Genomic DNA, 72089 nt, shown 5'->3' with positions numbered 1-72089 from the left:
TATTTTTCAAGTCAGAAATAAAAAAATCATGAAATTAATTTACAGAGAAGAATGGAAGGAAATAGAATCCCCAAATTCGATTCGATTTACTTTCCAACTCCCAGAACTGTCTCTCTTACACACCATTTTTCAAGATTACTTGAACCAGATGCTATGTGGCTAAATTTGTCTAAGCAAAAAAGAAAAAAAAAATTTAAGGAATAAGGAAATGATTATTTTTTTCTGCTAAGAGTTTTAAATGTTTCATTATATTTTCTTTTTTTCTCAAGAATTTAGTTTGCTTTCTTAGATTATTTCACTTTGCGACTATTTTTGTTTCACATTACTCATTTTTAGAATAGTCAAAAAGGAAGTTATGGTAAAAAAATTTCTGTTCCCTTATGCTTGTTTACTTCGCCCAATTTGGAAGGGGCCAGTTATTTTAGGTAACAGTTTATGTACAAAATATTTGATCTTTAGGATATTTAATGTTAGGACTGAAGAAAAAGTATCCTTCTATAGACAGATATGGGAGAAATATTATTCATCAAAGTAATGCAATATCTTGACAGTATATATTGAATAAGTGCAAAAATTCAACCCGTTTTTTTACCTATAAAGAAAAGCAAATAAACGCAAAATGAGCAGTACATATTATTGTGCATAATCCCCATTGCTATGACTTCTTGCCATCTTTCTGGTAGGAGATGAATCCTACGTAAAATTCCGGCGATTTCGAATAAAAAAAGTCTTGAATGGCAGTTTTCACAGCAACAAGATCAAAGATTTTCTGACTGAAGGAATTGTTAAACGCACTAAATAGGTGATAGTCAGTTAGTGCCAAGTCAGGAGAATAGGGAGAAAAACCATTTATATGCAATATATGTGGCAAAGGCTTTACTCAGAAACATAGCTTATTAGACATATGTTTTCTCATCAAACAAATTTCACGCTGTGAAGAATTTATACTTCGTATACGAGAAAATAAAAATGATTAAAGAATTCGCCTAAAAATACTAATCGAATACGCCCTTCATTAATATTCTTAAGTATTTTACTGAAATTAATACATTAAAATCATATGATATACATATTGTCAAAATATTTTAACCTTATATGTCGGAATTTTTTTAACACTTGCATTAGGAAGAGATAAAATTTATTTTCATAATGTTTCATTCAGCAAATAAATGAGATTTTCTACAAAATACTCTAATCGAAATTCTTTCAAAGATTTTCATTTTCCGATTTTCGCAGCAAAAATGGACAGTTATTGTATTTGAAATAATCTTCCAGATTTAAATTCCGAACCTTTATCAGATTTATCTTTCCCAAAAAGGAAAATTAATCGAAATGGAAGTAAAAAAAAATGAAGCGCACACACACAAAAAGAAAATATCATAAGCATTGTTAGCCACCAGCTAAACAGAAATGGAAAACTGAAGATCAAAATCCCTGATAGAATAAAAAAAAATCAATAGGATAGAATTTTCTTCAGTTTAGTTCTGAGTTTAGTTGAAGCTCATTTTCCAAAATGATTCATTCTGAATTCTTTCTTAACACGAAATCCTGTTAGAATGGTAGTTCAATCAAAAGTTCTTATCGTCTACGATTCTCTTCACCGCCGAGTTAACGCTTCAATTGAAACCGAATTTTTAATAAATGCCTCCTTCCAAATTTTCTTTCTCATAACAGTTTTCCGGTTTTCAAGAAGCTGTGTGAGTTTTTTTTTTTTATAAATGTTGTATTCTTTTGGAAAAGTTCCAGTTATTAACTTTCCGATAAAAAAAATTAGCAGGAAACTGGAAACTAATTTTCCGTTATTTTTTTAATTAATACGCATTGCAAATGTACCAGATTCTAATTTAATTTTGAAATGAAAATTTTTAATAAGCAATTACAAAACTTCTTAGAATAATTATTAAAACTGAAAATCAATTTACATATTAATATTAAAAACAATGTAATATTAATATTAAAAAGATAAATATTGAAAATTCATTCACGTTAAAAAATTTATATTAGAAATGTAAGTAGATATTAAGAAAGTATTTTAACTTTGAAATTTCATGCGTAAATAGAGTGAAATTCACAAGCTTCATTGATAAATCGCTTTAAATTTTTCATTTCACCGTACGAGATATCTCGTATTGCCAGAAAGTTCATTTTTTTTCAATAATCTTGATTACATATTAATTCAGATAAATTGGGTGTATTAATAGTTGTCTGCAAAATTCGTTTGTTATATCATTTTTTGGTATTTAAATTATGTAGAGTGGCCTTGAGCCCAGTAACTAGTTTTTCTCAGATATACATCTGAAAATCTATTAAAATTAATATTGTAAAGCTTTGAAAATTAAAGCGTCAAGTTATGTGAAAGAAAATAAAAAAATATTCAATGTGATTTTCCTGAAATAATGGGAAAATACATACTCAGCATTTAAATAATAAGGAAGCTAATCATTAAATTTTCTTGTTTTCATTTCATTATAGTAACATGCCATTTTGAAGCAACACTAGAACTATTTTTAGGTTGAATGAAATATTTAGTTTTCCTTTTCATTTTATTGTACCTTTTTAATGCCTGTCAGAGAATCCTTTTGAGAAGTAGAGAATTCTTATTAGTAGAGAAAATCGTATTACTCTGAAAGCTTTTGGTCATTGTTACATATCTTGAAGCCTATTTAACAGAAATCAATAAAATTTGCAATAGCGATGTTTCTAGTCCAGTTCCTTCCATTAGCAATGAAAATTTTATATGTTTATTTAAAAAAAATTTAAGGTGTGAATTAAAAAATTAAAAATATAAAAAACATGGTTCCATATTTTTAAAATGCATAACTTAGTCTTGTTTATTGAGTCATTTAATGCATAATAAGACTTATTTTCAAAGATATAATATATTCTGAAATATATTTAAAAAAAGAAATTTTCATTTAACATTAGGAATTCAAATCTCAACTGCTTATATACTTACATTGCATATCTGAGCATATCTCTGCTTTGGTGATAGCAACCAGGAAAATTCCGCTCACATATGTGCTTGTGATACAAATGGGTTAATAAATTATAATTGATTTGGTATTTATGGCATTTTGTTCATTCGTCATGCGCATTCTTTCGCGCTCATTCACCCAAATGTAATATCAATAATGTAATATTAATGTGTTTATCAAAGCAATAAAACTTATCAGTATTTGAAAACATTTTTCTAGAATAGCTTCTCGCATAATTATTTATAGTAATAACAAGTTAAATAAAACACATTTACAGAAAAGAAAAACTTCATAAATAAACTTTTAACTTTATGAAAAGCACGAATTAAATGAGTCATATCGAAAGCATTATAACTTGAAACCATTTGGAGTGATCTCCATGAAACTTGACCGCAAACTCAATAAAAGATTATCCCCCCTCTCCAGCATCAGAATCATGGACTTTAAGTTAGGCTCAACAAGCCACGAGTGTTCAGATTTTTATTCCAGATTGGGTATTTTATACTATGTAGTATAACGAAAAGAAAACCGAGTATACATTTTAGGCGCCTTTTTATTGACAAATAGAAATAAAATGTGATCCAAAATGACAATCTGAGTAAAAGGCTTGCATAGCAAATTTCCTTTAATCTAAGTTATTGCGTTATTTAGTTACTGCGTTTACATTTATGCGAAAATCCAGACCGGCGGACACTCTGAAAGATTTGATTCACAATTTGATATGGCTGTACTCTTTAGATGCTAAAACTGTGCACTAAATCTAGCCCATCTAGTGTTTTGCATTTTATAATTATCGTGTTCACTGGCTCGAGGAGAAACTTTGTGTGTGTGTGTGGATTTCTTTCCAAATTTGATTGAAATATACAAATTTGGTGTGAAAATTACATATAAAAATATTTATTTGTCAAATTCAAAGCCTTTTTGAGTTATCGGATGGACATAATTCCATAAATGTGTTTTTCGGAATGAAGAATACGAGTTGTTGAGATTTGGAAGATACATTGTTTATCATTTAATTGATGTGATTATGATTTTAAAAATATAGTCATTCTTTAACAATGACATTATTTCAATGTATTCAGTCAAATTAAAATGTTAAAAATAAATAGCTTTGCAAAAAATTACTTCAATAACCGAAAAGAACCCGGAACTAATTTACTGCAATTATTTTTTCTACCGTAGACTTCTGTGAATCCTGATATCTTGCTTTAAATCTCTTCCTCTATAACCGCAGATCCATATCCTGTGTTCACTTAACACGACTAATCTCTTATGAAACAAGAACCCCCTGCGCCAAGTGGGTCATTAGTGTCGAGAAGGATTCCCAGAACCCTTTGTCAGAAGTGTTACTGAAAAACTGCTTTTAGACAAGGGGGAAATAAATTATTCCACGAGTCCTGTTATCGTCGAGCGCTTTCAAAGGAATGAAGAGTGGGGCAAATTAATCATTCTGCTTCATTCACGAGTAAATGGGATTTTAAAATTTTACCTTGTATTTGAAGGAAGCCATTGTTAAGTCCGTAAAAACAGTGTTTGGGTTACCAATTGGGTAATTGAATGTTATGTGAGGATTAAATGCGGACTATTAACTGGAAACTTATTCACGGTCACAGTGATCGAGAAAAGTTTCTTGAATTTTTGGAAAGAAAATAATTTTTGTCACTAGAAAACACATTTATCGTTTGAGAATAAGTAATATATATTTATCTTATGTAAATAAAGTGTATATATTTATAGTGTGATAATAAAGAATATTGTCGTTTGCGAATAAAGAATATATATTTATAGTTTCTAAATAAAAACAATCTATAGTTATCTTTTGTAAATAAGGAATATATATAGTTCATAAATAATTTATATATATATATATATATATATATATATATATATATATCCCTTGTAAATAAAAAAATATATATTTATCGTTTGTGAATATATATATATATATATATCGTTTGCGAATAAAGAATGCATATTTAACATTTGTGAATAAAGAATGCATATTTATCATTTGTGAATAAAGAGCATAAATTTATCGTTTGTAAATAAAGAATATATATTCATCGGTTATGAATAAAGAATATATATTCATCGGTTATTAATAAAGAATATATATTTATCGTTTGCGAATACAGACTTATATTATTAAAAAGTCAAAACAGTCAAAATATCTTTTAAAATCTTCAGATACTTCTTACTAATTTTTGGAAATTGCTTTCAAAAATACACCATCTTTTGTTGGTATAATAGAGCTTTTAACTTTCAGTGTAAAAATTTTAAAATGTATTTACACCTAAATATAGTAATAAAAAAAATAACGCGAATACAAATTAATGGAAATAAAAACGCAAAACAAAATGAGAAAAGCTTATTTTTTCTCCCTAATCTCTAAATGAGTAATATTCGATTATATTCTGTCTATAATTTAATTCCGTTTCATTTTTGTGACTTGTTTAGTGATTTTATCATTATATGCACGGTCTCTATTCTAATCGTAGCCTAATAGTTAATTTCTGAATTAGTCATATACGTGTTTTTGGACAATTGCTATAAATGGCAGAAATAATTTATAATTTTTTTCCTTTGAATCACCATATCATGTCTTTTCATCACATAATTCCTATGGTTGGTCCATGACATGACACTTTCTATTACACTTGGAGAAGTTACGTATCGTATTACGGAATTTACGGAATTACATATTCTCAAAAATATTTTTTAAGTATCAATGTTAAAAACTTTAAAACACTCTAGTTCTTTCATTACATCTACTACTAACAAAAATAAATTAGTGTGTGCGCGTATGTGTGCATTTTCGCATTTTATAGGATAGGCAGTTTAACTTACAGCTACCGATATTCGTACAGATATATCTTAAAAGTCTAAGAAATTTATATCAGAACGATTTTTTTGAAATTTTAATTAGATTTTTAATTAATTAAAAATTAACCTGAATTTTGGCCTTTTTAGCTTCCAAAAATTATCGCATACAAATCTTTTATAAGGCATTAAATTTTTTTTAAACAATTATATATTTTATTGTACTAATTTAATATTTCTGCAAATATTTTCTCAATTTCAACGGTTCATTCAAAATTTCATTTTGTCTAATTTACTAAAATAAAAGGCATTGTTGCAATTAAAAGCAAGCCTTTTACATTATTTTATCAACTATTTAAGTGCGTAATTTTATTCTATTATTGAAAACTAATGAAATAATCTGCTTAATATCTGCGTAGTTTACAAAACAAATTTAAAAAACTGAATTTGTATTTTCACGAATGTTGGATGAACCGGGCATTTGCGTTTAAAATTACGTTACGTTACGTTAAAAACAATAAGAAGTTAAGAAACTGCTCTTAGTTAGAGAGATTCATGTATACAATGAAAATAAGTATGAGTACATCCTGAAATAGTTTATTTATTAATTTTAATGTCTGAGAATTTGACTTAATCATGCACATGAAGTTATATTTAAGCTATTTAACTGAAATTAAATCTAAGCTACAATCCCCTCGAACCAACTGTCACCAAATGAATGAACGGACATCCATTGCTTTCCGTTTGAAAAATTCAGTGAGTATTTGAAAGGAGAAAATTGAAGCATTTTTACATGAATCCTACATTTTCTAATGAGAAATTTTAATACAATTTATTTATCAATTATTCTTAATATTTTGTTATTCCTGCAGTGATAAAAGTTTACTTTGTCACTCAGGAATTTATTGCCTAGTTCAGAAGAGTTGCATTTAAAAAATAATGGAATGATTTTAGATGATTAATTTATTAATCATCTAACATTATTGAGCATTTAAGAACACCCAAAGAGAAGCAAATCATGATTATTAAACCGTTGTTATGTTGTGACTTATGGCACTTTAAAAACCCGCTGACAGTTATTTATCAGATTTAAGCCGAGTGAGGGTCTCTTTTTTTTTCCAGCAGCGCCAACTAGGGCCAAGAGTACGACTTAGCTAATTCATGCACCACAAAAGCTTTCATAACCCCTTTATACAGGGTGGCACATTCACACACCTCACAGACAGAACACAGAAGAAGAACAACCATGCCCGAACCGGGACTCGAACCAGGGACGCGAGGATCACGGAAAAGATACGCTACCCCTATGGCAAAACGCCGGCAAACCGTTTGTATAAGATAATATTAAAGTTGAAATTAAAAGCAAAATATGAAGGAAAGTTCTTAGAAGGAAGATTTCAATCGATTTATATATTAATCATAGTTTTTAGAAGGAAGATTTCGATCAATCTATATAATAATCATAGTTTTAAATTTCTTATATATTCTATATTTATGTTAGTTTTTAACCCGAACGGTTGATAAGCAAGCCATTTTATTAACATAAAAGAAAATACTTATTGAAGAAAGTTTACTTCCTTTACTCATTTTAATAAAATATTCACATCTAAAATATTAATAGCTAATTCACATAAAAATTCCTTTTAAATTGCTAGAATCTTTAATAAGAGCAATATTTGCTTTTAGAGAAATACCATGCAAAGCAGTAGTTAAATAAAAATAATGATGGAGTGAATTTGGATAGGGAATCTCGTATGCATTCTCCAACTGGATATTAACCTACTATATTCGGTTTTATCCAAATATTAAAATTGTGGATGCATGGCATTTCGAATGCAATTTTCTCCGATATTTGAGAAGATTTTTGTTATTAAACTGCTTTTCAGTTTATTATACAGAAATCGAAAACGATATCACAAACATCTCTTTAAAATGGTTTTTTTTATAAGCAACTTTTCGGAATAGGAATATTTATTTGGTAGTATAAATAGAGTATTTGCATTCTGTTCCCACAGTGAAAGATATTTTTGAATATATGTAACTAAGACTTGAACACAAATTTGATTTACTTTATTTAACTTTTAAAGGAACTGGAATGCCCTCGACAGCGAAAGTTGTCAAAATTTTACTTGAAAATAAAACGGATTGTTTTTGTATGCAAATATTATACTAGTGTATATTGAAAGAATGAATTGTTACTTTTATAAAACAATGCAAAAGTGTTTTCTTAAAATATTGATTTTTCTTTTTAACAAACTGTTGTGGAACGACTATCTACAAATTTATAACTAAAAACTGGTGGACTCAGAAAAAAATTACAATGAACTCGCTTTTATTTCAATGTGCTTAAAGATACAATTAAAAAAAATTATCATATACAGGACGATTTAAATTTATTATATTATCATATACAGGATCAAATTTTAAAATTTTCATATTTTTCATTACAAATAGTCTCTAAAAATTATATCAATAATAAGTAAAAATAAATAGAGTTGGTAGATTCATATTATTTATAAATTTCGCAGAGTAAGTTTTATAATGAAAAGTATGTTTTCTAAGCCTACCAAAATGTGAAAAGGAAAAAACAAGTTTTGAGATAAAGGCAAAAAGTTATCTATCGCAAAGTTCTATGGAAACTTCATTTTGGAAAGATTATTTGCGAGGTTTTACCGTTATAAACAGAACAGAACGCATTTCTGTTGTCAATCGGATGCTCTCTATTTCTCAGAGGTACATTCGACCCAGTTTAGCATGTAATTATACAGGGTGTCATAAAAATGCATTGACAATCTATGGACCTCTAGAAGCCAGTCCGTTCAACTGATCGAGATGAGATTTCAAATATAGTTATTTAGAGATATTAGCTCGGTAAGTGGCGTTCACGGTTGCGGTTATAGGTACTGAAACTCGAAATTTTTTTTTTGTTTTAGGCAATGCCCACTTTTTCTCATTTCAAAACTTTCCACGCATGCGGAAACCTGAAAAACTTGGAAACAGTACGCATACTACAAAAAACGAATACGATGTGTATACACAGAAACAGCTCTGCGAGCACCCCCTCCCCCCAATAAAAAACACGATCTTGTTCTGGGGAAATCTCATATCCAGAATTATTTGATCAATCCCCCGGTTACGAAAGGAAAGACTTTATCAAATATGAAATTGTAAACATCTCGCCTTCGAAGTTCGACTTAAGTGTCTTCCGTATTCTACGAGGGGACCCACGAAAAAACTGTGTTATTCAAATAATTTTTTTTCTTCAATAGGTGTTTCCATCTGCTATTGGCATCTAGTTCCTGTCACATGCAAACTCCCTTCACGCGCAGCCGATCGTATTTTTTACTTTTTTGTGGGACGGAGGGCGTTTGCAAAGCTGTTTCATTGTGCACACCACCTGTTCTAAAACGCTTTAGGATTTTCGCATGCGTTGAACATTTTGGCATTTATGGGCTTAAATCAGTTATTATATATCTTTCTAAACTCATTACGAAATCTTTTTTCAATAAGAAATCCGCTAAATGCAAGTAAATTTGAGTGAAATAGATTAAATAGATTATTGAAATTTACTTAAAGGTTGAAAATATGCCTTCAGAGGTCAAAAATATGAAACAGTAAAATATTATTCCTTAAACTGAAATTGCATTTCTAGACATTTTCTGTATAGTTTTGTTCAAAATAATATCATAAAAAGAGTTCTAACAATTATTGAATCTAGTCTAGTATTAAAATTTTGTTAATATTTGTTAATTAAATATTGTTTATGAAAAAGGGTAAAAATTTATGAGAAAGGAAGATATGATGCATTACAGGATCCAGTATTTTACCAGACAGAAAGATTTGACATTGAAAAAACTAAACTATTGCTAACAAAGAAAAGATTATCAGAATTTTTTATTTAGATTACAAAAATTCTATGTACATATTTAATGAATCATTAACTTTGTTTTAATTCTCGGAAGAATAGTATCTATTTTTTCATAAAAATTCTTATGTAACAGAATTAGTTAAAATGGAAGTCAGAATAATAAATTAAAAATAAAATCGTTGCTTTAGTAACAGTTCTTTAGTTACATCTTATGAAAATAATATCCTTAACAAATCTTCAGTTTGATCACGGAGATTCATGCTGAATGTTTAATAACAGAGAAAGACAGCATTCATTCATTCATTCATACTGCAAATCTCGAAATTGAGTTTTATTTTTAAGCTCTGTACTTTTAATAAGTTGTGCGAAGATTTATGCAATGTCATCTTTTTAAAAATGTGCAACTCACGGAAAAAGGTAATGTTGTTAAATCAAGAACATATTTTCGTTCTCACCATCCACAAAAATCGATACATTTTCTCATTTTCTTGTCACGCGATCTTAATTTACTTCATAGTGTATTAATTATACCTGATCACAAAAAAATATCGAGCGAAATATCCATGCTTTACATTGAGCTTAATTAAACTGCATTCTTATAAACATAAAATACATAAACTTATAAAGTCTAGAGACATTCTTTTTACATAGTAATTACATAAAAAATGTGAACTTTATCGTCAGTACAAAACAGAAACTTTTAAAACATGAAGTAGAGCGTGTTACTTGCTTGTTCTTAGTAAAATCTCTGACACTATGAATTTCTGGAAGAATCATATAATGAACTGCTGTTCTATTATTTAATAAAAAAAAGGATTTAAAAGTTTTAATTAAAATACATTTTACAAAAATTTCCTTTAAGAATGCGCTTTTTATTAATATATAAAAACATCTTATTTAATTTACATTTTTATTATGAATATTATAGAATCATGAAATATTTTTTCAGATACCCCAAGAGGTGGCGCCACACGAATGGAATCGAAATTTAATTAAAATCAAACGATTAATGTAAAATTAAATGCTAAAAATCATAAAATGGAATAATGATATTCGAACAATTGCATAGTTTGGAATGACATAAAATGAATCAAAATTTTACAATTCTAATAAATTGAGAAGTGAAAAAAATATCAATATCAAAAATAGAATAAACAATAAGCGTGAAAGAAGTTCAATGAAAGCGTACAATTAAGCTGCTAAATATTATTTTAATAACCTACAATTTAGTTAAAATAAAATTAACTTACAATTAAATTTCTGACAATATGAAAATGGTGTATTGATTTTTAGATCTGCACAGTTTAGATAGAAACCCAAATTGCACAAAAACTCAGAATTCATACATATTAAGAAGTGAGAAAAATGTTCAATTTAAAATTCTATCATATGAAAGAAGAAACAAATTAAACAAAAGAATGAGATTAAACTCCCATATATTGAAAAAAAATAATAGATTTTGATTTTTGATTTGGCGATAAACTTTTTTTCTTCTTCTCTAAGCAATATGCAGATTTTTGTTGAAATTCTACTAAAAAAATCATTAATGATTTAGCAGTAGCTCATAATTAGATAAGGCTTATGAAACTCTTGGGGAATTCTTCATAATAGGAGGGATACGAAATGGAATTGCTAATCAAAACTGACAGTTTATGTGTTTCCTATCTTAAGAGCGGCATTCCGCACTAGGAAATGAGAATTGTTTCCTAAATTTAATAAATCCAGCCATAAAACATTATTTACCAATTGGATGAATGATACATACGTGGTTTAATAGCAGATAACTTACATCAGAGAAACACAGCTAATATCTATGATGTAATTCAGGCAATATCTTTCTAAGTGCCCAATTGTTGTAGTCATTTGGAGTAATAGCAGTGATACATAAGTGATCATCAGACAATCTCGGGTAGTAGGAAATTAAAAGCATACTTTTGTGAACGAGATACATAGAAAAGACACAGAATATTTCATAATATATATTATATATTTATTAAAAGTTTGTTAATATCAAAACTGTAATTTGAACATCTTTTATCTGTTTAATTAAGGATTACGATTCATTTCACTTAATTAGGATTCAATGCGATTATGCCATTTTGATCTATTTAGTGAATTCTATATAAAGTAAAACAAATAATTGTTTGTTATTTGTTATTTTAATTAGTTACTGAAAAGTAAGCAAACGAAATAGTGAAGAAAAACTAAAAATATATTCTGAAAAATAAGTTGAAAATAAAAAAAGTAGGAAAAATAAATAACTATAAATATGTAATATTTTTTTTAAATTTGCGTTTGCAAAATGTAATTACTACTTTTCATTTGCATTTTTTTAAATTGAAAATCTATTTCATGCAAATTACACTAGTCCTTTAAAAATACAGAATCAACATATTCTTTGCAATGCAACTCCTTGCAAAATGCAAAAATTTGCATTTTTAATTTCAAGTATTTTCCGTTTCGAGTTATAAAATATACATCCTGTAATTCGATGTGCTCCTCCTATGTCCTGACGTTCACCAGTAATCAATCCACTTCCTCCGCAACATTAATCTGCTGAATGTGGTACTGAACATTCTTCAAATATAATAATTAAATCATTTAATTCTTCATATATATCTAAAACTATTTCAAGTTTATAATAAAAACTTTTTCGATGCCTTTGGAAAAACAACATGGGCAGCGGTGGCCTGGTGGTAAGGTCTCAGCTTCTGAACCGGAGGGCCTCTGGTCCGAAACAGATTCGACCGAAGAACCCTCGTGTAAGTGGGTCTGGTGCATGCTAAATCCATCGGTGGCCAAACGTCCTTCCGCCGATGAGATGTGGAAGTTTGGAGAGGGGATGCCTGCTCAGGTGTCGTCCTGAATGTCGTCTGATTGCGGTTTAAAATTATTGTCCCAAAATACACTAGGGTTGCTTTAAAATAGGACGTTAATATAACTAAACTAAACTGACTACAGTTATTGTCAAAAATCTCAATTTGAATATTAACGTATTAAATCCGTAATTTCACACGATACCTACTCATTTTATGAAATAACTGATGGAAAAGCTAAAACGTACGGTATACGATTTCAATATTTATTTCATAGAATAACGTTTTATATCCAGATAAAGTGTAAAATAATCGACACAATTTATTTCTCTATGTGTTGTTTGTTATTATATTACGATATAAAATACAAAGTGATTTTAACAAAGTTTCGAATTAAAAAGCTATTAAATCAAGGATTTAAAAATTCTTTTTATAAAACAAAACGCATTTGTTTTAGAAATAATATTATTTCCAGTTAAAGTGACTTATTAATCATCCATGAAATGATAAATGATTTTAATGCGTTCTTTGTATAAGTAAGATTTTTATATGCTGTTTAATTCAGTTAAATATTTCATTCAATATTTTAATCCTTTATAATTAATACATTTATAGAAAAACAAATTAAAACGTTCATTTATTAATTTATTTCACTATATAACTACCTTGATAAATCGTATCGTGGAATAATTATTATATAATAATTATAATAAATAATTATTAAATAATCCCATGGAATAAAAGAATTATAGAATTGAACGGCGACATGCAGATGTCTATAAAAATCGAGCGCAAACAATTTCAGTTCTAAACCCCATTAGTTACTTCTTACTGGCACGGATTTTTAACTATTTATGTGGTAACGCTTTGATAATTAAACTGCAAATACCTACAGCTTGCCTATAAATTGCAGAAAATCATCCATCTAGCTCTTCCTCATCATTAAGGATATCTCCTGTTCATTTTTCCTGTAGTGGCAATTTCTCTGGCTTCTTGTTATAAGAGGTTTTCTACTGTTCACTAGATGCCTCAGTGAAATCTATGATGGTATGTATCAAACATTATTTTAAAATTATCATACAAAGTGATCTTACATGAAATATGCAATCGTTTCTTATACTTAACAAAAAATTAATTTACCCATTAGTTATACAAATGATTAAAAGAAATGATGGGAAAGTTTTCTAGTCTTTTACAACAGTATGAAGATACTTTGAACTTTTGTTGGCCGTTGTTTTCTGATGCTAAAATTTGGATAGTTAATGAGCATAACTGCCAATCACAATTATCCTTGTTTATACGGCTTAGTTTTGCGTTAATTGGGTGACTGACTGTAATTAAAAAACACATGGAAGGTTGTAATATTAATGGCAAAATAAATTGCAGTTTCTCTTATGGTTAACGAAACGCTTATCGACTTAAAACTAAAGCTTGCTCAAATTTCAAGAAACAGTTCAAAGTACTTCCATCTACGTAATGGTATTTGTTTAATGAAATTTTAAAATTGGCTACGTATTTTCTGAAAGTATCTCTGCTACTATACTGGTTAAGCAAATGATCCGTCACAAATAAGTTTTAAACTATACAGTATTGATTAACTTGCTTTATATTCCATGATATTTGGATTAAGACATCACTGTTTAACTTAAACGATGAGAGGAATGAGTTAAGAAGATTGGAATTTAATTTCGCATTTGTCAACTCACCCTTAAAAAGCAGAAAGCGTAATGAAAATTGCTTTTTCTTGAAAGAGTAGTAGCGGTATTTTAAATTTTAACTAACACAATTCGAAATATTTTTCGGACTAAATGATATTGCTTGACCGGAAGTCAATGGAATAAAACAGGAACAATCTAAATGCTATACTTCTAAATTTCTTGCTCCATGAGAAAAAAAAAATTGTTAAATAATGCAACAGTATTGCATAAGTACAGGTGATAGCACTTTTGTGTTCATTACAGTAAAAGGAAGCGAGTTAAAATTTGGATAATTTCTTTTTAGTGGAGTGATTCTGTTACTGAAAATGTAATAAATCGGCGATAATGTATAATTATCGGTGATTATTCAAAATCATCACCAAACTTATTTACGATTATGAATAATCACCTGTCATTTTATATCATCACTGGATTAATCACATTTATTGTAACATAATCAAAAATTTAACGTAAATATTTAATTTTGTTGTTAAAGTAAAATATAAAATGCCATTATTTTTTAGTTATCCACTTCATATTTCCTCAAGAAAAAAAAAAAAAAAAAAAAAAAAACGACAGAGTGTCAACATTATCAGATTTAGTTCAAAATACGACACAAATATACAATTCTGGTAATAAAAATTATGTGGCGACATCAAAATAAAATATAAAATTCCATTTCTCTTGCACATTGTATTCAAATATAGTATTAAAAAATATACAATTTATTGGACTCATTTTCATGACGGACAATCTTTGTATTATTATATAACATACATACAAATTTTTACTTCAATTGCCAAATTTTTACATATTACTGCTCTTAGGAATTCCATAATGATTAAAACGTCCTTTAAGACTTCTAAAGTACAAATCATGTATAAAAAAAGGAAACCAGTAGTAATTTCCCAACTAAAGTGTATTATATTTTTGTCTACCGAACTTGTTTGAATTCGAGACAGAGTTCTGTAAAGAGAGTAAATGGACTGCAATCGAATTAAATATAAGAGAAAGTGATCTATATCGGTTCGATTGCTAGACAGACCATTTTACCATTAATGCATTATGTCTGCTTAATTTTATCTGATATCTTTCTCATATTATATATTTGCTATTCTTCCATTATTAGATCTTCTATTATTTGTTCTTTATATATACTCAATCCAACGACCATAATTATGATGTACGCATTTTTATTTTTATTTTTATAGGTTTTTTTATAGAAATAGCTGGAAAGATTACGAAGCATTTAGAGAAATGTGTACTGTTTGGTTCAGATTATGCATTCATTTATCAACTTAAGATAAATTTAACAATCACAATTTTTTAAATCAGAATTTCATTACTCTATTGGAAAGTAGAAAACAATTTCATATTTACGATATTATACCTTTTATTCCTTAATTTATTATATACTATCATAAACCGTATGGAATCAAAAAAATCTATTTCTTTTCCATTATACTAAAAGATAGCGCTGTTTGTATTTAATCAGAATTTAATTAATTGATTAATCTATAAATGATCAAGCTCTGAAATTATTTTGACAGTGTATTATTGTCGAGAATACACAAGAGTGTAAAAATGTGTAGCTTATCAAAACGTGGCTGAAAAATATCGGTTAAAAATATTCCATCTCTTCAAACACGAAACAGTTTGAAATTAAAATGAGTAACGTTTATCTTTATTTTAACTTTTAAATATATTGTAAAGAGATTAAAATATATTTTTATTATGACAATATATAAAGTATTAGAAAAAAATAATTATAAAAATATATTACATTATTACAATAACAATATTATTGTTGAATTGCAATATTACATTATTAATATTACAATTACAATATTACTGTAAGAATATTAAAAATTATTGTAACATTACTTTATTACATTAATATTTTATATTTATAATATTATTATTGTACTTATAAAAACATATTGCACATTTTTATATATTCTAATAAAAAATATAGTAAAAAGAAAGATGATTTTGGAAATTGAGTCAAATATATGGATTCCAAAGAAAAGAGATAGTAATATTATAATTATTTTACATACTGATTATGCATAAATCTATGTATGAATTTTTTAAGGTAAGAGAACTTTTTTTTATCTTAATTTTTAACAATTTAATATTTCTGGTGTCTATATTTTTCTGATCAGTTGATTGGAAAAATCAAGATGATAAATGATTGGAAAATGGTTCTAAAAAGAGCAGTAACCACAGTATGATATTTTACCATCTGAATCTGACCAATGCTGTTGCCACTGAAATGGAGTTTAAATGATAAAAGTGTATACAATACTGTAAAATAATTGGCGGAATGACATTCAATGCCTCATACGAAAACGTAATTGGTGATAGTTGTGATTAGGCATTTTGTTTAACAAAATTGATTCGATTTTCAAAAAGTAGTCGGAAAAGTAGCAAAACGAAACAAAATGTTTTTTTCTCTAAATTCTTGGCAATCCGATTTTATAAGAATAGAGTGAAATATTCAGTAAAATTAATTGTGCTTTATGGAAAGGAATATTACTTAAATATTCATGAAAGCCACTTAAAATGCTGAGTGGTTTTAATGATAAATACTAAATCTGATTAAATGATCTATGCCATGTTTTATCCATTGTAAGTATTTTTATTTTTGTGCCAAATGAAAAATTATCAAATCAGGGAAAAAAGCATAGATTCTCAAATTTTATTTGTCTGAAACATTTTAAAGAATACCTAATATGTATTCATAAACCAATAAACCATAAACTTGCGAGAAAAGCACCAAAATTGAAAAAAAAAACAATGATAAAAACATGCAAAAAGAGAGAGAGAGAGAGAGAAAGAAAAGAAATGAAATAAAAGGGAAAAAAAAAAGAGTTTTCACAAGTTTGTTTTCACAACTAAATCGACAGTGAGAAGTGGGATAACATGTTATGTCAAAATATCGATTACGCGCTCATTCGTCAGTTTGCAACACCTGCGTCCCACCATGGCACGGAGAGCTCAAAATAACACCCATTGTTGCGACAAAGACATTTCCACCGTGCTCTGAGTAGGAAAATAAGGTTCTTGACTTTAAAGAATTGTTCAAATGCATACTAAAATGTCTCGGGAAGCTACGAATGAATGTTTCTGACATATTCATCTCTTCAATGGAAAAAAATGGTTTGTATAGAAAATTCCTTTACTAGTGTATTGTTAAACTGAAACAGGCTGGAATTGATAATATTAGATTGTTATTAAAAACATCTTTTCGTATGGTGTATTTGCAACTTCAAGTGAGTTAAAAATGCTGCAAGATTATTTTTTTGTAAATTATTTTTTCATACTTCTATAAAAACTTTTTTAATCAAATTAGGTTTGGCCGTTTTTACAATTTTATTTCTAAAAAAAAAAAAATTAAACTGCATAATTTTAAAAATATGTAGTGGTTTGTTCTAATTATGAATTATGTAATCCATGCTAGTTATTCTGTTTTTATAATTTATTATTGCAGAATATTAATGATTTCTTATCTTTCTTGCCTAAAAATATGATGATAGAGTTTTTCAATTATAACCTTTTTAATGATATCAACATAGGCTTTTTGTTTGATATTCATATTTGAATACATTGATCAGAAATTAGAAACTTTTATTCTGTTTTTATATAAATTATTATCTAGTGGATATTTCTCATTAATTATTATTTTTAACGTATTAAGCAATCAATATACGATTGAAATATTACACTGAACTATAAGACTGTTTTCGGAAGCACAAACAGATTTTATAACTTTATGCATACTTTGGAAACAAATTTTTTCGATAATCATTACAACTAAATTTTATAAAATTTCTTTCTTTCAAAATACTTTAATTTCACACAGTATCCAATATTTAGACAGTATATATTCACATATACTTCGTAGAGAACAAACACTATCATTTAGACTTGAATTGAATAACCTAAGGGAATTTCATTTCTAAGAACATAAAAATCCAAAATGGAACTTATTATTATGACACATTCTTATGTCTTTGATTCATTTCATATTTGTGAAGATGGAATTTTATAGCCACTTTTTTTTTCTTATGTTAATTTTCTAATTTTGTGCATTTGCTTGTTTCTGGTGAAAACATATTATTTCAATAGTTTTTTTAACATATTGGTTAATTGATTCACTAAATTTCGGTTTCATAGGATTAATACCTTTCGGCAATATATTCGAGTTAAAAAAATTGATTTCAAGATTCTATAGCGTTTATAATAAGAAATAAGAAATAAGAAATTAAAAAGTAGAAAAAAAATTGAAATTTTTGTAGATCATTGAAAAGAACGTCTTTTAAACACTATTATGATACAATCTTCATATTAATAATTTGAATCTTCATTAAATTTAGAGAAGGCTGGCTGATTTGCGATAAACATGAATTTAATAATTATCTACCCGATGTGCCACAGATGGTGATTTTGAAGGCTGAATAAACTCCACCAAAATGATATACATTCACGAAATTTAATTTTCCCTCTGTTTTCATGCAGTCTCAGAAGGATTTTAATTGCACAAGTCAGCAGCCTACTCATTTTAACGCCATATATTTTGTAATTAACTTTATATGCACTTTACCAGGATTCCCTTCGCAGACAATGCATGCCTCATTATGAATATTACGCTTGATAATTAAACAGAAAATCTAACGCCACTGTCAATCAAAATATTGACAGTGGTATTTTTTATAATTTATTTTATCATTTACTAATCATTTTTATATCTTATTTTAATCCCCATGTTTATTTCAACGTTTTCTTTTTATTTCCCAGGTTGTTTCATATGAATTATTTCGAAAATGTTTATTTAATCACTCTGTTTCTCATGATCCAATTTTTGCATTTTAGAAACTCACAGGTAATAGTTCTTATAATGCATGATGTTTCATTCTATATTCTTATTTTGAACTTGTTGCCCTAAAATTTATCATCAACTAGACATTTCTCTACTACCAGATATCCAGCACTTTTACTTGTAACAAAGAAAATGTAACATGAAATATAACTTTTCTAAGGTACGCTTTATATATGCTTTTCCTTTCAAACACAGCCAAAAATTCTTTTCTTGAAATTTTACGATAAAAGATTATTTTCTTATTGAATAGTGCATTTAAAGATCATAAATTTTTTCAAATGTAAAAAAATGTACTTGCGTGCTTTATTTTGTCTACCAAGCAATACGAAAAGAGGTATTTTATGCTGGTACATGCTCTTACCGAACAACTTTGTCTTTCTGATATTTTTTATGGACTTTGTCGGTAGACTTACTTCAGTATCAACATATGCTTTGGGCTTCGTCTCATAAGTATTCCATTTTCATCTAAACCACCGTCACGTTCGGCTTTTTCATGAACATTTAAGCATATGTGGCTGAAACCATCATTTTATTCCGATCTTTTTGTTCTGCTTTTTTCAATCGTTTGTAGAATTTCTTTGTGAACAGATGCAGAAATAGATTAAATGTTGAGTATCGGCTTCAAAAATTAATGGGTCAGAGGATCTAGTCATTGGATATTATTGAGGAGTGTGAGGAAGGGCTAAAAGAAATGAATGGTAAAAGGTAATGTTTCATTTAATTTCTTTGTTTTTAATTTTATACATTTCATGATGCGAGATATTTATATTATAGAAATACAGCTTGATTGATTTACATGGTGGCTTACAATAGCTTATATGACAAGATTTAGAGAAATTTTTTTTCTTTCATTCTTTTTTGAACCTTGCGATTTTAATTTGAGTTCTTTCTCTTAATTGCAACTCTTATAACAAAGCATAACCCGTGTTATCTTGTGAAAACAATTACTAAAGTAAAGTAAGGAAATGAAAATCTCAGTCAATGGTCATAGATGGGACATCCAGGTTATAAGGAATACAAAGAATTGGAGAGAAGGGGCATGCAGCTTTTATATTCGCATAATTTCCTTTTCGTCGAAATGGTGATTTTTATAAGATGAAGTATCAACTCCTTTCTAATGAATAACTTTCGTTTTGAAAATTTTCGATAGTTGCAATTGTTTAGAAATCATGGATAAAAAAGTGATTTCCATGCTGTAATTTCAACTCCCATTTTACCTATACATGTGACATCTCATTAGAAAGACCCTTACCATTTGTTAAAAAAAATATTACGCCCTTCATCGGTTAACTTACAATATTAGTGAATTAGTCCGTTAAATTACCATATACCTTATCTACATGTAGCAACTTTCTCTTCAACTCTCGAGTTTTAAACATGATATTATTTATCAGTTTATCAACATTCATAATGATTGATTCTCCAATCACGATACAAATATCATGTCATGAAACAATTCTGCTTTAGTACAAGAAGCCAGTCGTAAATAAAGCAAAGACTGGATCATTTCTATTATAGTTACTTTTATTTAGCTTGACTTCTTTCATGTTTTCTAAAAATGGAATTAATTTTCCATTCATTCTTGGCTTTCTAGAATTCTGAAGTTTTGCATCTTTAATGCCGATACACTGTTTTAATAGTTTCAAAATTTATCCTTTTTTTTTTAAGTTTTCTTGATTAAAATTTTGATTGCAATTCCATACGAGTGACGCCATCTAGTACTATTTCTTTGAATTTATCTGGTCTTTGATGAATTCTAAGATTGTTTGCAGGTTCAGTCGATAATAATAGTGGAAAACTTTTCTTATTCCTTTTATTATTATGCCATAATGTGTAGCATGCATTTGCTATCTTGTGGTGTATGATAGAGACAGACATGGTTTCTATAGAGATATGACTGGAAGTATTTTTCCATCTGTAAATTATAGTTGCACAATTCAAATTCAAAAAGTGTTACTCATAGTAAATTTTATAATTTTATTGCTTCTCTTTTTTTCTAAAAATTTTTTTATCTCCACCTTCAACTATTTGTTTCGAATTTTATCGTCTGCCTTTTCGTACGCGATTTCACGATCACTGAAAAGAAAATACATAGAATTTCATTGGCATGCATTTACTTTATTATATCGAATTGTGTTACAGGTAGCTTTATGCGTGTATTGGTAGTTACTCATAATTAAATTTTACTGACTGACATTCGGTTCTACGTTTAAAATTCAAAAATAATTACGAATCTTTAAGTCAATTCATTCCGGTGAAGAAATAAACAGAATAAAGTCCTTTTTTCTGAAACCTACATATAGGTGAACAGTACAAAAGGTAGAAAAACAATGACCTTATTTTATTGAAATAAAAGTAATCGAAGCAGGGGGCTGTTATTTTCCCTCACTAGGTAAATAAAATGCAAATAAAGCAAAACAATGACATTCAAAGTAATAATATTCCACTGACGAAAGGAAACACTCAAGGAAAAAAAATGTAATAATGCGGAAAGACAAAGACCATATTAAAATAGATTCCAGCACAAGTGAAAACAGATAAACAGCTCACGCAAATTGGATCCAGGCGTTTCGGGGAAAAAATGTATTGAAGAAAATATCAGAATCTCAAAATGGGATTTTTACCCGAAACATTTGATACACATAAAATTTAATAACGCAATGATATAAAATCAATATCGGAGATGTTTTGGAAATCTTCCAAATGCTGTCATAATATTAAAAAGATGGTATTAAGTCATTTTAGAGATTTTAAGATAATAGAGTGGTTTTCAAAGCATTTGTAATATTACAAATGGCAATAACATTAATGTAACTAAAGACAGGAAAAGAAATCGTATATATGATAAAGAAGGAAGACCAAACAAACTTGCTCGCGTAATATTTACCCGGTTTTCTTTCCAAGGGGTCACCCCCACAGGGAGTGTCTCAGAAATGAAAATGAGGAGCTTCCGATTGGTTCTCGCAGCCTTGTTGAATACAGAAATGTTGTGTGGTTGGCTACTCCCTACAGATGACGGTACGTGCCTCTAACGGGAGAGGTTGTTACGTGGCCGGTAATGGCCCTTAGGACACATCCAACGCCTACACAGTCCTCCAATTATTCAAATTTATCCGAATACCTCCGGACGGGTGGAGTAGTCTTTTGCGCTTCCCATATATATTGGTATGTGTGCGTTAGTCCACTTGTCTGCCTGCATTATCTTTAATTTGACCGGTGTGGTTTCCGATTATAAAGTTTCATTAAATGATATGGAGAATTATTTGAAAACATTTTGGCTTGGTGAAAGCTGACCAATTAACTTCATATGACTTCTATAGTCTGAAACCGTTAATTAATAAAGAATTACTCTTATTTTAGTCAATGTAACATTGGATAACGTTTTATTATCAACTTCCACAGTAGTCAAAATTTTTTCATTTAATTACTCACCATATTATAACGATTTTGAAGTACTACTTTCCTGTAATGCTAATAGTATTTCCGAAAAGAGACATTTGCGGCGATTCTTACTGGATATCAAACCCTCGACCCTCGAATTCGGCGAGAGATGAAAGATCTGGAAAATGCCAATCTGGAAATCCAAGAGGATCTAGAAATTTCCATGTTCTGCCGTAAACGTGATATAAACATGAGGGGTCGGAGTGAGCCAGTGAAGGGAATTTTATCTTTGACCTCTTCATCGTAATACTCAATATCAGTATTATCGTTATTTTGCCTTATTCTTATGTTGCAAGAGCGGTTCTTTGTAGGTGCCTCAGCTGTATTTTTGCTACCCGTGTATCATATTTTCCTGTGGAATGTAGCGTCGCTTTACATAATCCAACGTGTCGAATTTCTTTCTATAACAATATTTAACGAAATTTAAATCTAAGGAAGTAAACGTCTATCCATTTTTTTGAATTCACCGTGTTCACAACAGTTGCCCATGAAAGGAAGATACAATAAATAATTTCAAAAGATAAATAGCATCATACAGAATAGACATGCGGATGTGCATGGCATATTATAGGCTGAGGGCAATATTCACAGTATTTGGGATGAAATTAACTGCCTTACAGAGGTTGCTTGTGAGACCAAGAGAAGTGACAATTGGAAATTTTTATGAACCAAACAAAACTTTATCTATATTTTCAAGATTCTATATTTTTTATAATTTTTGAAAAAGAAGATTGCCATTTGTAATCGATGCAATTGTTTAAGAGTAATTTTATTCTCTGCAGACTGAGTAACACATACAGAGAATATATTCTATGATTGAGGATGAACTAAAACCTTTCAAATGCAATTTAATACTTAATGTTGTTTGTAATGCTTGTTCCTCTACTTATACGGTGAATATATTAAACTATTTAGTCCTCAATGGATGATAGGTTTTAGTGGCGCTAGCACATATTTGGCAATGCTGGTAAAATATAGCTCTCTTTTAATGTGGTTTAGAGAGAATTCTACAGCGTACTTTCAACACGAGTACTTGATTTTTTTATGTGTCTTAGTACTTGGAACAGTTAGACTTTTAGCTTTAAATTGTACACCAATTAGTTTTTAAAAATATGATACCATAAACCAAAGAATTGCACAAAATTAAAAAAAAATATCGATCAGTAAAAATTAAAATTATTTATTTATAAGATTAAGTTAGTCAGCGCACTTCAAATAAATAATCGGAAATCAGATATTTGTTTAGTTAAATATCAAGGATTTTATATCAAAAATCTTTCGGTAAAAACATACTATACTACAAGCAGAGAAAAAAATACCAGTATCACAGCATATGTACCATCATCAAAAAATGGCTTATTTTCACTAGAGATGATTTATGAGAATACTAAAGAAATAATAATTTATTAAAAATCTGCTGGCGCAAATAAAATAAAAAAAACGTACATGTTAAACTAAAATAAATAGTTTAAATAAATTGGAATTTTCACCACTTTCATTACATATTAGTATTTTTAATGAGTCATTTGTCATGAATCATTCTTGTAGCACTCACTTATTTTCTTTGGATTTTCTTTCCATTTCACATAAAAAAATTTTTTTGGTTTTCATATACGGTTTTTTTATGCATTTTTTTTTTTATTTTATAAGGAATTAAGGAATGTATTTTCTTAAAAATAATTCGTTTTTTTTTTGTTATTTTTAAAATTTTATTGCTTAATTTATTTTATTATTATTTTATATTTATTATTTTTTTAATATTATATTCATTTTTATTTTATATTTATTTATTATTTTTTTGGCGAATTCATTAGCTTATGCAGTTATTTGTTACAACCAAAATCCATTTAAATCCATTATTATTTGTTACAATCAAAATCCATTTAAAATTAACCGTTACTGATAAGTAAGGTAGAAAACTTTAATAAATGTATATTGTCATCCAAAATCACAATTGTACAAAATTTCAGAACTCAGGCGCCTGTATAGGAATAAAAAGCCCAATTACAAAAATCCATCTGTAAAAATGGGAAACAAATCAACTTATAACAAAAATCTGTGAAAAGAATACATATAAACAGATAGCATAATGTATTACTTATATCTATAGGTGATTTCGCAACAGAGTTTAATAATAAAGGACTGCGATTCTTTATCAAAATATGTTTTTTCACAGCGCTACAGCACCGGAATCTTCCTGAATATTGACTTAATTGAATTGGAATTCTTTCGCAAAAGAAATAAAATCACACAGTGTTTTTTTTCCTCCGAGAATGACGCAATAAGACATTCCACACAGGAAATTACACCAAAATCAAGGCTACCGTTTCTTCTACGAAGGATAAGAATAGGATTGGAAAGCAATCGAAGACTGTCGGGAAATGCAAAGAATTCGGACAAGCATACTAAAGAAGCAGATTTCTGAGTTTGGGTTCTGCTGCTTAAATAAAAAATAAAATTGGATTTTACTCTTGGGGAAATAATGTGGGGAAATCTCTTCTTCTCAATTTCTAAAATTATCGATTAATAGTCGTTCCAACGAACGTGTTCCCTAACTTGCTAAGGATCTATTCTAAGGAGAGAATGAAAATTCTATCGATGCCCATTGCCAGAAAATGAGTGATTCAGTACAAGTTCATTTTCAATTACGGTTTGAGAAATTGAATATAAACACGATGAATACGAAAAGTTTTTTTTTTATTAAATTTAATGATCAAATGAAAGAAAAAATATTTGTCATTTTTTAAAGCCATGGTTTGGTAAAGAATTTTTATTATAAAAGAGAGAATAGTGAATATAGATCTCCAGTGTTTTATTGAATGAGTTTTAAACATTTCACTTTACTTTACTCATTTTGTGATTATAAAAATAGAAATTTGTAATTTATAATCTATTCAGATATGATATAATGTTAACATTTTGTGACTGTTGTGTTATTGATGAAATTACCTTACTTCAATAGTTTAGAATTTAATTACTAATTAATCGATTGATTTATCTAAATTTTGATTTTTTGTTAATAATGACAATAATTAAAGATTTTGAAAAAAATTAAAAAGAATAATACAAAATTTCTTTTTAACTATATGTTTAAAATAATAAGAAAAGCCAATGCTCCTGCATCTTAGCTCCAACAACTAGTATAATTTTAACAATTTTTGTTTCGTCTGAAAATTAATTTCTAGATATACTTGTTTGCCCTATACCACTGTATCAATTCAAATCAAATTTCAAAAACGTTATTTCATTGTATTTTCCCTAAAGCGAAAAAATGCGATAGAGTTCCTTAGAAAGAACTACTAAACCGATTTTGAAAATTTTCATTCCATATGAAAGCTCATAATTTCGAGATACATTATCAATAATCGTCTGCTCTCTACTAACTTCCATTTTGCAGAAATATAAATTAAAACCTTGACATAACCTCCAGCCTCGATAACTGGATTGATCTCGTCAATTAATTTAGTTATTTTGTGTGCGTAGCAAGTAGGAGTGATCTTCATTTATTGTAAAATTTGAAATCGAATTTTCATTTGCGCAAGATACTAGTTAAGATATAATTATTCAAAGTTGGTTGGCATTACTAAAGGAATGCTATTTAGATAATGGGGCACCAATAGCGGTTACTTCAAAATAATGAACTAAAAATGAACTAAAAAAAAATAAGAAAATTTCAACATAAAAAAAACATTCTGGTTTTTAGTTCAACAGTACGGGGTGTTTTCTAAAGTTGCTTTATTTGATCAAAACTTATTTGAATTTTAAATAAATTATTTAAATTATAAATAATTTAATTTTATCCTAAGAATTTTTCTGACTAAAATTATCAACGCGAAAATTTTTTTTAACTTTTTTCTATTAGTAACTGAAATGTTTTTTCAAATCTTCAAAACTTTTGCATTAGATAATTGTTTTTGGAAAAAAAATACTGTAATTGATTTATTTAAATGCATTAACATTTATTGTAAGAATTAATGGAATTCATAATTATATGAAATATCCTATGTGCTTCTCGTTCAATTAAAACAAAAGTTTATTTCTAAAAAAGGAAAAAATTATCTTGAAGGAAATTTTTTTATTAAAAAGTTTAGGTCATTTGAAAGCATATTCTATCATTTCAAATATGCTTAAACATTCTATAAATATTTTTTTACTTTTTCTGCTATGTTGATATAGAACTGTTTGACATTTTCTCCCACTTATTGTAATGTATTGAAAAAAATTGAACTTTGATTAGTGTTTGTGCACATTTTTTTTAAACTCTACACTCTCATGTGATATCGTGATCGAATAAAAGGATTTCAAATTTCAGTACATTTCAAACACTAAGAAAGTATAATTAACGTATAACATAAGCTATAAATAATTAAATTAACTGAGCTGGAAACCCGTTTCTCTATTGATAAATAGCAAGCCTGCTCCAGAGACCAGTTATTGGACACTCTTATTAAAAGGATTAATCTAGCCGTGTCAATAAATGCTTATGAACTGCATCTCGTCACAAAAGAAGAAAATAATATTTTATATATTTTAATAACATCCTGAATGCTTAGAAATGTTGCCAAATTGAGGAAGAAGAGTGGCGAAATCGGTGCAGCTGTTAAACCTGAAACATATGCCGAAGTTTTATTTTGAGGCATTCTTGAAATTTTTATTTCCTTTTTCGATGAGGACAGATAACGTCTGATAATGTGTCTCAAAGTCAGTCATAAGAAGAAAAAAAAATTGGAAATCGGCACAGTGGTTGTGGCAGCGGAACAGTTTTTTCCTCCTAGACAAATGGAGAACAGGCAACTTTTGCCAACATATCAAAGAGTCATACTCTTTTATATGAAATAAAAATTTTACAAAATAGGATTTCATTGTTCTATTAAATATATAGATGTTCCACAGGAGGAGGGTAGGCTTTGTCCACCTTTCCTGTCAATATTCGGAAGGCATTTGATTTGAATTTTATACACCTGCAAACGAATTTTAATATAATCTCTTCATGTGAATAACAGGCATATTAAAATTTCTAAACTATCCTTGAGGTTTTGGAATTAGAAATGAGAGATTACATCTTAAATGAACGAATTAGTTATTAAGCATTGAACATTCAGAACAGTTGATCCAAAATATTTTGAATGGAACATTTTCCAAAGTGAGAAATCATTTCGTTATGATGAATTAATTAAATAACATTACGGAATACAAGAATGATGCAAAATTTCTCATGACAAATGTCAAGCGTTATTAATTTTCCAAAGCAAAGTTTTGCCTGAAGAATTCATAATTTCGATTCACGCAAGTCGTATTATTGGATGTTATTATAATGACTGGAAACAAGCGATCGATGCTTCATAAGACTGAGTGAAAAGGACAGAATCATTTATCATTTAAGAAATTATGAATTAGAAACGAAGATTTGAAAAGATTTTTCACATGAAGGGGAGGAATATATTTAATTTTTCATAAATCGATACAAATAAGGGCTTGATTACCTATTTCTCGATTGATAAATGAACTCTGATATTATGATAGGTACTAAATAAAATTGGAATCCTTTCAGCTGTTCAATTTTCAATCTATAAAATTCATATTTTTAATTTATTACTCATAGAATCATTCTTCATCCCCATAAATATTAATTTATTTTGATAACACCGAAAAAAACAAATACAATTGAATTCAAAAGAACTGGATCTTCTCAAACTTTTGAAAAAATTGTGCCTCATAAATAAGATTGTTAATCGCTAAGTTAAGCAAGTGTGACTCATAGGTAATATATTTTTCCAGACTGGATGAATCACATTCTTTTGCTTTTTGTTTGATGATTACGATACTTTCTCTCTCTATACTTCATATAAGAGAAATGGAAGGGAAAAGTGTGTTTTAGAATAATTTAATAATTGAATATATTTGAAATAAATTTTAAGGAAGAAAATAAGTTTTCCTAGAAGAGTTTTTAACCAGTCAAATCGAAAATAATCCTTTTACTCTACAGGCTACAATTCGCCCAAATTGTATGCCAACGTCGTTATATGATATTTATTTATCGACAGATTGCTTATTATAAGTTAACTTTTATTCATTACCTGAAAATGTTCTTAGAATCTATTGGATTGTACGGTGATTTAATTCTGTATTAAATATATGTATGACGTACGGTAGAATATTTATGTTCAGTCTCAAATGATAAAAGTCTTTTTCAAAAGAATTATTTGAATTTTAGGAGAAACAAAAATAATTCATCTATTACACTCACAAAAAAAATCTTTAAAACTCTCTCTACTTATTTATTTGACAACATAAATGCGAATACAATAGCAGCGAAAATTCAATGATCAAGCTGTATAAAATGTGGCACTTATTTTTGTTACTGGACTTATCGACATCTGTTTAGCCGAGAGTGGCTAAATATGATATCTAAAAAATTTGACACACTAGGCAGATGAAATTTAATTTATTTTGTGTGTCTTTATGTAAAAACATTAAACTGATTTGAAGTTTTACTCCAGTTGCATAAGGTCATAATTTGTTATTTATTTTTTACTGCAAAACCAATGAATATACAAAAGTACCATGTTTTGTATGTATACGTGAAAGTTGAAGGTGGAATATGCCAACTGATTTCCAAAGGGCCATGATGGTTTAACAACAATTTTGGCATATTTAATATTAGCCTCTTTAAGATAATGGCTGATAAAAATTTCAGTAAAATATTTTGTTTAATTTGATATTAATGTGTTCCTCAGCAAAATATGTTTAAATTTAAAATGTTACATAATTCATAATTCATTAAATTTCAGACATAATTCATTAAATTTTAGAGGCCATACGAAGCTCGATTTGTTATGTTATGCATTTCCCTAAGTTTTTGTATCGTCTTTAAGCACCCGATAACATCACAAGCCGACTACTCCGACCCACCAGAAGGCACATGGATAAGCTTGAATGACCAGACCGCCACATCAGCAACACTGGTGGGAACTGTGGTTGAATCCGAAGGGACATCACCGGCCACGGTACAGCCTTTCCCTAAGGAAGCATGTGCCGTCAACTATGGGTGGAGCTAGAAATCCTCTTTTTCATGTACCCACAAGGGTAGCGAGAACCAACTAACATGCCGGAAGCTTTTCATCTTCAATTAGGAGGTGCCCTCCCCCTCCCATTGGGACCACCCGATAACAACAGAGAAAAGAGCAGCATTGTTGACCGCATTAAAAAAAAGCTCAATAATGCTTGATTTAAAGTTAAACCTCAATTGTAAGCGCAATAAAATTTCAATTTTTTTTTAAAGCTCGTTGTATATATACTGAAATATGCTCAAAGTGCAAAAATAAGTAGAATCTTCTTTTTTAAATGTTAATGATCAATATATGATGCCAAGATAAAAGAAAAGAATTCTGAAAATGAAAACGAGTTGAGTTTCATTTTAAAATTGAAAAATATATGAATGTATTACTAAAAAATTCACTTAAAATGTTTTTTTATAAATTGTTTGAAGATAGAGAGATTATTATATGGCAAAAATAGTATAATTAAAATAACATTTGCTTGAATTTTAAGATTATGTAAAATTGCATTTTATGGTGTAATAGTTTTTGATGTTATGGGGAAAAATTTCAAGATTTGGTTGAATTTTTAATTTATTAAAATTATATTTAAAACTTTATAAAATATAACTCCAATAAGTACAATTCCATTCTCTGAAGTACATATATACCAAGTTCGCAAGTTCTAGGTTATATGATCTGTCCTACAGAAAATCGGCTTACACAGTCTTCTTTATTATACGTATATATGAACAAAAACAAAAAAAAACTGAAAAGAGAATAATATATCAAATGATTTCCAAAAAAACCACGAGGAATTTTAAATCCTTTTTTTCTGGTATATTTAGCAAGCAAGTCTAAAATTAGCGGCATTTTCCCCTCATAAAAAATGCAGCGTTTTCTGAATTCATTATCAGTGTTTATCTAAATTCTGTCAAAAGAGGAATTTTTCTGGCTTCTGTTTATGTGCTGCACCGACAAACACTTTAATTAACTCTGTTTTATTTTCCTAAGAGTGATTCACAGAATGTCACGAGGAAGCATTTTTTTCCTACATCCTTGAATCATTCCTAGGTATTCAGCAGAGCATCAGAAGAGCCACATTATTTATTCCTGCAGCTTGAGTAGCAAGGAGATGTTGAATCATACAAATTTTTGTGTTGATTCTGCATAAAGCATGTATGATTATTTTATTCATCATCATTGCTTTGCTAGAAATCAATCAATTTCGCCAGATTTTAGAAAGAAAAGCAACTTAAATTAAGAAATGAACATACTGTAAAAAATATTTATCAAAAGATTGCCATACAATTAAAAGAGTTTTTAATTTAAGCAACCTAAAATTGTAAATTTCAAAGACACATATCAATTTATTGTATTTCATACCTATTTAATAAGCAATATATTGTATAAATTTCTTGTGGCTATATCTAAAGAAAACTATATGAATGTTTAAATTATTATTATTCAGATAAAGTGTCAGAACTTTACTCACTTTTTCGAGATTTCATCTTGATCAGGCAGTTCCATAATGTTCGTCCAAAAATGAAAATCAAATAAGACGTGCAATAAATGCACTATAACATTCATGGATTTTACATTTAATAATTAATAAATTATATCTGATAAAAATGACTATATATAATAATAATAAATGATATTTTAGAAAAGTAGTAAAAGTTTTTTTCTAAGAAGTCTTTTTAACAAAAGAAAATTATTTACAATGAAATACAAATGTTTCTTTAGGGGCAATAAGAATCGAAACCAAATTTATAAAATGTCAATAGAAAAAAATTTAAAAAGCAATAGAGGATGAAAGTAGTTGTGAGAGTGGAAAAAAATGATCAATTGGCTGATTCCCAAATCAAGTCTGACTTTTCTGCAGCTCTAATGCTTCTAAACTCAAAGTAAAAAAGGGCTGCTTTTCTCTTCAGACAAACCAAACTGTTTGAATTTAGGTGCCTTCATTGGCTCTTTGCAAAACAATCCTAAACTTTTCTTATCTCTGAATACATTTCTTGTCTTATTTTTATGTAATTATTTGTTTTCTCTTTTTATTGACAATCGAACTACAAGGGGTGTTCAAATGAAAAGTCACGAAATGCCGTAACAACGCAACCGTTAACATATTTGCCTATGCCGCTATGGGAGAATGTAGCAAGACATCTAGGGATGCGATTGGAGTCTCCGGCGTAGATCGGAGCATGCGCGGGTGCCCGCATGCGCGAGTGCCCGCATGCGCAGTAGAGAGTAGTGGTTCTTATAAAGAAAGTCATCCAATTAACATGGCAGTGCAGTTGAAGACAGGATGGCTTTCACATTGAAAATTCGACGATTGAGGAGCAGCGCGGCATTATCCGGTTTCTGACAGCGGAAGGTGTTACACCGCTATTCATCGCCGGATGGTCACCGTATACGGGAAAGATTGTGTGTCAGACAAGTCAGTAAGAAAATAAAGGGCCCGTTTTTGTGCAGGCGATGAGAGTTTATTTGATGATTCGAGGTCAGGTCAGGTCAGGCAAACACAGTCATCACTGCCGATCTCATCGACAAGGTGGACGACCTAGCGAGAAGTGATGGGCGTGTCACATTGCGAATGCTGGCGGTGAAGGTGGATGTCAGCGTTGGAACAGTGTGGACAATTGTTCAAAACAGGTTGCGTTAAGATGTACGCGCCGTGGATTCCGAAGCAGTTGTATGGGACATCTGTTTCGGTATCAAGAAGACCCCGCTTTCCTGGAGCGGTTCGTCACAGATGATGAGAGCTGGTGCCAGAGACAAAGCGGGACAGCATTCAATGAAAGCATACGTCTCACCTTCCCCTAAAATGTTCAAAGCCGTGGTATCAGCATGCTCACCGTCTTTTTCGACGTCCAAGGTCCTCGACTTGTTGAATTTCTCCTGTCCAGAAGAACCATTAACTCCGATGTGTAATGTGAGACACTCCGTCCATCTCGAACATCCCATCGGTCCATCAAGAACAAAAGACCGGGGCTACTCACGATGAGTGCGGCTCGGCTCCATGAGAAGCGCGTTCACACGTCTCGAGGGTCACAATCACACACGCGGAACTGGCCAACTTCAAGTGGGAGCAGCTCGACCATCCGCCCTATAGCCCGGATATGTCGCCCTGCGGTTTCCATGTGTTTGGTCCTCTGAAAAAACATCTGAAAGGGAAGCGCTTCAACTCGGACGGCGAACTCAAGGACGCTGTGAAGGATGGGTCTCGTTCACGGCCACAGGAATTCCGGGAACAAGGAATCCTTCGGCTCGTTAATGAATGGTATGATTGTGCTCAGGCCTTTGGTGTATACTTAGAAAAGAATCTTCATTTATACCCACAGTGTCGTTTCGTACATTTACATTTGAACACCCCTTGTATCAAAATGGGCAGGTAAACAAATTTGATACTAAGTGAAATGCAAATTTGAAAATAATTTCAGAGTATTGTACAGCTCTGCAGCCCTGATAGACAGGCCTCCATTGGAGCAAATATACCAATAATTCTTCGATTTGAATAAAGTTTGAGTTTGATATCGAGGATCCCAAAATTTAAGGAAATAATCAAAAAAGAATATGATGCAAAAAAAAGATGCTTTTCTCCTAAAATCAGAATTTTAGAACAATTAACCACAAATCAAAGTCGCTCAATTATGCAAATAGGATGCAAATTCATTTGACGTAATTGCATAGGAAGTGATATAGTGCTGGAAATAAACGGTAGCCTGAAAGAGATTATCACACATTGTTTCTATAATATTTATTTCTTATCTTCGTTTCTTATTTTGTATTTATTTTTACAGTGTTATATTCATCCGACACCTGCAGTTGCGTAATCCCCAAAACTTTTATCTTTCAGATTTTGGTATATCTCCAAGATTTAGATATATTCGATAACAAAAAAAAATAGTATTAAAATTATGTCTGATTTTCAATTACTTAGCTGACATAGTTATAGTCGCAGGCTCATGGAATGACATTATGTGGATCTGCCAATAAAATCATTTCAAAACGAAGAGAAGAATTAAATTTGGCAGATGAATTTTGTACCAGAATTGGTGGCTTGAATTAAATTTTGATTGAAACTCATTAAAGGAACTCAAACTGTCTGTATCCGAAAATAAAAACTTAGTCACCACTCATTTGATTGATAAAATTTTGCATATAGTTTCATTGTCAAAATTGGAATACTCCATAAATCTTGAACTAATTATAAAAAGAGATTATCTGCTTATCCCTTTGCTTATACATTTGCATGTGATTATGAGTATTTAAGTATGTAATTAGATTTATAAATGAAAGAATATGATATTAAAATTATTATCATGAATTTACAATAATCCTGAATTAATGTATCAGAGTTACTCAGTTTTTCTCAATGTGAGAATTTAACTATTCCTCTTCTGATCTGTCAGCATAACCAGGGATGGCAATTACCGTTAATCCATAGAGGTGAGATAATAGTTAATATAATTTTAAAAGCAGAATAATCACATATCAAAATTATTCGATTTTATTTTGTTCTTTTGTAATTGTGCATTAAATTACCATCAAGGGTACAAGGCCGCTCGAACAACCCATATTACTACTTCAGACCATTATCCAGACAAAGTATTCGATTTAGTTAACGAAAATGGTCAACAATGGTAGTAAATATATTGACTATTTTTAAGTAGTTTGGAGCCGAGCCACCATTCCGATTTCGTCCCTCCTTTGATTCGGGATGAAAGCAAAGCCTCCTCTTAATTGCATAAAGCTTCGTAATCCAGTAATTGAACCAGGCAGATCGCCAACAGCCGAACCTCGCCATGGTTTAGTTTCTCGAAGGCATTAGGTTGAAATAAAGTTTAGAGAATTTCTGTACTTTTAACTCCATCCCAGTCTAGATAACTCTATCTCCTGTGGGGCATTTTACACCGCGATTTTCATTCTGGCTTTTTTTATTGAATTTTCCAGTATTTAAAAGGTTTATTTAATAATGCTTCACCACGCCAAATATAAAGCACAGTATGATAAAACTAAGCACTGATTCATTTAATGGCTGCCAATACTTCATTTCGTAGTTTAATTTCAGAAACTTCAGATTTTTAAATTCAGAAGTCAAATGAAAGGTCCCGGCTTAATGAATAGTTGAATAATAGTTGAAGACAAAAAAAAAAAAAAAAGTAAGCGCTTGTGTTCATTGACGTATGCTTAATGTTTTCACCTCAAGCTCTCTTAAATTTTCCCCCTTTTATATAATGCTCCATATATGTTTAGCTGATATACCCGTCGTTGTCCGGGGTAAAACATTTTCAAGTATTTACAAAACTTTAATGTTAGGTTTTTTTATGCAATACTTTTGCTTATTTTCTGCCATTCTCTTCCGCATCATGTGATTCTTTGGCCAACAGCTAAACCCCGTTTTTTTTTTTTTTTTTTTTTTTTTTTTTTTTTTTTAGCCTCTGTATTATGCAGAACATGCTGCAATATCTGGTACGAGTCTAACCACCCCAAGAATTCTATTTTTCTGTCTCCATCACCATTGCACTGGCAAAAAAAATTCTTTCGTTTCATGGTTTATATTGACATAACTTTAAATAACATTATCTGGTTTTTGGTATTTCTGCATCTGATTAGAAAAATATCACATTCATTTCTCCCATTTTTTCATGAGAAAACGGGACTCTGTAATCGTGAATGATTTTACAAATTGATTAGAATAAATTAAAATTCTTTGGACATTAATTTAATTACTACACAATATTTGGTTTAATGTTATTAGGTTGTTGTAGGTGCATTTTAAAATTTAACCAAAAAAGTGCTACCCCTGCCCTGCCTTAGCTTCCTCAGTAAACTGAATGTCTGTCATAGTCTCGACAGTTAAACAAGCGAGTGAAGAAAAATATGCGATAAAGAATTTTATCAGAAATTAAAATTTATTCGAATTCAGCTATTTTATTACAAATTGTGCTCAATATTTAATTTAAAAATTTATTAAAGTCTATGAAAAACTGTACAGTTAAATTAATATTATCATTAAGATAGCTACTTGCTCTATAACATGATACATGAATAATTTTTCGAGCAATGATTAATAGCGAAAAACGTCCAATAATTCGACTGAATTTTTGTTATTTAAATGTCTTACTTTTGAATACTGAAAATGGCTCACAGAAACGGATCTCAAAATCAATTGAGCAAATTTCATGTTACAATTACTCACATTTTTTTGGAGACATTATTTTGATAAACCCATTTATTTTCTTCCCTATAAGGTGGTCCTAGTCAGGCATAAGTAGAGAACAAAAAATTCAAATTTAAAACATAAGACTTAATTTAATTTGTATTCAGTGTGCATTTCATTTTTGTCAATCATGTGTTTAACGCGGTTAAAGCTTACTCAACAGCAAACACGAAGTGTTTTTTGAGGAATTTGTACTTGGCGTGTTATTTTGATTTCCAGTGGAGTCCCTTTGATTTTTATGATCCTTTAGGAATCTTCACTCTATAAGCCTGGACAATGAGGAGGCCAGAGAATTGGAAAATATATCGAAATTAACTGATCATATCCAAAGCGGGGAAGAAGCAGTTCCTTCACTTATACAACAGCATCCTTTTGAATAGAGTTATCCCTAAACACGCGCATTCTCGTAAGGCATGAATGGCTAGATTCCATCAAAATTCAGACTAACTAACACTCGGGACCATACACCTTTTAGCCCTTAAGGTGTGTTCTCAAAGCATACAGTAGGATAATCAGTACACAAAGACTGCCTTTTAACAGTTTTAATCAAAACAATACGGTCAAAAACGAAATTATTTGTAAAAGTATACTATATAAAATGATCAGAATGCATAAGCTGTTCAGCCATAACGGTTTTGCATTCTCAATATCACATACGTGACAGTACGGCAAAGTATTCGCCGCACCGTCCCGAGTAAAATGCTTCTCGTCTGACCATGAAATGCTGTAGGTCATGCACAATCGACGGCTTTTTTGGCCAGAAATCGGTAAATAAAAATCTATGCTGTATCGGGTCTTGAAGGATGCACCTTTTGCATTAAATGAAACATTTTAAAATGGATCGCAGAATTTTTCGTGCCGTAGATCATGGAGGTGACAAATCAAACAACAACGCTCGATCACTTGTCTAAGAATATTGAAATGCTTTTTCAACAGTAACAATAGTGACATCTAAACTCAAAATCTATCTCTGTCCTCTTTCTAGAAACACACCCAACCCACCAATTTCTTCAAATTCAGTAATACATTTTTAAATCCATTTTTGACACTGCCCCTTTACGTAACCTTTCAAGTGACGATATTCTCGCAGTACAGCTAAATTAACAACTTGGGCATTAAACCTCGAAATTTCTTCTCTACGGGCATAGTGAAGAAGTAATTTAAGGCATTGACTACTGGAATTTTCCAACGTTACTAATATGCATTACGACCTCTCTGCATTTCATGAAGAGCGTCATCTAGTAATCAAAATTTAAACATTTACTTTGTTTGCAATGTTTTTTCCTCATGGCGCATATAGAGCATAAACCAAGTTTCAATGAAGTAGACCAACAACGGGTTCTACGTAGATCAGAGTAGGGTCACTTTAATTATAACTATTCTGTATATTTGCATTTATTACTTACATACTCTGTGATAAATGTATGTCAGTAAATTCTGAAAGAAATTACTTTTATAATAATAAATCTTTCCATTTTGCAAAGAAATTATAATATATTATATATGTTATGTTTTATATTATATTCCTGCATTAGTTACAATTTTAGCATTCTCCCGATTTAAAGAAAATCTATAACGGAATATTATCGAATTATCAAATTCCGATAGTCAGGATAAACACAAGAAGTAATTCGACGCTTGTAAATCAGAAAATCCCGCTTACGTAATACTGAATCGCATAATTTTGAAATATGATTATAAAATTTAGTCTGAAAATTAAGAAATTAACTTGTTACTATGTGTAAGCAAATTATGAACTTAGTTTTTACATACCTAACTTGACTTATTTTATGACTTACCTTGACTTATTTTATGTTTGTAAGCTTGGAATTTTTAATGTATCTTTTCACTTTCTTGTTTATGTACATGATAATTTGATATTTTGCATACTAATATGTTCTCTATAATAATGCGCCATTTTTAGAATTTAATTACAATCCTTTAATTATTTCAATTTTTTTTTTTTTTTTTTTTTTACTTTTTCATATATGAAGTACGCAAAGAAGAAGTACTTTAATCGTCAAAAGCTTTGATTTTGAGATTTTGATAAATCTTCCCTTTTCAGACCCCCCCCCCCAGTTCGAAAATCCCATTTTTAGAATTATGTTTGTGAACACGATAAATCCAAACCCACTTTCAGTTAGTCGGCTGTAACTTGGTATTTGTACTTAAGACAAAATATATATAGATTTTTTTCAGATTTTTGAATGAAATTCAATTTGAGGAAGTCTGTATAACTGGCTGTTTGCGTACAAGAGAACATGATAAGTATGAAAAAAAATGCAAGCTGGATGAAATTTGGAACACAATTTTTAGCATCTAAAATGTAGATCTGTATGAAACTTCATACCCAACTTGTCAACGGATTAATCAACTCTCACCGAACTATCTAAGCATGAACAAGCGATGTTTGAAATACATAATAACTCAGGTAAATGAAAGTTTGGTCACGGAGTTAGCACTGAAAGCGTAGAGCTGACTCAAATTTTGAACTAAATCTTTCAAAGGATAAACTATTTGTTGGTCTGTACTTTCGCATGCATTTAAATGCAATACCTCAAAAACAAAAGGACTTAAATAAATAAAAAATTTCAGATATTGAAATTTATGGATATGCCAAATTTTGGTCTGAATTGGCTGAAATATACATATATGCTGAAGTCAAAGATACATATTAGATTTACTTGTGCATTAACCGTATGGTAGCCATTCATCGTCCGCTAAATTTCGGCAAAAATCCCTCGCTAATAGGCTCTTTAATAATCGCTGCTCACCAATAGTATGCAATCATTGGTTTCCTTAACCATATACCTCTCATCTGCGCTGTTTTGATAATAAAAAATTGAGTACTTATGGTGTTTACAATGTCTTTCTACATCCCAAAATTTATGGGGGGAAGGAAGAGCGGATTATACTTCTAGTAGAGTACATGAGAAAATCCTGAGGAAACCATTGCCTCTGATTTTGTTCTAATATTTTCCCATCATTTTTGATTCAGCGGATAACGATTTTAAGAAAATTAATTTTTGACTTTTCGTAATAATCAAAAAATAATTTTGAAAAATTTGGCACACTCGTGCATGTATATTTCAAAGAATGTTTTTATCAAATTTATCTAGCCAAACCATTTACATAATTCACAAATAATCACTTTCCATCTTCAACAGAAGTTAAATACATTTCAATCTGCCAGATTGTTCATAGTATGAGATAAATGAGAAGCAAAATCCTCAATCATTTCAAATATTCTAGGCAGATTTCTATAAATATTCTTTTATGAGGAATACTGCTGATCATTCATTTCGAACATTTAAAAGCGAATAGAATGATAGCAGTTCCAGGCAAATATTTGAGATCATTAAAAATGTGTTTCAAATTATAATTCACTGTAGACAAGTACAAAATTTACAATTATTAACCAGAATATCAGCTAACAGAGTGATAAAAGATGGTACCTGTTAGATTGCATTAATTCTAATAAATCATAAGAAAATTTATACTCTAAATTGGGACTATTCTCCTTCCTGAGGAGACTTAATAGTGAATAAGGTCTATACGTTTATCTCGGTGAAAATTTAGACATGCGAGATTTATGTAGTAGAGATAACAGGATTCCACGTTGTATTATTCATGATGAAGCACAGTTCCAGTATTACACACTTCATCTTTATTAAACTGGAAGAAATGAATTTAGAGAAGAAAGCTATCTACGACAGTAAATTTTTAGAAAATTCTATTTTTATTTCACTTTGGGCCATTGTGATACTCTTCCTGAAGGGATATCGTCGTTGAAAGTTGAAAAATTTCTTTTGCAAGTATTTGTCCCAAAGTAGGTGCCATCTGCACAGGTGTTATACCACTTAATCAACTGCCCCCAGACATATTCATTGAAAAGAAAGCAAAATAACTTTTTCGAGGTGAAGATTCGTCTCTTTCTTTTTTCATCACTGCAATATTTTCTGGCAGTCACTTCGAACACTACTTTTTGAGGAAAATAAATGTTAGCTTAATATGAAAAAAATGCCTTTTTCAATTAAAAATTTCTGGTTTTTCCATTTTTTTAAAAAAATTTTTTAATTAAATTCAAAGTAACATGCAAATGAAGACGTGAAATAAATATTTACACTGGCCCGAATAACAATAATTAGTACGTGCAAGGTGACTATAAAAAACTATCCCGATATATGAGACCTTAACTATCAAACCGTTCACAGAAATAGAATAAAATTTTGGTTCAAGGTATTTTGAGGTATGCGTTCAAGAACATATGAAAAACAACATTTAACATCTAACAGTTACAGCTATAGTGACAAAATTTAAAAAATTTTTAATAGTAACACCAACTTAATTTTTAAAATGTGTTCTTCATAGCAAAATGCAATAAACAGCGTTATAGCGGAGCCTATAGTACGGAAATCATCAGCGCTGGACCGACAAAGAAGAAAGAGAAAACAACTAATAAGGGCAGCAAGATAATGGAAAGCAAAGCATTTTATTGTGTTCAAACAATTTTCACTTCATCTACTTCAACCACGATGACACTTCGCATGTAGCATATGGTGCCTAGAATCAAAGTTTGTACCATGCAGAGAGGAATCTCTTGAACGTTTCTGATGGGCATACCACAGTTGTTTTTTCAATTTTTCTTCATATGTCTAGCATTGATGATTTTTGTACCACAGCACCTTCCAATTCTACTTTTTTTCTTCTTTTTTTTTTGCTATGGAGAACACATTCCAGTGAAAAAAAATTGGTGTTGAATTTGAAATTTTGAAATTTATATGGTCTCGAGCACATACTTCAAAAGAACCAAAATTTTATTCCGTTTCTGGGAACGGTATGACAATTGTGGTGTCATATATCGGGATATTTTTTTTATAATCACCCAGTATATGGATGAGCAAACTAGCTACTTCCCCTCGATTTTTTTGTATATCAACAAAATATGGTATATTCCTTTCTTAGTAGGAGGCAATGGACTGACTAAAGATTTGGCAAAATTTGCCACTATTATTTTAAATTGTCATGTCTTTATCAACTATAAAAAAATACATTAAAACACATCGCCACTCAAATGGCAAGGAGAACGGAGTCTTAAGGATACAAACAAGCTTTATTCAATTATTAAGCATCTTATCTTGTCCCAATTTGTATGACAGAATTCGTACTCAATTAAGAATAGGCGACACTCGACTCACTCATAGGCATTTGTTGTTAGGAGAATCCGCCCATCAATACACAGTATGCCAATGTAAAATATCAGTCCAGCACATTTTAATAGATTGCGCTCATTTTAATTCACAATGCATCCGTTGCTTTCAATATTTCAGCATTATTTAAAGGAAATTACTCACAAATTAATAATTCATATCTTTTCATTTTCTTAAAATTGATTGACTTTTACCATTTAATCTAATAAAAAAAATTTTTTTATTGTCTTTATAGTTACTATTTACCTTATATCATAAAAGTAGACAAGCCATGGAATTTGACACAATTTTATTTAAAAGTTGATTAAAATTTATTGCATGGTGCATGAATGCAATATGCGTAGGCGCAACATGAACAAGAGTAGTTTTTGCGTTAAAAAAATCCACTAAATCAAATCAGATAGACTCTGCATGGTAATGAAAAAAAAATTAAGGTTGAATTCTGAGCATTTTTTTTTATCGAAGAGATTCGAAATTTAATGACTAATAATATCTCAGGTAAAGTTACATATGAAATTTCATACGATGAACGTCAATACATTTTCGAATTAACACATTAAAATACTCGAAAATACTCGAATAAGAAAATATTTAATTATTTGATGGAGTGGCTTGAATTAACAATATTAGTAATAAATCAATATGCTTAATTTCGTCCCCAAAATCATCATGTTCAAATAAGCATGGACTTATGGACAGGCAGTTAGACTCCTCGTCTAATTTGCCCAAAATTGAACAAAAAAGTCAGTAAATTAGATGAAAAGTCTACATACAAAAATTCTTCTCTGTAGTTCTATACCTTTATGAGTATCATGTTAAATGACCGATAAATATTATTTCAGAAATGTTTGTTTTTTCGTCTGAGAAAGATCTAAAACGTGGATATTTATTGAAATCTCGAATTTAAATTTTTGCGATCAATCTAGTATTTAATTGCATAGTTTGTCTACGAGAATTTTTAACAATTTACATAATTTTATTAAATAAGAGAGATTACAGTAGTAAAACAAATCCAGTTATCAAAAATTGTGATGATTTCACTCCATATGATGCTATTGCACTTGTTTTAAATTTATTTATGCAAATATAGCTGAATGGTTTGCTATAACGAAGGACAGTTAAGAAATTCTAATTCGTAGAAAAAAATATGTATTTTTTTCTTTTTCAATAACTTAAATTTGATGAGGGTTTTAATTTTCAAAAATTGCAAGAAGAGTTTTATATATTTAGCTTACTGAATTTTTGAATTAATAGGATTTCTGACAAAGATCGATATAATTCCACAGATTGTCATTTAGATTTAGGACGACGAATTTGTTGATTTGTTGACAATTAAGGTAGTTAATTATTCACGCACAACTCTTATATGAAAAAATGAAAATAATTTTTCAACTTTTAGTTTAATCTTTGATGAATAAATTTAAGGTAGTTAATTATTCATGCACAAGTCTTATATGAAAAAAAATGAAAATATTTTTTCAACTTTTAGATTAATCTTTGATGAATAAAAATTGATTATTTAATATATGTCAGAAAATTTTAACAAGACTTGAGTAATACAATATCGCAATACGAATTAAAATTAATTTTGGCGAACACTCTATTACATTATTGCCTTTAATTGCACGAATACATTGAAGACAAAGCCTGAGTTCCTCCCCAAAAAATTCTAATTATTTGCAAATGCATTCTTTTTATTAACTACGAATGAATTAAGAATTAAAATATGACAAAAGTAGAAATTGTTAGTTCTTTAAAAACTACAATAAGCCAAAGAGAATATATATGTATAATAATGCAATATTTGGTCTTTTTTTTTAACAAAAAAATTCTTTTTAGAAGTGATAAAAAGTTCTCGTCACTTCTGAAGTTCAAACATTATAAAGCAAACTATTCATTAAATATATAAAATATATAAAAGACGTCCTTTTATTACTGTCTAGAAAATGTAATATCTAGTATATCCATTATTAGCTAATTTCGTTTTCAGAATACATTGAAATATATTAAAGTAATACTGTATTGAGGAAGTTTCAACAAGCCAATGCTTCTATGAACAATTTCTCCCTTTTCTATACAGCAAATGATTTTCTGTATTATTATTACGATAGTGAATAATAAAATAAACAAATGATATAATAAAATAACAATAAGAAATAAATGTTTCATTGGAGGATATGTTACAAATAAAAAAAGTATTTAGGAATATATTAGGAATGTAAAAAGCACTATTTTGTATGAGAAATATTGCTTCTTGGAAATTGACTAACTCATATCCGTAAAAGTTATTTAATAAGTAGATTAGTAGTTTTTTTTTATGTTTTCTGCTTTAAAAACACTCCATCAATGATAGTTTCATACAAAACAGAAAAGCTAACTGAACAATTTGTTACACAGTTGTAATATATCTTTGGAGATATGAAAGCATGATTTTTACTGCTGGGGAATTGTAATAAGTTTATTGTAGAAACAGACATGAAAATATTTGCTTTCATTTGAATAGATTACGTACACAGGAAAACCAAAACCATTTATATCAAAATAAAATTCAAAATATTTCTATTTTTCTCCAAGGTACTTTGTAAGTAATTTATTGTTTTCTAATATTTCTATCTCATTGGATGAATTCCTGTAAAATATTTTTTCTTTAGAATAGAAATTGATGTAATATTCGCAACTATATACTACAGTTTTTAATTTAGGTTATTGTTTTGTGTGGAATGTACTTTTAATATTGCTTCAGTATCAATTATTGTTCTATTCCTTTTGTGTTTTGTATAAAATTCTTTACTGAAAATACTGGATATCTTCCAAATAGTACTGTAATGAAGTTTCAAGAAGGCAACATTGGTGACGCCATCTAAAAGTAACAAAATTAATCCAATAAAATGTGCCACTTAGAAGATTATCCAATACTTATGTCTAGACCATTGATCACTTCAATATTCTTGTATGAAGATTGTATTCTTATTCGGAATGAGAATTTATTAATTTGTTTTTAAAAGGTGAAACTATTAGTAATGAGATGCTAAATTAACACCAAAATATTATTGTGAAAAGCATGAAATCACGAGATGAAAAACACTGACAATAATACAAAAGATGATTTAATATATTAATTACAGGATCATTGATAATCAAGATTTTTTTTATATACGAAATCTAAATAATTTATAGTGTCATGTTTTATATAATTTATGTTATACTATTTAACACTAATCTAAAATTATCATTCATGCAATAGACTATTTTACAGAGTCTATTATAAAGAGTGCATAGGAAGGGGAATGGTTCCCACAACAATTGTAAACATGCCCCTTGCCGCCACTAAACCTAGATTAACCAACGATTATCAATGACTACGCCATAGAATACATTCCACAGTGCTCGTGGAAGAGAATACAAACTATATTAAGGAATTAAGATGTTTTTTCGGAGTTGGAATTCCTTTTTTCATCAAAGGAGATATTATTGCCTATGTTATCCAGCTTTTAGGGTTAAAACATAGAATTATTTATTCAATATAATTATGCTTATTTCAAATGGCTATGATTTTCTTGTGAAAAACGATGGGAATCAAAATTTTAATAGAATGTAGGAGAAAAAAAGAATTCGTATCCAAAGTACTTTCCCTTAATAACTGGAGGACTCCCTAACATACTTCTACAATGCAAAGGTTTTTATTTATATGTACCTTTAATTCTTTCACTCTTGCATGCAAAGGAGGTCATAAATTCTTTTACAAGACAAGAAGAAATTTGAAAAAATTTTGACATCCACATACAGAACAAGCATATTGCAACCGAACGCCCATCAATGGCTGCGAATATTCTTTACGTTATCTTGTGTAAGATTATGTTAAACATTTTCTATGCATACCTTCTTGTGCAAAACCGAGCACCCCGCCATCACTGAACAAAGCAGTATGGCAGGACACTCTATGAATATCATCAGATCGTTCGCTTTTGCAATCGAAGAAGGCATCAAGATTGAATGTGGTATTTCAAATGAAAGGAAGTCATAATTAGTTTCAGAAAATTTGATTAATCTGTACGAAAGTAAAAAATTGCAGCCAGACACCCGCCTATCACTGGGGTAAATAGGTACTCTTTAGAGAATCTGGTTTGAAAAGCATTAAAAAATATCAAGATGGACTTTATGATATCTCTCAATGAAATGAATCATAAGTATTTTCAGAAAGTTTTGATAATCATTTACAAAAAAAAAAAAAAAAAAAAAAAAAAAAATGAAATCGAATGAACCCACCTCAGTAGATACTAATATGCTTCATGACATCTAAAGTGGAAAATCCCACCTCACAAATGTTGCCCGTGTTACGAAGGGAAGTAACAACGAATAATTATTGCATGTTCAATCAAATTTTAATCTAAGTCCTGTTCAAATTTTATCTTTCCATCGTTGTTCAAGAGGAAATGACAGAAGTTTGAAATCGTTGAACAATTTTGATCAATTTTAAAAGATAAGTTAATTTAATCTCAAGTGATTCAAAAAGGCATTTTTCCGAAATCCCAATAGCGGATAACTTGAATGCTTCAAAAAAAAAAAAAAAAAAGACCATTTCCAAGCTTTTGCAATCATTCTTCTAAAATGCAGGCGGGAATAGAATGAATCATTGACCCAGAAATATCTAGAGCTTACTTAGAGATTAGAGAGACTTGATATTTTCTCTAGACATCGAATTCTTCGATGAGATATCTACTCCATATCTATTTTCTGAAAACGTGGCTGCCATTTCCAAAGTCAGGACTATAATAGAGTAATATTCTTAAAATGACAGTATAATGTCTTTTTTTCTCTCGGGTAAGTTTTATAGCTTAAATAGGCGTGAAATAAATAAATAGTAGTTATTTTTCAAAAAGATGTTATTATATTTAAATGATAATTTACATATTTCACAAAGATTAAATTAATTCTTTAATCAAATATGTAAATGCCATGATAAAAAAAAATAAAAATATTAGGAGAGTTCTCTTTTAAGCAAATTGAAATTCTGATCAAATTCATAAAATATTTTGATTTTAAGTGGATTTTCTTTCTTACTATATTCATTGTCATTCATATATTTGTTTTTACAACCACTTAAGAGTTTTTTACTGAAAAATAAGGCATTTCTTTCTTTTAAATATATAAATTAAAACATATTACTTTAACTGACATATTTTTAATATTATATATGTACAGAGTGTCTCAAAAACCTTGATCAGAACTTTTATTTCTTAAATATCGATCATAGACATTTACTGTAAATTAGAAAGTTGAGTAAAAAAAGGTTTAAAAGGTTATGAAATAGATTAAAATTTTCAGGGGATTAAACTTTAAAAAATATAAAATTTAAATTTTTACAAAAAAATTCCCAGTGAGTAAAATGTGCCCCACCCTCTAATAAGGTGATGTACAAAATGTCAGCAATTTATTGCAAAAAGTCTCAAAGATATGAAACTGCATAAATGCTGACTTAAACCACTTTTCGATGCCTGGATATGAGTTCGCAAAGATGAAAAGTCATGTCGGATGTTCGTGTTTTAGGGGCCGTACACAAATTAACAAAGAAAGTAATGATTGAATAAATAATGATTTTGGTATTTTATTGGTTCAAAAGTATTAAAACTTTGAAGAAATAATAACTAAAAGGTAAGATTACATAAACGAAAGTTTACATAAGGAACGATTACATAAGGGTAGATTACTTAAAGGAAAGATTATATTGACTGTGCTATTTTTTAGTTATATTCTGTATTTCATGATATAAAATTTTAGAATTTTTTTCAGGAAGCATAGATTTAAAAATTTATATTTAAAACTAAAGTTATAAAGCATATTTTATTTCCTTATGATGCATTCTTGCGTTGCGTCCTCTGCACTGAAGCTGTAAATATTTGCATTTTAATTTGTGATTGATCCTTCCCTAACTTTGTTTTAACATATCTTTGAGAGTTTTCATGATACCATTCTGAAATTTCTGAACATGACCTTATTACAAGATGGTGCACATTTTACTCACTGAAGATTTTTTTGTACGGGGTCGGTATAAAAATTTAAATTTTGTACTTTTTAAAGTTTAATTCCCTGAAAATTTAATCGATTTCATAACATTTTGCACCTTTTTTTTAAGCAACTTTGTAATTTGCTGTATATATCTGTGATCCATATTTAAGGAATAAAAGCTGCAGTCAAGGTTTTCGAGACACCCTGTATATACCTATATTTATATATATATATATATATATATATATTATATATATATATATATATATATATATATATATATATATAGTGTGAATCTCGCCTGTCTTAAATGTTGAAATATACTACCAGAGAAATTTTGAACTCTTACACAAAACGTTAACTATAATTAATCGATTGACTGATAATTAATTAGAAGGAAATAATAAGATATTTCATCGAAATTCATAGCAAACAACTTTTTAAAATGTCAGTTTCCTAGCAATATGATAATGTGAACGAATAATTGTTGAAAAAAAGGTATTAACAGGAAATTAATAAAATTAAAAGTAATTAAGCTAATGCTTGCACAAAGTCATAAAATTGCCAGTGGGTAAATCAAACTTTGCCTCTACTGTAAATTAGTAAGCATAAAATTTAAAGAAAGGATACCGGGTTTTCTTTCTGTTATGGCTTTAGTTAGTTTGCTCTAATTATAGTCGATGAAGTTTAAATATGCCTCAGGGTTTCTCAAAATACACGAACAATTCTTTAGAAGACTTTTCATGTTACGAAACACTTTCATTATTATGTTATGAATTGATAAATGGAGGAATTATCTATAAAATACCATAGAATATTCTTCTCTCAATGACAGAGTTATAAGCCATTAAGATATCTAGACTATTAATCTGCGTCTACAAACTGGCACAATATTGCCGACAGTCGACTGAAAATCGTCAATAATTCAGAAAGTAAAATTAAGTTATTTTAAATTATAGCAAACGAAAACGCTTCAATCTTGGAGATTATTTTAATTCTCAGAATTTGTTACAATGAAAAACAGTAATAATCTCGCGTTATAGAAAACAAGAGTCGTAGAAATAACATTATTGAATATTTGCAAGATGTTACTTGGATTGATGTGTTATCCTATGTTCTTCGACAACTGAAACACCATATGGAGTTTTAAGCAATAAATAATTGCTGATTTCACAACAAAACATTTCGTTCTAGTTTCCATTCTTCCTAGATAAGACATAATTTTCTATTTTCATTGTTTTTGCATCTTATTATTGATTTTTAAAATTGTTTTGGTCTGATGAATCATTCATTTCATACTTGCTGTTTGATATTCGGAATTCTTAAAACCACTTCCATATTTTATTAATAAAATATGGAATAATAATATTTTATAAAATATGGAAGTGGAAATATTATATAATTATTTTATATTATATATGTATATATAATTATTTTATATTATTTATAATATATTATTATTTTATATTATTAAAACTAGTGAAATTAAAATTCTGTTAACATTAAATTTCCATATTAAGAATACGTACATTATATTTGTCTTGACAAATGTTACAAGGATTACCTTTTCATATAGATTTTATAATTTATAATAATAATAATAATAATAATAATAACAAACGTCTAGAATACAAACTTCATTAGTAACAATAAAAAAAAATTTAACCGAAAGTTAGGTACTAGCAATAACTGATAAAGAACTACCAAATTAGTTGAATTAAAATTTACGAGTGTAATATCACAGGTACAACAACAAAAAACTAGCTCACTTTTAAAAGGTGAGATTAAGGTAAAAATCTATTAATGTTATTATATTCATACATAACGAATCTACACAATTACGTTATTTAAATAAAAATAATGCATCACCATATCTGTCTTTAAAAAGCATTCTTAGATTTTTTTTAATAAGAAATACATTCTTAAAAATGAAGAAAAAAATTGCAGTGTTATTGTTTAACCTGAATTATACATAAGGGATTTGTTCTTTGTTCTTTTATCTCAAGCAGTGACAATTTTCTATGATAAATATTTGTACCTATGGTAAAATTAGTTGGTTAATAAATTTAATGTTGAAATTTAAAGAAACTTTGAAAACCGAAACTAGAAACATTGATGAAATGTCGTAAATAGATGAAGAATATTTCAATAATTCAAATTTTTTCTAGTGAAATATATATATAAAAAAATTGCTTAGACATCGCATATATGTTTACATATTGACTATAATTTTAATTTTCAGTAAAAGAGGCATCAAATATTTTTTTGTCTCTTGTATCATCACAAGAAAACAAACTTGGTAATCTTGCTAAATAATAACTGCACGACAAACTTCGAAGAAAATACTTATTTTTACACGTGCTTGAGATAATTGCCTTTAGGTATCTTATAGTTGCATGGTTATTTGGGTTGTTAGGTATTTCATTGTTGGTTATTGAGCAAAATTAGTACTAAAATGAGTTTTAATAATGGGTTAAAACTGGATAAACTGGAAGAATTTTTTTTTAATGACTGACTGCAAGCTCTATATATATCCCATAAGGATAAAACTTGTCAAAATAATACTTTTTACAGGAAAATGGGGACAAGAAATCAGAAAAGGTGTCTACGAATTTTTTTTTATGGTTGTGAAGATATAATTCTTTGGCTAAAGACCATTGTGCGTTAAATGCAAGGCCCACATTAATGGCTTTCATGGATTCAATAACATCTCAGAAATAAGGAAATAAAATCCAAATCGTTCAAAAATCAAGACAGATCAATCGATAAATTTTGTCACTTAAAAATTCTTTCAAAATAGATATATTTTAAATTAAATTCAGGATGGTGTTAAGGGGTTATGTAATAACATTACATGCTCGCTATTATTTCCTCAGTAAACAATGAATAGTTTCATTTCTCGTTTTAAAAGTACAGAGGTTTTTATTTCATTTTTAAATATTCGTAATATAATTTAAAATTTTCAATTAAAAAACTATCACATTTCGATGAGTAAGCTCCTTCAATTTACAGAAAAAAAATCGAAAAGGATCAAAATAAGGTTTTTAAAGTAGTGTTTTTAAATTTATCGATTAAAATTGCAAATGAAATGTATGAAGATTCAAACTTAGATTATGATTTTTCCGAGATGACAACAATAAATAATTCTTCCTGTAAAATTAGTATTTTGTGTCTTATTCCCATTCTCAATTCAGTTATGTGACTATTACGTAAGGTGATATCAAAGAAAAATATTTTTTTTTTTTTTTTGTAATAGTAACTGATGGAATTGAATGAAACTAAAAGCGAAGAAAGCAAAGGAAAATATTTCTTATGCAGATAAATGGAAAAGGACAGAATCAAAAGAGGAGAGGAAAATATTGAAGATTATTGAACAGGAAAATTGAATCCGCGGTTTTGAAATTACAAACTTTATCTGAATACGATTAACTTTACTGATTACAAACTTTATTTGATTCGTGGAATTCAAACCTTATTCTGGAAATTTTACAGAAAAGAGGTATGGTCATGATGAAAGATTCGATAGGCCTCAGATGCATTCGTTATTTATTAGCTTCTTTATGGAATAAGTTCTTAAATTCATGTACTTTCGACTTGAAAGTAGAAGTAAATGCAATGTGCGTTTTTTTAATTTATTCTGTCAAGGAAAAAAAAAATGTTAAATGTTTAAGATCATCTTTCCCACATAATTATAAATTTTCCCACTGTAGAAAACGCTATGTTCGAAACAGAAATGTGTACCTGTGAATTTTCAGAGCCCATTCACGAAGATAAAATATTAAAAATAATCTTAATATGCTTCTCGGCTTCCGATTTTCTTTTGTTTTTAAAATGAGAGTAATGAAACAACAGAATGAACTGGTACAGAGTGGATTTGAACACCGCTTCTGAAACGGTAGTCATTGATAGCACGTACGGGCTAAGAGTATCTTTGAAGTTCAAATGATGGAGTGTCTAAGCAACTAATGCTTTTATAAATGCATGCTTATTCCTTCTTCCTTAGTGTTTTTTTTAAAAAACTTATTTATTTGGTTATAAAATGAAGTTTCAAGTGGAAGCCATGTGAAACAAGAGCGGAGTTTGAGTAGACGATAATTGAGTCTTAATGACTTCCAAAAATAGCAATTTCATTGGACTCTTACAGTGTAATATGAAGGGAAAAAAATTGGTGCCTCAACTGGGAACTTAATCGAATGTTGAAACACAGTACTTTTTTGTGGGTAAAAGATTTCACGATGATGGAGATCGTAAAATAATAAATAAACGGGTCACATGCAATATTACGTCCAACCAATGCGAAATGGTGCTAATACTTCGAAGATGGTAACATAAACTTAACTAATGTGGAAAGGCTAGGAAGGCTGGTAATGACAAGCACATCACACATGGTGCAGTGAACGAAAGACATTATTTTCAGTATTCGCAGAACAACTGTCACCATGTTGCGCAATAGTTAGGAATATTCGTTAGCTGTGCACATTTTATCATCCATCACCTACTGGATTATCTTAAATTTTGTTCAAGACGAGTTCCTTATTCATTCAGTTCCAAACACAAAGCAGTAAGGTTTACGGCTACCCTGAAATTCCTTCAACATTGTTTTTCGGACGGGTCAATGAGTCTTTAAGTTGCTTCATTATGGGTGATGAGGAATGGAGGCATTAGTTCAAAAGGAAACGAAGCGTATGTCAATGGAATGGGCAGGGCACATAATCGTCCATAAGAACGATAAACTCCTCCATAAACAAATAATGCCTTGATTAGTGTTTTATTCGATTACGAGGGGGTTGTCTACATTGAGTTTATGCGGATGGTCATAACTATGATTGCTGAGTCGCACTATGAAAGACTAAAAGATATGCGAAAATCTGACATAAAGAAGACACGTGGAACATTAAGCGAAGGCATTGCCAGGATCTAACAAGGCGCACAAAACACAGAGTTTGCTTCACAGTGTTGGATTGGTGGTCTGGCACCATTCAGTGGAAAGTTAAATAAACGCAGTGCCAAGACATAACAAGGAACACAAAATATAAGGTTCGTTTCGCATTTCGCATTTTCGGAGGGCAAGTATGGCACCATCCCCCATGCATCGGAAAGTTAAGCAAAAGCAATGTCAAATAAAAAAAAAAGCCACTCAAATTATACGTTTTGCTTTGCAGTTTTGGATGGCAGATCTGGCAACATCTATTATACAATGTCGATCTGGCGTCCTGTGATTTCCAAGTCCTGTTAAGACCAAAGAGAGATTTTTTATCGTCAGGACATGAATGTTTAGTGAAACGTTTTTGCAAATGTTTGCTGGAGCTAGGCGTTATATAGAAAACCAGTATGCTGTAGTGTCATATTGTGTTGTAGATCGTTTCTAAATAAAAAGTTTTTTTTTTTTTTTTTTTTTTTTTTTTTACTTATATTGATCGAGTATCACTTACTTTTTAAACGTTCCCAATAAATTAAATTTATTATATTATTCTTAACGTTTGTCGAATATCTTTCGAATAAAGGGTTTCATAAGAAATAATACCTATACACGAAAAAATCCCAATTTTGTAGCAAAAATTCAAACAATGATAATTTAAGCCTTGAGATTCTTACAGACACCTTTCGGATTTTCTACGAAAATAAATGAATGAATAGTTCTTGGAAAAAAAGAACAATCACAAAACTTTTCTAGAAAATGTGATATTTTATTCCTGGAAAAGGCCGCGACACTTTCTTTGTGAAGAAGAATCCTCAATTTGCATAATTTCTTCCAATTTGCCTTGCAGAAAGAGGACATGTTCTTAAATCTTCAGCATTTCGAGCCATAAGACCCAAAAAACTATTATTACTCGAGAAAAGAGATATTGTTGAAAGATTAAAAAAATAGAATAAAATTTATATTTTATCGCTTTGTTTAAGAACAAATGCTTATTTTGTAACTGCCATCACATTCAGTTATGAAATGAAAATATGTTATTTTAATATGCTAACTTTTATTACGCATATACGCATTTCAATTAACTTTTTATACCCATATGCACTATGAAAGATGAGAAAAATTCTGTTTTTCTTACGGACTCATTTTTAAGTGCTACAAAACTATTTTTTTCATCATTAAAATATAATTTCCCTTCCTTCTTCAAAAAAATTAATTTTCAAATAGTCCTACAAAAAAAACTGTTTTAGTTTAAAAATAAACAACAGTTCAATTTTATTTACGTTATTACTTGAAACTCTCAGACATTTTGTAATAGGTAATATAATGATGTCTAATGATTCAGCAGAATTACTTCCTACAACACTAGACAAAGAATATATTCTCCTTCACAATCTAAGAAACCTAGTTATTTTTACATCATCGCGTATGGGAGAAAAGCAGGAAAGTAAAAATAGATTACATTATCATGAATAGCCACATTATAGACCTGCCTGAGGCCGAAGAATTCATTTTTAGAATTGTGAAAGCAATGTGAATTGAGGCATTGTTTGGGAGTACATTAATCGAAACGTGCAATGAGCTTCAAAGATGAAATTCGATAATAGTCTTCACATAAAAATGTGTACATTTATGTCAAATTTTGAATGAAACTCGTCAGCGGGAATCTTTTCTGTCTGTGTGGATGTAAATACTAATTTAGAAGAGGAATGATCTCTGTAAATGAAATTTGGCATATGTGTTCATCGCCCAAATACTGAAAATATAAATTTAATTAAATCTCCGAATAAATCTGTTCTGTTATTAAGTTTGCCCGTTAATAACAGATTAGAAAGGAAACTAGGAAGATAAATGAAATTCGGTATGCTTTGTTATTATAATTGCGAGGTTTCTATCGAAATTCGAGCTCATTCGATTGAAAACTAAGATTATATACGTATTTGGGTATTTTTAAATTGGCTTCAAAAATTCTGTTTTTAGAACCGAAAAAGATTGAAAGAAAACATTAGAGCTTGCTTCTAAATTAAAACTTCAATTAAAAAAACGTTTGATTCTAATTAGAATTGGTTAATCAATAGGATAATTTTTTATTCTATTGTGTAAAAATATTATTCAATTCCTTTTGTGTAGAATTAAGCTATAAACATTTAATTGAAAATATTAATTGATTTTAACAATAACTTTTGCAAATTATACAAATATTCAATAAATATTTTGATAAATCTTTCAAATATTCATTAAATCCTTTTGATAAATATTGTAAATACTCTATAGATTTATTTAGGCTTTAAACATATTTAATAATTGATGAAGAAAGTTAGATAACATTCAATACTTTTTAGAAAATTTAGAAACGTTTCGTTCCTACAATTAACAAGTTTTTTTAAAACTTTTTAATTATTGTTTTAAGAATTACAAACAGTCATTTAAAATATTCAGTGGAAATGGCTGCATTAAAATAATTTTTGAGCCTAACTAAACAAAGTTTGAAACTAACTTACTATTAAGAATATCGAAAATTAAATTCGCATTTCTCGGAAATGGAACATTGTTATAATATGCAAATTGATGAAAATTCTTTATTAAGCAGAACATCGGATATTATGTTTCGCAGATTTTTCAATCCACAGAAATATTCCAGTTCAAGTTACTTCTCTGATAAGTGTAGAGAATTCTGCATAAAAGCATTCTTTCGTGTCTAATTATCACTTGCATATTTCGTAAGTGATTTCTGATGCCATTTCAGGAGTAGTAAATTTTGCATCTAAAATCTTTTATCCCTAAATTATGAAGAAGCAACAAAGCGGAATTATCTGAAATATTATATTATACTTACGAGAAAGTATCATATAATACAAAGTTCGAAAGGAAACTCGAACTAAGATTTCCACTTGAAATACTTTTCTACATACGAATTAATGGACTCCACAAAATCAAATATGAAATTTCAACTCAATCAAAAATGGAATTGTAGAGAATATGTATTTGCCTGAAATACTATTGATTCATTTTCAATTCTCATATTTAAAACATCGATTATTTAAAACGAATTTCCTTTCTACGCCAGCTGAAATTCTCTGCTGGTGTTCTTGTCGGGAATAAACTATTCTTATATTCCGAGGTATCATTTATTCTTGGATATCATTTATTTAAACAATTTAATTAAATCTTTACTTTATACGCATGGCATCATCTGTTTATGACTCCGAGAAAAATTTATTTCAATATTCTATAATATTTATAGTGAATTAAAAAGTGAACAGTAGAAAGAAATCAAGACAGAAAATATTGCGTTTTAGCACACTTTTTCTCATTAAAGAAAAGTTACAGATTTGAAATTTTTCCCTTTTATAAAAATAAATGTTTTCCCATTGTATAAAATAAAAAGTGTTAAGATACAGTTAAATTCTAGATATAATCAACAGGTATGGCTCCTCCAAAACTTTCTCGCCTGCTTTTTAATAAAGGTATTACTTTCCTCCCTACTCCTGCATTAAATTATGGACTTTTGGCAGAGCTATGAAATCCATGAATGCTAAAATTTTTCTTTTTAGAGTGGCATCCATGAGAGTTAAAAACCGATCCTTTTATATTAATTATATGGTATTCGTGGAAAATAGCTACGAAATACCGTTCTGTAGTTTGAATCAAAGTTTTCATTGAATTTAGCGCGCACTCTTTTGTGATTAATCGCTGGCATGCAATTAATACAGAAATGATTGACAATTTAATATTTATTTAAAAAAATCTTTTTTTCGACAGTTTGAAACCAAAATTTAACAAAGAACTATAATTGTAGTCACAAAATCACATTTCAAAATTTCATTTATTTAGGAAATTGCGGTTTTGAGTGATTGCGCTTATATCCGTATGAAAGTACAGACAATGGACAGTCAATCATCGGACATCAACTGTGCAAAATTTAATAAGAATCAACAATTTAGATGCTGAAACTGTGAGTCAATTTTCATTTACCTAATTTTTTTTTGTTTGAATTATAGATTTTAAATGCATCCAACTTTCAGAATGATAGACTGTCCAAACTTCAAAGCATTTGATTCCAAATTCGAAATAGATTTATACTTCAGATGATATATATGTGCACCAAATGTTATTCATCTAACTGTGTTCGTTTTATATATTAATTGTATTCAGACAGCCTGATAGATAGACTTCCTCAGAATAGATTTCGCTCAAACGTTTGACAGTAATCTAATTTTCTGGAGTATAGGCCATATAATAAATTTCATCAACTTAACTTAAAGCTTTTTTGATTGATAGACAGAAATAATATTAAAAATGTGTTTTTGGACTTAAGTAGATTTGAAATGTGGAAAGTCATAAAAATCTTGTGTTCGGATTTTTTTTATTTTTTTATTATGCGTATGAGAAAGTGAAAAGTCGTTTGATGCTAATGATGTTTTAATTTTTATAAAAAATAAAGTAACAAAAGGTAAGAGAATACTGTATTTTGTAATTATTTGTATAAAACTACATTATACCTAAAAATGTTATATAATTAAAAAGTTTTATTTTGCATTCATTGGTATTTAGTGCATTTTAAGATATTTTTTATTTCTTTTTAGCCTAATTGCATATGTCCAATTTTTGGACATTTAATAACTGTAAACTTTGATAAGTTATAAATATATATTTTTTAATATTAGAAATAATTTAAACACAGCTTAAAAACACTGAACCATTATGAAGGTCTTAACGAACCTTTCAGGAAAAAAAAATATTAAATAGCTATTTTAAATTAACAAAAGACATTCTAATTTTTTTATATCGAGAAACGTTGGATTCATTTAGTGATTAATATTAGTTTTATAAAGATTTTCTTATAATTATTCCTATTTTTTTTAATTCATCGTTTCTTTATTTTAGTAGACTATTAGCTTTCAATGAAAACATATTTAATTTATAACGGTCAGGTATATTTAAATTTGTTTTTTTTATACTTAAATCTATCTATGCCAGAATATAACTGTTAAAGAAATGAACAAAACATCGATCTTGCCTAGAAAATTCCAATTAAATGAATTTAATTTTAAAAAAATCGTACAGTTTATTTAAAAGAATGACATTTCCTTTGAGTTGATTTTGGGGTACGGCGTGTACTTTAGAGAATCATTGAACTCTCATAAGGATTAAAATTTCATTAGAACAACAAATATCACAATTAAGAAATAAAATTGCACTGTTTTTTGTTTTTTTTATTTTTTGCATTTCTGCGGAAAAACAAACTACTAGCTAGGTTTTTTTAATATACATGCTGCAATTTAAAAATAGCAACTAAAAGCAGCAATTAAATCATAGGAATTACTTTGAAACAAATATTTTAAAACTTAAGATTTACATCAGAGTTGGTTTTTCTAATGGTGTGTTAGCTTCCTGTATCGAACAGGTTTTTAGAAAGTAAATAGTGAATCGCTTGTGCATATATATGATATTTGTCATTTACTTAATAAGGTATTCAAGTTCAAATAACGATACACATTATGTTGATTTAATAGCCAAAATAACGAGGTTACCCGCGGTTCTTAAATCTCATTGAATGTTAAATAAGATAATTTCAGTTTTTGTTTCGTGTCAAATAAACCTTTGATTCTTAAAATAGTGTCCTCAATTTTTATATCTAAGGATGTGATAGCTGAATGCATACCTTTTGAATAAAAGGATTAAATGACGATAAACACATTCATTCAAATTATCGGATGTCTCCAAATATACTTGATGTTTTTGAGGGCTTTGCTTAATTTTCCCAAAATGATTAAATGAAGAAAAAAAAATTGAAGGCAATTCTGTCAAAAATGTGACATAACCCTGATTGGTGGCATGGCTCCTTCATTTGCATATTCATGCCTATACCAACTTTTCTGCTTCTTCAGTGTCATTTCGTTTGTCCTAGTGCGTCTGAATTATGGAGAGGAGAAATCACTAAATAAGTAAAAGGACCAGCGTTCATTTAGAAGGCACATAATTTTATCGTCCGATTACGTGGGTTAGATCCCACTGGTGGCTCATTTCTTGTACCGGAGAGTTTGGTTTATGAATAATATATAAATTTATAATTCAGATCAAAACTGTTATCTCAGAATAATAAAAGCCAGTCATGGATGTACTAATCAAAACAATTTCCTTGTCCCGTGAACTTAAATTATGATTACACTGAACAATTATTTTGGCAGCTTAATAAATATAGGAAATATTAGTAATTTTTTCATAATTTAAAGTTTGTTTTTAATTAAGTTCACTGATTTTTAAATGCTTTTGATTCATTAAAATGTTTCCTATTCAAGTAAAAATATATAATTAATTGAGAAAATTAATTAATTGTATTCATTAAATTATTCAAATTAATTTTAAAAGAACAAAATGGTATTGATACAGTTAAGGATCAATACAAAGAAAATGACTATTTTTATCTTCATCTCTACAAATATTTAAGGAGAATGTGCATATATCTACAAGTATGTGTTGTAACTTTACAGGCCAGATCATTTTAACAAGTTTTAACAAGAGCTACCATATGTTGCCGTTTATGCTTGGTTCCTGATAATTTTCCTTCCATTCTCAACGATTCAAGTATAAAAAATTGGGTTTATTTTTACGAAATGAAGATATTTTTTTTTGTTTAAAATATTTTTTAAACAACAGTTGATTTCTATGGCAATATTATAACTAACGCTTAACTTCAGGAATAAGATAGGATGAAAGGCTTTTTAAGGTTGCATATTTTTAAAAACTTTTATATAATTTTTCATTTAGATCGACGTTTTGCCTTTTCATTTTAATGCGATGATTTTTTATTGAAGTTTTATTGAATAATTTTCTGATATATTATGTAAATCGTGAAAAATATATTCTGTGAGGCCTATAATATTTCCATATTGAAATATTTTTTCCTGTCATTATGTGATTCGATTCAACAAACACGTTACTGGATAGTTGATTTTTAATCATTTTCCTTTCAGAACGTTCTGAAGTTCAAATTCAGATAAAATAAAAGAATTACAGAAGAGTACAATATAATAAAAAAATACGTATAAGGCTTTTAAAATATTTCGAGTTAAAAGATTATCAAAATTTGATGTTTGAAAATATTTTGAAAAACCATTAGGAATGTTAAATTCAATGGATTCATTTCAAATTTTACATAACCAATATCTTCCAGGTGGTTGCCAAAAGCTTTCTGTAACTTAATATAGCGGCATTTTATGCAAATCAATTCACTGGAACGATGAAAGCAGGAAAAAACAACAACAGATGCATTCAAAACATTATTGCTTTTTCGATTTTCCATGGAAGAAAAGTTAATGGGCTTTATTGTTAACTATTACTTGGAATGCCCCTTTACCTGATCGCATTTATTTCTAGAATAAATCAAGAAAGATATGATTGATTTTTCATTTGGATTATCTGGTGGTTTGTTAGTAATAATTCGATTTTATTGTCCAATTTCACAGCTTTGTATTCCCTCCTATACAAAATATATACACAGAAAATATCGTAATCGTCGAGTTGAATTTGCATGTTTTATGTTTTAATAAGCTAAAAAAACCTATTTCATGAATGATACCAGTCTGCTTATTAACATAATTGAAATACCTAAAGAATTAGACAGATTAAAGTTATTATGTGATTGTTGAACGTGAACCAAAACTGTAGAATTCTGGCAAATTTTATTTGAAATCTTTTATGAATTTTATTCTCCTGTCAGTCCTCACATTTGAAAACGATAACCCATAAATAGAAAAACGATGCCTGATATTTAGCAAATGGTTTTATTATGAAAATTTTAGATGAATAGAAATTTTGCTTCAAATTAATACAATATTTCACGGTTTGTTTGCTTGACTCTATATTCCAATATATGCGAATGTGACAATTGAAAAGCTCAACGACTTAAATGAAATTTGATATGTCAGTCGTGACCAAAAGTCCAAAGCTTCATCGAATTTAGCATCCATTTAGTTGAAAAGAAAGCTATTACTTATACCCTGGTATGTTTTTCATTATGTTGTGAAGCAGTAAAGGCGCTATATTATATCAGTATGAGCTGAGTTTCGGCCGTGTCTCCCTTTGCATGTGACGTTCTTACGGAATTTTATCTCTCTTCTTTGGAAACTCTGAGGGATGCAAAGCTGTATGCAAAGATATAATAGAACACGACATTTTGTGTTAAAATACGAAACTAGCGAAAGGTATTTCCCAAAAACTTTCTCACATATTCTTTTAATAAATGATGAATTTTCGTTTCAGATGCATTGTTTTCCCAACTGATTAACCCTTATCGTGGCAAGATTGCTTTTTTTTGAAGACAAGCTAAAAAAATGTATATAGGTAGCTTATTTTATATATATATATATATATATATATATATATATATATATATATATTATATATTTTATAGTGGTAGTATATTTTTATAAAGTTGTATGTATGGTATACTATACAAAATGAACATAAGGGTTAAAATCAAACTTTGACGTAGAACTACAATTAGAATCATAAACTCATATACCAAATTTGATACATTTATTCACTGCATTTCTAAATTATAGCGTTTTTATACTTTTGAAAGTACAACCGCTGGTTTAAATTCAACTCCTCGCTCGATTTGGCTCAGAATTTGGTAATTGTCTGCAATATAATTGTTAAAACTGAGTGTCGAGTTTTTTCGAGATACGTCTCTCCCTTTTGGAGATATCGTGTTAATTCATATTCTAACAGCTAGACAGACAGACTTCCTGCGAATAGAGTTTGCTGAAAATTTGATAGAAGGCTACAAATTTGGTTTAAAGACCGTATAATAAATTTCATCTCTTATTCAAAGCGTTTTTCAGTTTTCTTTGTCACAGACAGATAAATATTTTTCAAAAATGTTCTTTTCGAATTCAGGGGGGAGGGGAGAGTCTAAAACGAGAAAATTCGTCAAATGTGTGTGATGATTCGTTCAATGTGCTTTGATTTTGTTTTTTGACGATTGCAATATTTTCTCTGTATTTCCTATATGAGAAAGCATTCGATGGAAACGGCTCCTTCTAATTTTGCATTAGGCTTTTAAAAAAGCCTACTACAACAAGGCTCATGATTTCCATGATAGAAATACTAATGTTATGAAACAAATAATTGGGAAACTGTAATGAAAACGAAAAGAGCAGAATCATGATAATGATGTCGATCAATAAATGTATTCAATTTCAGCTCCCATTAAAGGAACATTAATAATATTTTACCTGCCTGTTATGCGTTGAGTTATATTCCACATATCGTTGCGAAAAGTGTCTTTTCATAGTTCAAGTTTCGTTCAAAATATGAAATTTCATAGTGCAGATACGTAATGCTTCATTATAAGTTGTTTCCTTGAAATCAAGTCGACAAGTATGATACGGATTAATAGATTTCTGAGAAAAGCAACACATTTCATTAAAATTATCAAACACTTGCGAATATAAGTTTACGAATTTCGCTTTTTTTATTTTTATGTGTTTTGAAAATTAATGTATGAAGGACGCAGTTCAAAACTGATTATATTTTGTGCAATTCAGATTAATAATTGATATATTGGAGCAAAAGACGAGTTATATAGAATATAATCGAGCATTGCATAGATCTTGAGTATTTCTCTGTTATTCCAAGACATCTTTCTCGATTGTTCAGGGAGTTTGAACGAATTTGTGCTTTTTTATACCATTAATATTTTTTTAATTGAGAGAAAAACTGTTTTTAAAAACATCAGATTTTAGAATGATAAAGGAAGTGTTATAGAAAGCAAATATACAACTTATAAAAATTCATTGTTTAAAAAATGAACTTTGGATGTCTAAGTGGCACTATAATAAATTCTCTACTAGTCGACTCATAATAAGTTTAAGCAACTTTTATTAATAATCATAATTCAGTTTTAAACTTTATTTATTAATTTCTTCTGTCTTTGTTTTCTGTTATTTCATTGAAATAGATATGAATTAAGAACAGATTTATAAATACTCTGGCGTATATATTCTCGTAAGGCATTGCGCATGTATTCTGTGTCATATAGCCAGGCATTCTAAGTAACTATCAATGAAATTATTCTGAAAAGTACCAAAATTTACGTTTTTTACTTTTTATGTTAATTTATTACTGCCTGCAGAGACTTCAGAAAATAGTTTTCAAAGAACGCGACTTTTATGTCCTCTAAAAATGACAGATATTATTAAGTGATTTCATTTTCAATTTCTATTTTTTTAAATTTTAAATTCTTCTCAAGATAAATTCGTTCGAAACAAATCCCTAAATGTAGCAAAATGAGGTCATATCTAATTTTTTTTGCATTTCTGTGTATTTTGTGATAAGGGTACAAAATGCCTTTATATGGCATAAAAGATCGAATCTTGTTTCTGATTGCTAACAGAAACGATGATTAAAAACGGTCTTGTTAAGGCCTTGTCAATTTTCTTTTTTGTCTAGTTCTGAGAAAAGTATTTTACCTTTATAAAAAAGGCCGTTGAAGAAGGACGAGAGGTTGCATCCAATGACCAATAAGTGGATTTGATCAACTATAGTATCAAAGTTTACTGTAAAAAAAACTTGAAAGTAAGGGCATCATCGATTTTAAGACATGGTGGTCCTTTCTAAACAAGACGGTCTTAAGCAATCAAAGGAGGAGAAAGAATGTTCTTAAAGAACAAAAAGACAAATAGAATCGACTCACTGTGCACAAAAATTCCTCCCATAGAATGAAATGTTCACAATACCATCAATGGAGAACTTCTTATCAAGAAAACCTGTTGTTCAACTGATAATTCCGAACACAAAGACTTCCGATAATCCAAAGAAAGATGGAGTTCTTGAATAAAATTAAGAAATACATCCAGCTAAAGATATTGATATTTGGGAGCAGAAATAAGTGCATCGGTTACTAATTAATCAGAAATAAACCAGGAACAACAATCAATTCCAAACAAAGAATAACATGATTTCTTATCACGCCAATTTACTTGTTTATGATTTTTGACTTAGTTTTTTTTAATTGGTTTTACTGGTTTGTGTAATTACAAAAAAAGATAATGGCCATTTTATATCTAAATCCCTTGTGGTTATTCTGAAGCAAGCATCATTTTAATTGCGACTTCAGAGGTTTTATTATTTTAATTTAAAGACGCTCTAATTAAAATTTTTAATAAAAACGAGCTATTGGAAAAATACATTGGTTTTTTTTTTGTTTTTGTTTCCTTTAAGAAAATTAAAGAAAAGATACTATACATAATCCTTTTTTACTTTCTTGAAAATAAAATATGCAAAAATGAAATTTCGTGTTTATCAAAATATTGGAACTCAAGATTTTTACTAGGCCTGGAGTAAAAAACACCTTTTTTGGAATTTTGTCTGTCTGTAAACACGCTGACTCTAAAACGCTTTGAAATAGATTGGTAAAATGTGGCATGCGGTCGTTATACCAAGTTTGAAGATTTCTTTTGAATTTCATACGGAATCCATTATGTGTTGCCCGATAGGGGAAAAACTTCCAGAATACATATTTGTTTTTCTAGTACTCGTGTATTAACTACATCCAGCAATTCATTGTCAAACCTCTCACGTTAATAATATTTCTCGTAACTGATGTTCGTCAACGACATACAATTAATAATATTCAATGGTAGGTTTTCTTTGCTGTCATTCGAAGAAAACAAAACTTATCTTCTGGATTCTGAGAATAAATGTCAGAACACCCGTGGCGTTCATGGCCCTGCATAAAGTACAAAACTTAATGCGGAAATGGAAAAGAGGATAATATCTTTTTTAAACAGTAGGCGAGAAAATTTCCAGAAGACATTTTTCTTTTGTCTGGGGATTTTCTGTCGCCCAAATGTGACAATTAAGGCTACTATCGTGATCATTAATATGAAAGCGTGCTTCGTCCGTTCACAGTATATTCCATGGCCATGAATTATCTATTGTCATTCTCGCGAGATAGTGTAGAGCAGATCCTTTGTTAGAGTCCGGGTCGTGTGGTTTCAATGGCTGAACCACTTGAATCATGTACGAGTAGAATTTCAGAATTCTACGCATGATTTGTTGGACAGTGGAGTGAGGCATACCAAGAGTTAAGTGAAATCGTCGATACACTAACAGTTCCGTGAAGCGATTCACTGCTTGCTTCCACGAATGCTGTAGCAATATCCTCTATAATGACGGTGTTGATCCTTTTTCTTTCTTTTCCAGAATGCCCAAACTATCCTGTTCGCTAGAAGCTCTCTAACATGTCCCGGAGAGTACGCGCTGACATCGGCCACGTTGTTTCTTGAAACGATGGAAATCCCTTCAAAGCTGCCGGTGCATTCTCAACGCCGCGATAGTACAGTTTAAAAAGCAGTTTCCTCTAACCATGTCGTCATTCTGCAGTGCATATCTGATTGTGGCATTAAAAATTATTTTTATTATGCATAACATTTACATAAATTGCCGCAATGTGCTGACCCGCAGCGCTATCTGTTAGTGATTTTTTAAACTATTTTTTTTATTTTAGAAATCTTGAGCGCATCCTCTTAAGTGTCAGTTGTATAAATATTTTTGTCTTTGGTATAGTAGAATGATCTCCAGGGCCCTTTTAGTAGCGGAAATTTAATTTCAACCTCCCTGTACATTATTTGATGTTAATTAGTTCTTTTAAAAATGAATACAGTTCCGAATTTTATGAATTCTTTCTGAAAGCCGTAAAACTCTGAAATGAAGAATTTAACATGTCTAGACAACATTTATATTAAACAAGTTCCAATAATGAGAAATAAAGATGTAATGGTATACATATATACTACTTTCTACTTTTAATAATACCAGTATTACTAATTATTCCAGGACGGAAAACTTAAACTAAATTTCTATTCGGTAATTTACAAATAATAAAGTCTTGTAAAATGACTAAATTGTGAGTCAAATCCCGAAATGCATCAGACAGGGTTCTCGACTGACATTAAAAGTTTAAGCTCAAATATAAATCTTAGAAATTATTGGACAGTCTAAACATCGAGTTATTCTGAGTTTCGTAGACCTATCGTATTTCCCAATAACTTGGACTTACCTGTACTCAAGTTAATGAAACTAGTCTGTATAGTTTAAAAGTCTCCAAAGTAATATTGCTAATTGTCTCTGTATGAAGAAATAAGTAAACATAATTTTTCAGGGTTGATAAATTAAAAAAAGGAATTTCGTGGAATTTTATGTTAACAGAGATACATGCCTTATATTTCATAATTTATTCTGTAATTAGTGGAAATGAAGGACAGGTTTTGTATTCGATAGATTTATTGGCCTGAAAAAACATTTAATAGTGAGATTTATAGTTAAAATTGCTCAAAACACTATTTCAAGAGAAAAAAAATAATTAATTGAATACGCATCATGGTTTTATAAGAAATAAAAACGAAAGAATCATCTAACAAATGCTGCTGCTAGAAAAAGACAATCAAAATATTTTTCTAGGAAAGTGCAATTTGTTTTTTAATGAGGATATTTTTAATGCTCTCTACAATCCGAAATTTCGATAATTTAAAATTCCAGAAGTTCTGCGTTTTCAAAGATAGCTAATGAGGAAACAAGTACCTATTTTTGGACCTTGATACAAATGATGAAATAACAAGCTACTCAATTTCAGTTCTATTAAGTAACATCTTTTATAGCGTGGTAACGTTTTCTGTACAATTTTGGGTTGAAATCTAATTTAAAGTACCTTTTACATCTTTAAGAAGCGCCAAGTCATCAATGTACCAGGTGTACAATCCAACTAGGGTAAGATAGTTAACAAATCAACAGCAGCATTGCAAGAAAAACTATTTGACTTGCTCGTTTGGATAACCATATTGACAATAAACTCATAAGGCACATTAAAATAGATTTCTATCCACTTCCGTGATGTATTTTGTAAATAAAATATTTACTAAAATGCTTTTTTAAATGAATCACCATCCATCCGACTGGGGTTATGTATGTAGGATTGTTGTGATAGTACTGCATATGAAATAGAAAATAGTACTGATTTTGTAATGTAAATGCATTTTCTAACCCACATAGACTTTTTTTACCCACAGTGTGTAAGACTCGAAATGGATCGGTGGGGAGTCTTAAGTACTTTATCCACAGGAAGCCTTGCACTCCGACCCCATTCACACTTTGGGTCAGCGTGGATCATAAAAAACACCATTAAAAAAAGACATTGAAACAGGATCAGTTTTTTTTTTCTTTATTCTATAGCCAGCAGGACTGGTCTCCCCAAATCTTTCTCGCATACTCTCTAACAAACTTGTCAAGCCTGTTACGTCATGGCATGCAAGAGCGCCATCTATAACAATTATGATCTTGTACATTCGAATGCTGTAACCCGTTGGGAGCAGTTGCACAAAATAAGGCCTTAATAACTACAACGTCATCCGTATTTTCTACTACTATACATCCATTTTAAATCGACGATAACAAAGCCAGAGAACATGAACTGGCGCACAAAAGTTACGAAATATTGACTTTTGGTGTCAATGTAGCATCTTTATTGAATCTATCATGACAGATAATGATTTGGCGATTAATCTCTGGCATGCGTTAATAGTTTCCAACATTATAATTTCAGTTTTAAACCCGTTTTATAAACAGATTGAAATAAAATTTTGACACAAAACTGCTTATATAGTCACAAAATCCCATACCAAATTTGATGTATTTACGTTATTGTGTTTTTGAATAATTGTGTTTAATGATTCTGAAAGGACAGATCGACAGATAGTCAATATATAATTGAATTTGACAGGTGACACCACTACAGATGTTATGTGTACCGAATTTTATCCATACAGCTCTTTTTGTTTTGTAATTATCATGTTAAATTATATTCAAATAGCAGGACAGACAAACTTTCTCTAAACAGATTTTACTCAAAATTTGGTGTGTATACCAAGTTTCAACTATCTAGCTGAAAGCGTTTGAGTTATCTTTGTCGCGGACAGACAAATATTTTCCCAAAAGTGTAGTTTTCGAACTCAGGGAAGCCTAAAACGTCTGTCAACGGAAAAAAAAACTTAAAATCTCGAGTACGAATTTTTTAACAATTATTATACTTTCTCTATATTACTTATACCAGAAAGTAAAAATGAGTCAAACGGACACTTTTCTAAAAACTGAATTGTTGTACAGCTGTTGTTAATACCAAGATGATAGAAAGTTGCTACGAATTTTAATACCAAGAAGTTTGAATTTATCAAATCCATTTTAATATCCGACAATATCGTCGAAATCAAGACTTATTCCTACCCGGTATGTTCACCTATTTTTTTATATTATTCGTCTTCAATAAATATAATAAATAACAGATAATTTCAATAAAGGTTCTTTTGAAATCAAATATCAATAGTTAAAAATCTTTCATATATTACACAGAAGAAATTTAAGGATCTTCAACGTTCTACATATGTTCTCTCCGATATTAGATATGTTGTGGTATTACGATTAATTCTAGTCTGTATTATTAGTTTTTGAAATATACCGTCAGTATTTCCTTAAGATATTAAGGCTCAGTATCGTCATTTGAAACCAGTTTCATTTCACTTTCGAAGTCAAATAGAAAACGAGCTCCATTGCTTCATTTTGCTTTATCAGAAAAAGCAATGGAGCAATACTTCTAGCAATTAGCCCCATTCAGGAGCAATGGAGCAATACTCTTAGCAATTAGCCCCATTTAGGAGCAATTGAGCAATACTCCTAGCAACATCTTCTTTCTAGGAGTTTCAAAACTCCTAGAAAGATTTTCATTGGTTCATACCACGCATTTTAAAGAGAAGATATCGCATTCTGATTTCTTTTCTTTTGATATATTTACGGAATGACGCAAGTGAAATCAAATGCTAGTCTTTGATTTGATATCGTATCATATTCAAATAAAATTTAACATATATCTATAAAAATTTTAATTATTTCTGTAGATTTCATTATTTTTCTTGAATTCTTAGAAATAAAATTTCATTTACTTCATATGAATCTTGCTGTTTTTAAATTAATTTCAAGAAATGTTACTAGAATTTCAGTTTTTATTTCGCATTAACGGGATAATATAAATTCTAGCACATTTCAGCTTAGATATTAACATTTGTTGCTCAAATTTATAGATGCATTTTACTATATATAAATATTCAAGGAATAGATTTACAAGCAAACTAATATTACAAAATGTTTAATATTAACCTGTCATTTAGAGATTGTATGATGTCTATTTTAGATGGACTTCACAATGCTTAATAAGAACAAAGCGCCCAAAGTCTGCATTTCACAGAAAACGATCTACCATGGGAAAATAGGCCATGCTTTCATATTATCATCAACAAGAACAGAAAATATTCCAGGATGGAATTTTGTTGCTAAGCAGTAAACCAAGTTCCAGTTTTACAACTGGGGAACATGTTCTTATGAGTTTTGCTTAAAATGTTTAAATATTAATTAAAAAAGAAAAAATTTATTACAAAAAAACTGATATTATTAAAAGAAGATTTTTTAAATTTATTTTAGGATGATCCAAAAATCGCATATGTGCTATTATATTTGTGAAAGTTTTACTTAAAAAACGTCAAAATCTAGCTTCAATTTTAATTCATTAAAATTCTAATTAACCATTTTCCACAGTAAGTCTGTACCAAATGTAGCAAATGAAGGTAAAGTGGTCTGTCCTGTAAAGCGGCAACATCTACAAAATGTGCTGTGAATACACATACATTTATCTTTATTATTAATAGAGATTATTCACGTATTTGGGAGAATGCACTCGATTTTCAACTGGAATTAAATTTTAATTGAGAAAGGCCTCACACCGTACGATGGCCGATATCTCCTGTGCATTGTGACGGAGATGAATGGCTCGGCAGAATATTGCTTTTCCCACACGCCTCCATTTGTTGTTATGACCAGAGGAATACTTCGTTGAGTTTTGTGCTATTCATTTTCAGCAGAGAAATACTGTTTCAAATCTTACCGATTTTTTTATAAAATATAATAGGATGTATTCAATTCATCATCAGTCATTGATTCATCAGACAGTATGATCGAATTTTTTAAGATACATTTTGAGGCACATCTATGTAAAACATTTTCTGGACATTAAATCTTCTTAATCATGCTAATAGATAAAATAGTAAATATCAGTTATTGATGTGTGATGGATGTAAGTTATTTGATACATGATTCAAAAAATATTAATTAAATATATAAATAATTTCAGTATAAGAGAATATTGAAATAAAATCATAACAATATAAAAATGTTCAATTAAATTTTAAATAAATTGAAAAAATGAAAGAGGATTAAAATACACTATGTGCAAGAATTGTGAAATTCGGTATTGCAACAAAAGGTACATCCTTTTCATGTATGTATTCCATGCAAAGTCCCTGTTATGTATTAAGTTTTAGTATTTTTATATCAATACGTATATTTATTTACAAAGTGGTACATTTTAAACAACGAGCAAATACATTAAAATGGAACTCTTGGGTAGTAAAAATTATTTAAATAAAATAGTAATAAATTATGCACAAATTATTAGGAATTTATAATACTACTTCCCTACGATTTTAGTCTTATATTTGGAAAAAGAGATTCATAAAGGAAAAGAAAGATTCTTTGACCCTATCGCTGTGTATCCCGCGATTTCCACGAGTAACGTAAAAGTAGCAAAATTTGCGCAACCCACGTTTTCCGAGGGGATGCGTTTTTTAATCTATTTAGACGCGCAACAATGGTTTCATTTCGGCTTTTCTTGTTTCATTCAGATCTGGGTTAACAGATAGCGTTAGTTGCCCAATATTCTGTGAAATATACAAGCATGTTTTGCAGCATTGTGCTCGTTTTTTTTAAAGCTCATTGATGTCTGGCAGGAAACGTTTCGCAATTTTTGAACCTATTTTTTAAAAGAATTACGTAGCACGAAGGTTAATAGATGCTAAGACGATTTTATCCAACTTTTGTGAAAAAAATTGGCAATAAAGACGAAGGTTCTTGAAAATGCAAGAAATATGACCCTATCTCTCTTAAGAGCCGAGATGTATGGATGCCTCTGGAAAATCCCATGTGACGCCGCACTCTCTTCTGAAATTCTTTTAAACCAGAGAATTCCACACGTAGAAAGATATCTCCAGGTCATTTCATTCTCTGTCTCCGATTGATAAATATTGATTTGTATGCATGAAAGGCAAAGTTTGTTTATATTCTCTTTATAAACCTACTGGACATACTATAATCTATAAATATACTCAAATGTAACAATAGCAAAGCATCACTGTGATCTGCTGATATATATTTATAATCCATATATTTCTCTTTTACATTAAATATGTATTTCATCCCGGTGGTTAATCCTTTGTAAATTATATATAAGTGATACATTGATTATTTTATTCAGCTGATAATACACCATATAAAGATTCCAATATTTAATAAAAACTTATTTTTTATACATGTCATTGAAATAGCTTGAAATGAAAAAGCACCAAGACGCCAGTCACGCGCAGAAATTCTTTGATGCGATTAAAAGTAAAATCAATTATATTATAATATTATTATAATGTTAAATTATACAGCAGTGGAATTGTATGCAAATATTAATAGATTTATTAGAAAACGTATTTGGATCTAGTCACAACTATTGTATCTAAATAACAATTATAATAGCCCGAGATTGAAAGACTTTATACAAAATGCTATTAAACGCTGACATAAGTTATATAATATTAAATTACTGAATGTTATAGCAAAATAAAATTAAAAATAATTTTCACTATTGTAAGCAAAATTAAGGAAATATATTACCCCAAATACGGGTCTGAAGTTGAAAGAATACATTTTAAATATGTAATACAGTTATTTGTAATAGTCAAAAACAAGGAAAAGGCGGATCCAGCAGTTCTCTTTGGAATGGCGAAAAATTATTTCGAATTCTGCCGGATATATCCTGAATGAATGATAAGTGAATAGCTTCCATTTTTATTTTCTCCTGTATGAAATAAAGTGACGAATATTTTAATCGTTACAAAAATTCGAATTACAGATTTTTATAAATTTTCACATTTTAGATTGGGAAACAACATTATATAGACACAGTGAAGACAATAGCTGAAATCCGCTTTGGGCTAGATAGTTAAAATTTGTTATATGGAATTACGGCTGACTTGCAAGTTGTTTCATCGAACTTTAAACGAAATCTATTCTCAATAAATTTTCACATTTTAGATTGGGAAACAACATTATATAGACACAGTGAAGACAATAGCTCAAATCCGCTTTGGGCTAGATAGTTAAAATTTGTTATATGGAATTGCGGCTGACTTGCAAGTTGTTTCATCGAACTTTAAACGAAATCTATTCACAATAAATTTTCACATTTTAGATTGGGAAACAACATTATATAGACACAGTGAAGACAATAGCTCAAATCCGCTTTGGGCTAGATAGTTAAAATTTGTTATATGGAATTGCGGCTGACTTGCAAGTTGTTTCATCGAACTTTAAACGAAATCTATTCACAATAAATTTATCTATTGGTTATTCAACCATGAGGGAACTTATTAACTATTAAACGGAAAGAGCTAAGTAGATAAAATTTGAAAGACAGGTTTAGCATTTAAAATATATTTATCAAATGTTAAACCAAATTCGTCAAAGAGTTGATCGTCTTTTAGTATGCTCTTTCGCATAGATACGAAGGCAATAATTCATAAACGAATGATTTAAATGAATGAAATTCGGTATGTTATCTTTTAACTACAAATGTGGTGCTGTATCAAATTCTGATGCCAGTGGGTCGACAAAAAACGTGTTCAAATGCATATTCTTACAATAGACAGTAAAAATGTTATATTCGTTCCAAATGTCGATATTTGGCAACTATCATGCAAGGAATCCGTGACTTTAACCAAACTCCACAATTTTATGCGAAGGGAGGAGGATAAGACCTCTATTGTTGAGTATGCGAGAAAGTTTTGGAGAAACCATTCCTTACTGATTATTTATCTGATGAACGAGGGAAACATCAAAGTCGATATCTCCTTTTTTCCAATTCCTGTGGGACTTAGGATCTCAAAATCAATTTCCATTCATTCCTATCTTGTGCCTCTTGTGACCGAAACTATCATTTTTGAACCTTCTTTAAAGAGCGACTCAAACAGAGCATTTTTAGTT

The 72089-nt window shown here is 29.4% G+C and overlaps 1 long non-coding RNA gene across 1 annotated transcript; it reads left to right on the top strand.

The window, feature by feature from the left end:
* The first annotated feature begins 17210 nt into the window (after positions 1-17210).
* LOC129966851 (uncharacterized) lies at positions 17211-68172 on the top strand. Its single transcript, XR_008784302.1, has 4 exons — positions 17211-17338; positions 55731-55851; positions 60162-60242; positions 68143-68172. It is a non-coding gene; the product is annotated as an uncharacterized LOC129966851 (long non-coding RNA).
* Positions 68173-72089: the final 3917 nt, after the last annotated feature.

The sequence above is a fragment of the Argiope bruennichi genome, chromosome 4, assembly GCF_947563725.1.
Source record: "Argiope bruennichi chromosome 4, qqArgBrue1.1, whole genome shotgun sequence".
Classification (NCBI taxonomy): Eukaryota; Metazoa; Arthropoda; class Arachnida; order Araneae; family Araneidae; genus Argiope; species Argiope bruennichi.
The sequence above is the reverse complement of the archived record's forward strand: the minus strand, read 5'-3'. Positions and strand labels throughout refer to the sequence as shown.